Raw genomic sequence first — 72,089 nt, forward strand, 5'->3', positions numbered from 1 at the left:
TTTTTATCTAAACCCCTTACAACTTTACCTAATTTTTTTAACTATTTCTAATTCTTCCAGTATATAGCACACTTTAAAAATAATTTAAAGAAATCTCAAGCTTTAAATATAACACTATCACCTGCCCAGGTCACGTAATGCTGACAACATTTTCATTTCACTTGGTAATCAGAGGCCATAACCTATCTGGGAATTCAATTACCTTCATAATTAACTGAACTCTACTCTAATAATTATTTACTGATCTTTTGCGCAATAATGGCTGATATAAAAAAATTGAGCAAGCCCTATTTTCCTGGTTCACCTATTCAGCGATCCTCAAAATGAATATTTTACCATATCTTCTATAAATCCTTCAAATGGTTCTCATTAAATTGCTGATATCTTTTATTCGATCATACAAAAGAATGTGCGCTGCTTTCCTCTGGAAACAAGAACACCTGAGAATTAGCTACACTCAACTTGCCACACCTATATCCAAAGGAGGGATAGCTCTCCCAGACATACAGTACTACTACTGGGCATGCCACCTGACCCATATAATAAATTGGAACATCCATTATAGGATAAAGGACTGGGTAAATCTGGAGAACTCCATTTCCACAACACCTATTAGCTCTGTCATTTGGTTGCACCAAACATTTACAAGAACATCCACTTATAGGGGCCGACTCTACAATGCTTCAAGGAAGCCTGCTCCAAACTCAAGAGCTCCAGAGCACCAGGTCCGATGTCACCTGTTCAAATGAATTCGGACCAATAGCCCAATTCCCAAATAACCCCTTGGGCATACATGCAACTTAGACATTTAATTCAATCTCTGCAATGCTCGATGGTAGTGTCAAGACCCCTCATGCCTTTTGAAAAACTGTGCTCTTCAACTAACCCAACAGCATGCAATTTCCGCCGTCCATAACAAATTTTGAGCAAACAAACCTGCTGATGCATGAAAAGCTTGTAAAGCATGGGCTCAAGACTTACAACTTGATGTGAAGGAGGAACAATGGGAACTTACTGTATATACTGTCGTGTCCACAAAGGATCTATTCATGTATCCATTCAAGAGAATAACTATAAAATCCTGCCCAGTTGGTATCGGATGACTTCTCTACTTCAAAAATTTTGCCCGTTTGTCTGATCGCTGCTGGAGATACTATCAAGCAATGGGCACACTTCTACATATTTGGTGCGAATGTCCACTTATTCAAACATTCTGGATGGAGGTTCATGAAAGGATAACCCAAGTGACAACCTATCCCCTAGACTTTACCCCAACGCAATACCTTCTCCATTATACCTTAGATTGTACGCCCCTTGAGGGTTGGGGACTGATGTGAATGCGCAATATATATGTAAAGTGCTGCATAAATTGACGGCGCTATATAAGTACCTATAATAAATAAATTATACATTGTCTTCCTCTATTTCATACTTTAAGTCTCTTACCATGATGATGGTGAATGCAGCCAAAATGTGCATACCTGTACTATGGAGGGGCATCTAAAACCCCCTCTTTATCTGACTAATACAAACAAATAAATAAGATAGTGGAAATGGAGGAACTAATCTCTGTCCAAAGACTCCATCTAGATTCACCTCCACATGGGCATGTTGGCTGCATTTCTAATCATCCAAGGACTACCTTTGAGAAATGGGGACCCCCCCATAAAGCATGCAATATGACACACAGGACCTCTCAGGCCTTCAATTAACCATACCCATTAATAGTTGAATTAGGAACAATTGATCGACAGGGGCACTTATGTAAGATACCATTCCAGCCTTCAACTTCCCCACCTCCCTACCAAGGGGAGGAACATGTCTCACAACACCATGCCCCCCCCTCTTTTTTCTCCTTTCCCCTCCCACCCTTCATGACCCTATCTTCATTCTCTTCCTTGACCTCTAATAATCCTTGCTGCCCTCATTTCTAAAACACCTATACTATTCATATTCACCCTACTGTACCCTCCCAATATGAATCGCATATTCGCCCAAATGCAACTCAATATTCTCCAATTCTAGTTCCCTTCAAAAACCAAAACCTACTATCCTTGTTACTCCCTCTATCCAGAGCCTACATAAGCCTTACTATAGCAGCCCTGACCCTACAAGTCTTGCCCAAGAGGGGAACATGCAAGCCCAGGACCGCAGACCTCCCAGTAGCAATTGCATCAAATTGTTGTGGCAATCTGATGTATATCACAATAAGACAACTTTTTCCTAAAGTTAAAACTTGTTATTGAAAACTTTGTCTTCTTGTTCGTATACACCTACTTCTTATTCTAGGGGATGTTTTATGAACATGGGAACAGGAGTCCTAGAAATCTTATGTAATGACCCTTCTCTGTTATATTTTACATCTACACGCCACAACATGTATTTTGTTAAGCAACTATGAAACTGTATCTTTTCTGGATTTTGTGTAACCTAACCTTGTATTTTCCTTTCCCCTTCTTGTGTAATAAACTTGGGTTTGGGAGAAAAAAATAATACTTGTTGATCCTGCCTTGAAGGTTCTTGATCAGTCACTTCCTTTTTTAAGATGACAACACTCCCTCTACTAATTTAGTTCTTGCATTGTCACCCTGACACCTGGATTTTTAATGGAAAGTACAAGTGCCCATTCCAACACACATTACATGGTCAAGGTCCACTTTTGTAGACAGCATGAAAACTCGTCCCGAGAAATGCCAGGCAGCCATCACTGGAGTTTATGGGAACAGTAAGTTGGCTGCAGAGGCTGCATGAGATTGGCAGAGCTGAAATGCAGTTCAAGATAAAAATAATATTAAAAACTGGTATTGTAGCAGAATCAAATGGCAATCTTTTATGATACACAATGGTTTATCAAATAAAATGTGATTTAGTTGGGGTTTGCTTTTTGCTACTTTTTGTGCATGGTAAAGTGAAACCTGGAAAAGAGTAAATGGAAAGAGGGTCTTCATAACTATGGGGAGGAACAAGTCAGAAAAGGTTTGAAAAATGCAAGGGGGTGTATGTCTTACCAGAATAGAGGTTGAAGGTCAGATGGGTAGGGTTAAGCCACAAGGGTTGTTCATGTGAAGGATGCTGGGTATTCATTCTTGAAAGTTCAGGCAAAGAGAAGGTTTCTCCACCCACCCACTTTAGAATTACAGTGCATTGTAAACCTGTGGATCAAGGGTTTTTTTTGGGGGGGGGCAGTAAATACATGAATTCTTAGAAAACTGGGAGGCTTATCTGGGGTATGATGCCTTCACTTAGTTGATTATTGGTGGTTCTCCCATGACCTAGGTCCCCAAAAGGTGCGCGTTTGTGATGTATTTGAGCCTGTTGGGGTGCAACTGAGGACTCTAGGTATAAATTATGTCTTTAAGGACAGCCAACAATCCCCTCCTGGCCTCATTGTCAAAATTGTTTTTTTTTTCTTTTTGCTTTGTTGTGACGTTATTTATTTTATTTGGTAAATAAAATGGCTTTTGTGGCCATTAAAACCCGTGTCATGCAGTCCGTGTAATTCATTTAAGGCTTAGTAGAAGGACCGAGGTTGACAAATTCTTTACTCATGATGTGACTCGGTATAGCTGACATAGGCTGCCTATTTATACGAAGTGTGATTATAGTGACAGATCCTCTTTAATGGGAGACCTTATTCTGCTGTTTATCTAGCTTCATCACCACATTGAGCAAATGTTTAATAAGCAAGCCCATAAGTAATGAATTCAGCAAATCAATGTTTTTTTTGTGTAAAGTCATGTAATTAGGTGTGATGTAATGAAGCAGTTCATAAAACATTGTCCATTCCCATTGTCCTTGCTAAACATTATACAATTCATTCCAATTACCACTGTCAAGTTTTATTTGATTTAGCTGATAATTATAGCCGACCTAATGAAGCATTCTTTCTAATTGTAACCTAAAACCCGTATTATTTCAAAGAAATATGCCACTGAGTAAATGGACGTGAACAATGCAATCTGGAGGTTCAATGAACTGTATGTTGGAAACCTTTGCTCAGAAACTTATTGTGTAGACGTTCAGGTTTCTGGAAAGAGAATATGAAATGCTGGGGGTATGCTATATGAAACATATGTCTGGGAGGAAAATGGCTTATGTCCTATATTATGTTCTCTTGCAGTAATTTCTCCAAAAGTGAGATCATGTATATTGATTTTCTTGACACAATGTAGCCATGTATTTCTGCTCAGTGAACAGATGACATTGTTATCGCCATCTGTCCGTCTGTATTTTCCTGATTTTGGTTTCAATGAAATAACCAGATTTAAAGTGTAACTCTGCTTTTCTGGCACATGTCAAATTGTACAGATTGTAATAAGATACCTCTCTTGAATAAATAAAAATAAATATCTATAACGTGCACCTTTTGCAGAGTGTATTGTGTCCAATAGGTATGAACAATTTTGAGTTTGCCCAAACTTTCACAATACTGGTGGAATTATTGGGAAGGGTTAAGTTATGGTGGGTTTTTGGTGTTTTTTTAAAGGGTGTTTTCACTTTTGAAGTTAAATTGGGATAATATCTATGTTATAATTGCTATGTGTCCTAATTAACATAGCAAAACTTAAAGTGGTTCTAAAGTCTATTCTTTTTAACCTGATTGCATTTTCTGCATTAACCTCCCTGGCGGTATGATTATTTCCAATTTTTGGTGCTGAAAGCGGTACCATTTTTTTGCATGGAAATATGTAGTTTTTTATTGTAGGCTGTAATTTTTAGGAATAACTCACTGAAATCTGTCCGAACAAGAGTCTAGTAAACATTCCGGATATGATAAAATTTGAAACACAAAATCATAAATCATAATGTAATTAATAATCATAAAAAAAAAAATAATATAATAATAATAAATTTAATTCAATAATATAATCAAACCAAAAACACTGAAATTTGAAATACAGAGGCAAATTCGCACATCGCTGAGCAAAGTCGCAAAATCGTTTTCAGTGTCTGATGAAGAATTTCCCCACGAATCATTATCACTCAATTCTGCAAGTGGTTCTAATTTACTATCGCTGTTCTCTAGCTGGTCTAAAACCACTTTTGACATAAAGGGACGCTTTTTGGACGCCATGGACTTTTCTAAGTTTCCAGGCAGAAAGAACAGTCAAAATGTAGGCAGGGCACAGGACAAAGCAGTAGGGACAAAATATATGTGAAATGCATTGAAACAGCAATGTTTTACTATATAATAATCATTTTTTAAAAAATGAAATGTTTAAAAAATTTCAAATTTGCAGCCGTGACGGCGCCCGTACATCCCGACGTCACAGGGACCGGAACACGGAAGCCGGATGCTGGCATTGGCCGGAGGAGATGGCCGGGGATGCTGCAGGGGACACATCGCGGGCGCGAAGGACAAGGTAAGTGCTGCAGGGACTCCCTGAGCAACGCTGCATGGTAAGCCCGAGTGTAGCTCGGGGTTACCGCTCTTGGTACTCAAATTTTACCCCGAGCTACACTCGGGAATACCGCCAGGGAGGTTAAAAGCAAAGTATGGGATTTCACAATAACAAACATACGTACTCACCTAGAAGGATGCAGCATTGGTTTGATGCTGCATATGTCCCCCACCTCCCCTAAGACCGAGAACTGAACCACCAAAGACTGATCGTTCAGTTCTAAGCATTAAGTGAGCAGGAAGTTGGTGACTGTAGGTCACCGACTCTCTGCTCTGCCCTTCCAGGGCTTACTGGAGTTCTGGGCTGTGGAGAAGGGGGAGGGGCGGGAGTGGTTGGCTCAGGCTCTCAGCAGCACAGAATCCCTGCAAAGCCTCTATGACGACAGCCAACAGCAGACTTTAGCCCACTGTCGGCTGAATGAGGGTCACAGGAGTGCAGAACTAAGTGCACTCCTGTAACTCACAGGTGAAGTAGGCCCAAAAGAGATATGGCCATACTTCTCCTTTAAGGTAAAAAAAAACTCCCCAATACTCTTCCTACCCACCCCTATCCCTAAACACTTATATGGCTCCTCTCACTGTTCCAGCATTGTCTTGGCTGCAGACCTGCTCTTCTAGCTTCCTTGTCCTACATTAAACATTGAAGGCAGTGGGAGCCTAAAGAGAGGGAAGTCTGTAGAGAGGGAGTGGGGGTGTGGCCTACCAGCGCTGTGCGTATCTATTGAAGCACACAGCCCGGTTCAGAATCACATACTCATGGGTGCCTCCTTAGCACCCGACTTGCTGAAGAGGCACCCAGGGAAGGGTGAAGTAGACAGTGCCAGCAGGGGACTGCCAAAAAGAATACAAGGGACAGCTCTGAGTAAGATCATTGCAAAGAGCAGTTAAGAGCAGCATCTTTTTTTTTATTGTAATAAACAGCCTTTAATATCACTTTAACAAATATTGAAAAATTGCTATATACACCTTTTGCACAAAAATAATAAATGCACATTTTTTTGCAGGTAAAAATTGTACATTTATTATTTTTGTCCAAAGGAGCCTGGAAAGCATTTCACCAGAGATCAGTAGATTGCTGATGCCATGCAGGCCTCCTGCAGACGTGTCAGAATATCTGCTTGCGGTATGGGATGCATGAGCAAGAACATATTCTGACAGGAAGCTTCAATGAACTACCACAGTGCTCCACAGCGCCATGGTAGTTCATTGAAAACTACAAGCCCACAGCTGCAAAGGATGTCAGGACTTGCAGTTCATTCATTCACAGACATCCATGAATGAATGACGCCCCATACAGCTGTGCTGTTTTAAAATTTGACAGTACGGGGAGACTTCTCCCCGTATTATCTATCACAGGGAGGGGGGTGGCAGTGGGCATGGCTGCAGCTATGGGAACATGTTACACGTCCCACCCTAAAAACTTCTCCCCATACTATCTGTCACAGGGAGGGGGGGGGGGGGCATCGGGTGCGGCTGCAGCTATAGGAACATGTTGCATGTCCCGTCCCACCCTAAAAACGGGTGGAACATGTAACATGTTCTAAAGGTGAACTTATCCTTTAATGCTCTTTGTTATGTGGGAGGCTGAGAAGCTGTATTTGTCATAATTAACCCTGAAGGTAGATCATCTCATCTCATCAGTAAAACTGGAGCACTCAGAATCTGGTGCAGCTGTGCATAGTAACCAATCAGCTTCTTACTTCAGCTTGTTCAATTAAGTTTTAACAACAAAACCTGGAAGCTGATTGGTTTCTATGTAGAGCTGCACCAGACTATTCACCATGCAGTCTTAGTAAATAACCCCATTTTTATCTTAACAAAAGGTTATACGTGTAGGAACTGGGCTTCTCCATTGTATGTTAATGAGATCCGGACAGATTATGCTATGATAGCTGAGAAAATCTTTCAGTCGGCCATGGGGAAAATGTGCTTGCTATACTACAGTATTTGTAAGATGACCAATGTCATATTTACTGAACAATCACAGGACACATTTTATTTTCACAAATGTCAACTTTGTTTTCAAAATGACATTGAACTGTAGAAATGTCGTCATTCCACACCATGTATTCATGTCTCCTTGCTATGCCATCATTTCTGCATGGAAGTGTTCATGAGTACTTCAGTATCAGGAGAAAATGACAAGTTATGTACATAAATAAATGGGTGGGGGTTTTCTCTGAATGACATGTAGTCATATAGGAAGAGTTTTTAAAGCATGAGAGAGGTTGTGGCCTCCACTAGCGTGAAGGTGAGTGTTGATTATGGACTGTTACTTATTTAAAGTGTTACTAAACCCCGGACCCTGCATTCACTATATCCAGTCTCCCCGGACCCTGCATTCACTATATCTGGTCTCCCCGGACCCTGCATTCACTATATTTGGTCTCCCCGGACACTGCATTCACTATATCCAGTCTCCCCGGACCCTGCATTCACTATATCCAGTCTCCCCGGACCCTGCATTCACTATATCCGGTCTCCCCGGACCCTGCATTCACTATATCTGGTCTCCCCGGACCCTGCATTCACTATATCTGGTCTCCCCGGACACTGCATTCACTGTATACAGTCTCCCCGGACCCTGCATTCACTATATCTGGTCTCCCCGGACCCTGCAGTCACTATATCTGGTCTCCCCGGACCCTGCAGTCACTATATCTGGTCTCCCAGGATCCTGCATTCACTATATCCGGTCTCCCAGGATCCTGCATTCACTATATCCGGTCTCCCCAGACCCTGCATTCACTATATCCAGTCTCCCCAGACCCTGCATTCACTATATCCGGTCTCCCCGGACCGTGCATTCACTATATCTGGTCTCCCAGGACCCTGCATTCACTATATCCGGTCTCCCAGGACCCTACATTCACTATATCCAGTCTCCCCGGACCCTGCATTCACTATATCCGGTCTCCCAGGACCCTGCATTCACTATATCTGGTCTCCCCGGACCCTGCATTCACTATATCTGGTCTCCCACAGTACACAGAAATGCAATTATTTTAGTAAATATAAACTGCTAAATACCTTTTCTTATCAGCAGTTAGAGCAGTCTTGTGACTTCAGCAGAGCACTGGTTAAATCTTGTAGGAGGAGTTTTCTTTCTGCTCTAGCAGGATGTAGAACCCCTGACCTCTGGCTGGACAGTGTTTATTGGCCCTGTGCTGATCACATGCACTCTCCCAAGAAGGGCTACGGGTTCAGTCTGTCTTATCAGCGTGGACATTTGAACTAGAGGAGGGGCAGAGAAGTCAGGATCAAACAACCTTTTTACACAATGCAGAGGATTAACCCCTTAGGTTCCACAGTGAGTATAACAAGCATGCTTTACTACATATAGAGACTGCTTTTACTGTTGTGGGTTTAGTAACACTTTAAGTAAGTCACATAGTTCAGTGGTCACAGAGGATAATTTATACAAAGAACTTACAGCACCACTCAAAGCACTACAAAGCCTCCCCCTACAGTCCAAAGCACAGATAGGGGTGCTGGCATTCAAATAAGCTCATCCAGGCTAGCAGAAGCAAATCAAAAGACAGAAGGTGGATGCACTGCACACCGGATCCCAGACACTATACAGAAAGATGAAGATACAAATTCAGTCTAAGCTCCTCCTAACTACACCCCTCTGAAATGTTTCACCCCACCCATGGACCTTAATCATAGATATCAAACAAATCTTTAATATATTACAGCTCTAGGTTCTTAGACGTAAGGGCTGCATTAGTTTTATATTTGTTTTTACTTCTTTCATTTACCTAGTGATCCCGCCAGTAACACACTTCCATTCCTAGGGTGACAACACTCACTCACCGGTAGGGAGGAGCAGTGATGTAACCCTAGGACAGAGCTACAGATCACCTAAGCCTTTCCTCACCCTACCACATAGGGGTAGGTGTTCTGTAGTCAGCAGAGTGAATTGAGAAAAATGGCTACTGATAAGAGTACAGCAGAGGCAGAGGGCACAGAAAGTTATGAGCTCACAAGGTTCCTGGCAGGATCAATAGGCATTTTTGCACTTAAAGAATTAATGTTACAAAACACTTTCTATGGTATATTAAACATGCCAAAAGGGAGTGAATAAGAGAAGTTCATTTTCAGGGATTTACGTATACTTTAACATTAAAACATATCTGATGCTATGTCCCCTTAAAAGCACACATTAAAGAACAAAATCCCTGTACAAATCATTAATAATACCTCATCTGGAATATGCAGTTCAGTTTTAGGCACCAATTCACAAAAGAACATTGGGGAACTGGAGAAAGTACAGAGAAGGGCAACCAAACTGATAAGAGGCATGGAGGAGATCAGCTATGAGGAAAGATTAGAGGAACTGAATTTATTCTCTCTTGAAAAGAGGAGATTAAGGGGGGATATGATCAACATGTATAAATACATCAGTGGTTCATATAGTGAACTCGGTGTAGATCTATTCACCCTGAGGTCATCACAGAGGACAAGGGGGCACTCTTTATGTCTGGAGGAAAAGAGATTTAATCCCCAAACATGGAAAGGTTTCTTCACAGTGAGAGCTGTGAAAATGTAGAATAGACTCCCTCAAGAGTTGGTTCTGGTCAGCTCAGTGGATTGCTTTAAAAAAGTCCTGGATTCTTTCTTAGATACACAGAATATATCTGGACACTAATATTTATAGGTAAAGTTGATCCAGGGAATATCCAGTTGCCTCTCAGGAGTATCAGGAAGGGATTTTTTCCCCTGCAGCAACAAATTGGATCATTCTTTGCTGGGTTTTTTTGCCTTCCTTTGGATCAACTGTGGGTATAGGATTATAACTTTTTTTTGTTTTTGTTTCTTTTGTGGTTGAACTGGATGGACTTTTGTCTTTTTTTCAGCCAGACTAACTATGTAACTACATAAGAATATGTAAACCCAACATTTCATATTCCTGATATGTGCCTGCTGTACCATGTACTTGTTTTAAAAAGCATTCTGTTCTCTTTGTGTTGGATCCTTTAGTGTGAAATACCTGGTGTTCTGACAGATTCTGTACTTTTCTATTAAAAACTGACCACACTAGGCAGCAGAGCTCAGCAAGGCCAGTTTTCTGGTTGTTGTGAGAGCTAATCCAATGATCAGGCTTGTGCTGACATGTCCCCCATACAGCCATTCACTGGGAAGATAAGTGTACTGCTATTTCTCCATCCCCCAGCTACTGCTGCCGCTGACAACAGAGTGTACGTGTTCACTTATTAAAAAAGAGGGAAAAAGGGATCTACAATGTTTTATATAAAAACACAAATGAAATGTTTTACCTTTTATTTCTACTTTAAACTAAATGCGTTGTTTTGCAAGACATTGTACATTATTTTAAAGAATCAAGACATGAGAACATCATGTAAGTTCATGCTATATAGGATCAGTCTAAGTGGATTTCCTAAAAATGATCATACACAAATAAATGGCACAAAACTATTCATCTCCCAAATGGCTCAATTTTTAAATGTCTTTCTGTAGTAAAAAGAAGATCGCTAATTGATTCTCCTCATTTACAACTTGTATCAGTTTTATTCCAGCTGTGCATGTTAGATACTTGAATGGTAGGCCACATTTGCACTTAATGGGTCTCATTAGCAGGTTACAGTTGTCATTTCATTAAAAAATGTGTTACAAGTAGGAGGTATAATTGACATAGTAAGGTTATCTATCTCATTATATTAAACTGTGAAAAATATGATTTTCTGCTTTTAGAATGGAAGCAGGAATGAAACAAAATAATTAATTTGGCATGCTGAGCATTTAAAAGGATCTACTTTTGGCTCAATAGGTAATTATTTCAAATGTTATTTTAACGCATTGATGCTTAAGTTTCTATTTAAGATACCAAATTAATCCACTATTGAATTAGTTATGTTTTTATTAAATGTAGCGTTCTCCTGCTGTATGGTAAGGTTATGCTCAGCGGCCTATCACTTGTTCTCTCTAGTTTTGGATAGAAACAAACACTTATTAGCTGTGTGTTTTCTATGCTATAATTTAATGGTTTAACAGTAGGTCAGAGGCAATGGTCCTGATTTACCAAAAGGCATGCCAGAGAAGGGATAAGTGACTACAGTACGCTTGCACTGAGGGATCATTTGATGTAGTTGTGCATAGCGAATGTAGTCTCTGAATCTATCCAGCTGATCAAACACTAATGTTCAATGTGTATAGGGCTTTCCTATTTTGTCGCGCACATTGAATATAAAGGTAATGTCTGCTTTTGTGCCTTCTGTCCTGATAAGTCAAAGCATATATTACCAGCACACCATGGATCTTTAAGGCAACATCCAAATGTTTAACCTCCCTAGCGGTATGATTATTTCATATTTTTGGTGCTGAAAGCGGTACCATTATTTTGCATGGAAATATGTAGTTTTTTTATTGTAGGCTGTAATTTTTAGGAATAACTCACTGAAATCTGTCTGAACAAGATTCTAAATCATACATTTAATTCAATAATATAATCAAACCAAAAACACTGAAATTTGAAATATAGCGCCAAGTTCGCACATCGCTGAGCAAAGTCGCAAAATTGTTTTCAGTGTTTGATGATGAATTTCCCCACAAATCATTATCACTCAATTCTGCAAGTGGTTCTGATTTACTATCGCTGTTCTCTAGCCGGTCTAAAACCGCTTTTGACCTAAAGGGACACTTTTTGGACGCCATGGACTTTTCTACGTTTCCAGGCAGAAAGAACAATCAAAATGCAGACAGGGGACAGGACAAAGCAGTAGGGACAAAATGTATGTGAAATGGATTGAAACAGCAATGTTTTACTATGTAAAATCGTTTTGAAAAAAATTAAATTTTTTTTAAATTTTCTAATTTCCCGCCAGCGGCGCCCGTACATCCCGACGTCACAGGGACCGGAACACAGGAGGCGGATGCCGGCATCCGCCCGGAGGAGATGGCCGGGGACGCTGCAGGGGACACATCGCGGGAGCCAAGGACAAGGTAAGTGCTGCAGGGACTCCCTATGCAGCGCTGCATGGTAAGCCCGAGTGTAGCTCGGGGTTACCGCTTTTGGCACTGACATTTTACCCTGAGCTACACTCGGGAATACCATTAGGGAGGTTCATAATGTGATCACATCACAGCAGTAAACGTGCAATGTTTCAAGGCCATGCAGGGCCTCTTCTTCAGGCATCTGATCTGTTATGGCCCCGAAACATTGGGGATGTGGTCAATTTAACCACAAATTCCGGGCCAATATACATATATACGGCCAGGCGGGTGCTCTCTAGTTCTGGAAGGATGTCCTGGGACATACTTCTACTCACGTACCTCATATGTGTTCCTCTGGGGGGTACAGCAGTGTCATCTGCTTCTACTGTGTCCAGTACAACAGACTGAAAGGTACCAGGCTGCTGTGATTGGCTCAGATACCATGTGATGGCTGTGACTAATGACATCAATCACATGTTCGCCAGTAAATAAATATCATGAATGGCAGTGATCACATGGCACAAGGCCAATAACAGCAGCCCTGTACCGTGTGATAGCTGTGAGCAATCACAACATCAAAATAGTAAACAAGAGTCATGAATGAAAGCCATTCATGACAGTTAAAATTATTGCTGTTACAGTAATCATCACTGTATCAAGCAATCACGGTGTAAAAAAAAATCCCGATCACATTCCCAGAGTAGTACAGTGTCATTATGGTGACATATATGAAAAAAAAAATAAAATGTATAAAAAAAATAAATTCTAATCACTTCCACCTACTCAGTGTCCATAATCACTGCCACACCATTTTCAGTGTCCCTGATCACAGCCACACCAATTACAGTGTCAGTGATCACCGCCATACCAGTTAAAGTGTCCCTAATCATCACCACATCCATTACAGTGTTCCTGATCACTGCCACAGCAGTCACAGTGTCACCATAAGGACTTGTTTACATATGCAATGCTCTCTCAAGAACCATCCATGTTTGGATCACTCTTCAGAGAGCATTTGATAGGCAGTGAGGAGGTATTGTATCACCTCATCACAATCTGCTTTAACCCCTTGAGCCCTGCACATACAACCCCATTCACTTGAATGGGTCATGATCTGTGGGAGTAGAGGGCCACATTCCTGCCATAGCTGCAAAGCAATGCATTTACAGAATTTGTACACCCCGGGCCACTGCCTTTGCTGCTAAAAGGGGATAGCAGTTGAGGGATGGTAAAATTTGTGTTTTTACTGCCTTCAACCTTTCTTGTGAAGGAGCCCTAATATTGCATCCAGTCACAATTCTTCAATCAGTACCATACCAGTCACAGTGTCGTCAGACCAGTGTAGCTAGAATCAGGATTCCTGATTGCTATCACACCAGATCAGTGATGCAAGAAACAGTTTTCCTGACCACCGCACACTAATACCAGTGTCACCAGACCAGTGTATGCCAGCAACAGTGTTCTTTATAACCGCCACACCAGTGCTGTGTTGCCTCCCACCTGTACTAAAACTGGCCTGTTTATTGACCACTGGTTACCTAGACTTATCCTTTGTCTGCTGACCATGTCTCTGCCTGCACCTGAACTGACCCACCTGCGCATCTCGCTTACTACACTCCTGCAAGAGACTAGTCCTAGCCATCCCTTGTGGATAACTGCCCTCCTGGAACCAAAGGAACTGTTTTGTTTTTCCTTTCTTTAGCCACCTGTATTTCCTGGCCAGTGAACTTGGCATTCCTGGGGCATCAACTTTCTAGTAGACTAGGCTTTCTTAGCTTATAGGAACAGGAACTGCCATATGTGACACTACATAAAGCAATTTCCCCTGAATGCTTGTAAAGAGATGCCCATTACAGTAAGAAAAAAAAAATAATTTTCACTTCACATTTTCCAAAAACATGTGCCAAAAAATAAAATCTTCAAAAGACTCACCATGCCTCTTAGAAAATAACTTGGTGTGTTTGTTTTTCAAAATTTGATCATTTTAAGGGTATTTCCACTGTCCTGGTGCTCCAGATAGGTTGTCAGAAAATGAGATCATTTCATAGGTATTTTATGCTCCTAGAAAGCCTGAAGATGCTCCTTGGGTCTTGGACCCCTCTGTGAGGTTAGGCTGTGAAAAAGTCTCACACATGTGGTATCCCCATACTTGGGAGGAGTGGCAGAATATGTTTTGGGGTGTAATTCTAAGTATGCCTATGATTTCAAAAGACTCATTATGCCTCTAAAGAAATACCTTGGAGAAATTGCTTTCCAAAGTGGGGTACTTTTGTGTGTGTTTCCAGTGTTCTGGTGCTTCAAGGCCTCCAAATATGTGATAGGTAGTCAGGAAAAGAGATGCATAATTTATGCACAATTTTTGCTCTTTGAAATCACAAAGGTGCTCCTTGGCATTTGGGCCCCTCTATGTGGTTTGGCTATAAAAGTCTCACATATGTGGGATCCCCATACTCACGAAGCATAGCAGTACGTGTTTTGGGGTGTAATTGTAAGTATGTCCTTGCAGTGTGTGAGAAACAGATTTTTTGATATACAACTTTGTGAAAAAAAAGAAATTATTAATTTTCCCCCAAAATTGGGACAAAAAATTACAACTTCAAAAAACTCATAATGCCTCTTACTAAATACCTTGGACTGTCTACTTTCCAAAAAAGGGTCATTTGTGGGGTATTTGTACTGTCCTGGCATTTTAGGGCATCAACAAATGAGACAGGCAGTCAGTACATCAAGACTGATCAATTTTCAAATATAATTACTATAGATTGTAGACTAAAGGCATTAAAAGATAAATACAATTTAAATATCAATCTTTATTGAATTATTAAATACATTATTGTATCACCATTCAAAGATGTATAAACATTACAGAGTTCATGAAAAACATTCAACTCATTTCAGAGTCAGTTTACTCCTTCTTCAGAGAGAAACTCTGCACATAGGTGATATGATCTATGAAAGCTAAAACATATATATTTATAGAACATACAACAATTCTACCAGTGATTATGTATAACATTATTATGTAAATGTAAAATATACAGTACTCACAGCATAATACAGTGAGAGCCACATAAGTTTCCGCCACATTTAAAAGCATATGGTGTGTAGTTGGATCCACCAATCCTCCCCAGACCACACCCAGGCAGCCACCAAGCAGATATGGCCCCTCAAAAAGAGGCACTGCATGCACAGAATGATCCTCCACCTTTTCAGGAGAAACCTGTTCAGGTGAAACCTGGAACAATGATACCATAAACACCCCCATATAAATAATTATAAAATATAAGTATAGCCCCAATCAGGGGTATCTGTACAAAAAAAAGGGGGCGCCGGCTTACCTAGATAGGCTACTGGCTACAAAACCACATGGTGATAAATCAACATCATCCACCAACATGAAGAGAGAAGAATAAACTCAGGTCTGCGGGGTCTATTTATATGTTTCTAAAAGCCTCCAAGCCTATTGGGTCACAGCCCACATTTCACAAATGGCACCAAACACCAAAGCGCTCCCGCTCGTCCACCTCCGGATATCAGGCTCTGCCCCCGATACTCCGGTGCGTGGCTCCACCCCACTACATAGTGTGGATTGACGTCACGCATTGGAGGACCACCGACATGAAAAAAGATGGCCGCCAAGCAGGAGAGTGGAACAGTACCTTCCATAATGGGAGGCATCCTAGGATCCAGGGACCACAAAGGGAGGCCGCACTCACCAACATTTTTTTGGCGTGGCTTGTGCGTGCCGGGCGCCACTCAAAGGGACCAAAGGCCACCCAGTTTGATCAGATCGAGGAGAAACAGTGGAACACAGCTCACACCAATGCATAAACATACATAACAGTATAATGTAGACCTCCTGACATTTATATTCTCTTAAAGGGCCGGGAGGTGGTAACGTGAAGGGGTTAATAAACATTTTGCCATTATCTTGAAGATCTGTGGTGTGCTGGTGACATATTCTTTGACTTATGATGTTACTGGTTTCCTGCTGGTAGTTGCTACAGCATTGGCTTACTGCTGTTATTTCCAGGAACGTGTGTGATGAGAATATGTTATATGTGTTCTGTTCTCATAAGGTACACAAAAGAATACATTTACCAGCAGTATACTTGAAATGAATTTCCCAAGTGTCTCCCTCTTTAAATATCTTTCCGTACTAAAAAAAAGATTGCTAACTGGATCTCCTCATTTACACCTTGTATCAGTTTTATTCCAGCTGTGTATGTTAGATACCTGAATGGTAGGTCGTGTTTGTCCCTAATGGGCATCATTGTAGGTTAAAGCTGTTATTTCATTAAAAATACGTTACAAGCAGGAGGTATAATTGGCATGGTAAAGTTATCTATGTCATTATATTGTATTAAGCTAGGAAAAATAAGATTATCTTCATTTAAAACAGAAGCAGAAATGAAACAAAATAATTAATTTTGCATGCTGAGCATTTAAAAAAGGTTCACTTTTGGCTCATATAGATAATTATTTAAAATGGTAGTTTCATGTATTGATGCTTAAATTTCTATTCAAGATAGCACATTAATCGACTATTGAAATAGTTATATTTTTTATTAAACGTACATTCTCCAACTCTATGATAGGTCATGCTCAGCAACCTATAACTTGCTCTTATTGCTTTTGAGAAAAACATCCACACACTTATTAGCTGTGTGTTTCTATGCTATAATTTAATGGTTTAACAGTAGGTTAGAGGCAATGGACCTGATATACTAAAGGACATGAAGAAGAGAAAGGATGACACGCTACAGTGTACTTGTACTGCAGGATCACAAGATGTCAATGCATACAAGGCAGTCCTCATTTGTCAAGCACACTGAACATGAAGGTAATGTTGCTTTTTTTGCCTCCTGTTTTGATAAGGTACACAGTGGAATGGGCATTGCAACATTGTACTTAAAAGGAAAGCAAATAAACAATGCAACTTGGTCACTAAGCAATGAAATACACATACGCCAAGCAAAGCAGCAGGTGAAAAAGCCCCATAGACTGTGAGCAAAAAAGACTTCCTTTTTATGGGTAGATATATAGAGAAACCTGTTCGGAGGCAAGGGCATAGAAAATCATGTTTGTGAATTTATCATGGTCATGACAATGGGCACATCTGCACATTTGTACTCTGATTCTATTCCCACAACATAAGCTATGGTTCCTGCCTTGACTCCTGCATCACTACAGGACGTAAGGGTCAGAGCAAGGAACTATGCACCGTGATGATAGATATAGTCATCCAAAACTCCCCATGCACACAGGAGTTACATCATCCCTGGCACGCAGCAAGCTAAATGTGAGCTTGGGAGTACACGTTTTCAGTATACATGCAAAAAAGCAAAATTGCTAGGAACATGGAACAAAGGGGTTTTTTTTGCATATCTCTTTTACTAAAAAAAAATAAGTTTTAGCAATTTTTAACTGTGGGAATTTAATTCCACTTTAAAGGCTCATTCACATGATTGGTAGTCTTTACCAACCCTCTTCAAAGTGGTCCACAGGAGTTTAGGGCCAGTTTAAAGGCATTCAAGAGGTGATACTGCCACCTTCTGAATGCCTTTTTTGTTTTATCTCCGTCAATCTCCAGGGGATTTTTTTCTATCCCAATGAAGATTCTTCATAAACGTGATCTGCACAACCAATGTAGCTCTAAAATTTTGTCTTTATTGAGAAAACCACAATGTAAAAGTTACATTAAGAGTCAGTTGATGCATTTCAGCCTATACGGCTTTAGTCATTACCCTCAGCTGTGCAACTGGATATCGAGCATCCATAGCTCTATTGATGGAGGTTTGTATGGGTAGTAGCACCAAATCCTTTTTCTACACCAATGGAGATACTACAGTGGACCTAAGCCCTCCTATCCTTTTCAGCCAAGTAAGCTGCCATCTTAGCCTCTACTTGATCTGCAACTGCCATGATGCTACACATGGAATCAGTTATGACACCAGCCATTTGATGGTTTGACAGATTGGTTAAGAGCTCAAGCAAATGCGACAGTTAGCATTTCCGGCATGCCAGGTATGTAACTATTTTTTAAACCGTAAAATTGATGGGTTTAGATCCTCTTTAAATTGGACTACCAAGCCACAGCTACCATTATTATTACTATTATTATTATTATACAGGATTTATATAGCGCCAACAGTTTGCTCAGCGCTTTACAATATAACTGGAGACAATATAGCAACAATACAGTTAAATACAAGAGGGATAGGAGGGCCCTGATCCTTGGAGCTTACAATCTAGGTACAATATACCATATCCATGTTTGTTAGGTAGTTGCAGCACAGTTCTATTGACTTCAGTGGGTTAATTTGATTGGTAATCTTTCCTTTCAAACTCAACATGCTGAGTTAAATTTGCTCTGCTGCAAAGTGCCATGTTAATTTAGAGGTAGACAGCCAGGGGGGGCTTAGAAATATGGGTCAACCTCCTGTTTTTAACCTCCTCCCAACTCTTCTGGATTACTGTATACTTGGAACATGAAGAAGTTTTTTGATTGGCTTTGCCAAATACATACTGAAACACAAATTGCATCTGTTACTGAGTTATAACTGCAGTTGGAAGGGCCCCTTTACCATTTCACCTCTGAGTGAATCAATTCACCCAGGTGAATCACTGATGCTTTGCCAACTTCCACCCACTGTGCATTAGTCCATCCATTAAAATAGCAGTTCAATTCTCCTCACCCCTATATACTGTACTACATTGCTTTCTGCTTTTATAATTTTTTTTTAATTAACAGCAATAACCTTTTTCAAACAATGCAATAATGTTAAAATATAAAACATAATCCAATGCATTCACGTCAGTAGAAGAGGTATTTGATCAGGCAATATAGAATGTTGTACAGTAAAGTCCTTTCAATAACACAGTGATCATTTAACTGATCTAAGCATCCCAGACGACTTTATTTTTTACATTTCTGTCTTTTGTCTGATAAACTGCTTCTTGGGTTATTAGCGTTGAACTTGCAAGGGCACAGATATTATAGACCTCACAGAAGGTTTGTCACTTGGCAATTTCATCTTGATCCTTTTAGCGTTACTTATTGTTGTAAAGGCCAAAAGGGGGAAAGGGGCAGGGCAAAGACAAATTTCTTGAGTATTCCGACTATCCATTGTATAGAAGACTTAAACAAACAAGGAATGACTTCCCATTGATTAAATGTAGTTTGAATTAGTAAGGAAAAATGACAGCCTATGCTAAGGTTATGTCCTTTATCCATTGTTTAACTCAGCTTGACAGATTCAATCTGCTGAGCCCAAAGGAAGGCCAAAGATGTCACTCACAGATTCCGCATAATGCCCGAACAAAATCGAAAAGTTGCACTTTATCAACTCACAGCCTGAAGCCACTGTTCTCATTCAGGCTTGTGTTAGCAGAACAATGAGCTTCAACAGGCACAAGGCTCTTGCACATAATAATTATAGGTATCCCACAGGCAAGGCTGTTTCTGCTTTTAAGACCAGACAGAATGTGTCTTGTAGGCATGACCTAGCAGATGGGGAGACTTTCTTCCCCTTTCATCTCCACCAAAAAGCAACAGAAGAGAAACATAGAAAAAAATGGTAATAAAGGATGTACAGTATTTTTCTTTCCTATAGAAAAAGGAGATGGCCACCATAAGCTACTTTTCTCTTTCATTTTGCAGTACTTTAGCTGACATAAGTCAAGTGCAGGAACAGAGAGAGAGAGGGAACAGACAGCATGCCGCATTCAGCTAATTTGTGTCACCTATTGCACTGGCTCATGTATTGATGGCAAAAAAATACGAAGCAGAAAATTAGGCTTGAAGGGGAGTTTTTTGTAACACTGTCACTTTGGACAAAATTTAGGTCAGCTGACATGACACTGTGCCTTTTGTTACATATAAAAGTGTCATGTTGTCTCCTTCTGAATAAATACTGGATGAATCAATAAATCCGTCAAGGAGAAAAAAAGTGTGCATGTGTCAGTGTGTGTGTTGTGTGTCAATGGATGTGTATATAGTATGTGTGAATGTGTGCGAGTGTGTATGTGTGTGCTTCTTCCATCCTTCATTTAATAGAATTACATAGTAAGCCGGATTGAAAAAAGACACAAATCCATCTAGCCATCAATCCATCAATCAATACAAAAAAAATTAAAGACCTCCATATACACAATCCTATACCCACAGTTGATCCAGAGGAAGGCAAAAACTCAATAAATGATTAAAGTAAAAAAACAACAACAATAAAGCATGGTCCAGTTTGTTCCAGCAGGGAAAAATTCTTCCTGAACCCCCAAAGACAATCTGATATTCTCTGGATAAACATTGGAATAGTGTTGTGTTGATTAGTGAATCAAGGATGCAACTTTTACACGTAAACTCCTATCCTTTCTCAGTTGTTTTTAACATGACTGAATCTGATTGTGCTACTTTTAAATTATAATTATGATTTTAATTTAAATTATAAATCGCTCCCAGTTTACTTGCTTTCACAGTTAGATGGCTTTAATTCTGACATAGATTTGAAATGCCCCCTATTGGTCATTTTACAAGGGGCGTTCAAGTCAAACTGGGACTTTTAATTTTACAGGTATAAAAAGGGATGCTAGCATGGCGGTACTACACACAGTAGTAAGTGGGAAGTGTGTCCTATTACTGATAGGCGGTGCACATGTTGCAGACCAGTCCAGAGACCATTAAGCGAGATGGCAGACAACAGTGTTAGTGCGTGCATGGGACAGCCTGTGGTGATGGAGTTTCTTGTGAATGAAGGCGTAAAACCTGCGCATATCTATAGAAGACTTCAAGCACAGTACGGTGATGAGATGCTCAGTTGCAGTAAGACATTTGAATGGTGTAAACTTTTCAAAGATGGCCGTATGTCCATCAATGATGATCCTACTTGTGGTGGTTCCCAGCTCATAGCAGTCGTTCTTGTGAATATTCACACCTGATCCTGGATAATTGAGGCATAACCTGTCGTGAAATTGCACAAGAGTCTAATCTTTCTTTGGGAACGGTGAACACAATCATTCACGTATGTCGTAGGATGGTTCAGGTGTACTGACAAATCTTTCTATGATGAAGCTTTCCAGGCATTAGCTAAATTCTGGGATAAGGGTATACTGTAAATGTAGCAAGGGAGTATGTAAAAAATAAATGCAGTTTCCACTCCTTGGAATTTGTTTTTTTTTATTATATAAACTCGTATATCAGACAATGTGATCAGCATTTCCTATATATTAGTCATTGAGATAATCTCAGTATAGCAAGCATAGAGAGTCTCATTTTTTATTATGTTTGACTTAATTCATTGCATTCAGAAACCTTGACACTTCAGCTTTGCTAAGCAGAAAGCAGACCCTCCACATTTACAGATCATATACATCTATGAATTGCAGTATCATGTGGCAAAGCGCATTACATGCATTGCTGCCTGGTGCAAGGCTATTCATGTGCCTTAATCTACAAACATGAAAGTGAGGTGCTTTTATCACCATGCACCAAACACCACGGGATCCAAAAACGTAATTTTTATAATAAATGCAAATTAAACAATTGGAAATTTCGAAACCTCCTTGGCTTAAAAATGTGCTAACAGCAGAGAGTGCAGGTCAACGTACCATGTGATACGGTGCAGTGCATTTTAGTGCAAAAGTAGTGTATACACAAATGAAATGGCTGAAAATTGCACCACCCTGAATCACACAGGAATCACACAGGGATTCCTCTACCATGCTTGAAGTTGGCAGCATCTTCACCTGTAGAGTGTTACTGATACATCAATTTTTAAGTTGGGCCACACCTCCGAGATCGAGTTTTTCTTATGTGTGTGTATGTGTATATATATATATATATATATATATATATATATATATATATATATATACTTTATACATACTGCATATACATATTTACTTGTGATTATCTGTGTACTTGAAGTTATTCATGCAAATCTTTTCAGTTCAGTGTGTCATGGTGGTATAATTCTGTTGAGCGCAACTTTTTTTTTCACTTTTTGACTTCCATTGTTTAATCAATTTTAATGTTAAACAGAGCTCCGGGCTCCCCCCAAAAAATTTCAAAGTCTGAAGTTACAAATACTGTAGCTGGTGACTTTTATTTTAAGGGCGCTTACCTGTCCATGGATCCAGTGATGTCCTCACTCAAGCTGATTCTTCAATGGGCTTTGGGTGCTGGTTCCAGCATCTTGAGTTAGGGAAACTGGCAGTGAAGCCTTGTGGCTTCACAGCTGGCTCCCTACTGCGCATACGCGAAGTGCGCTTCACTTTGTAAATGCACCGCAGTCGTCTGGGACCTGAGAAGTGTCCCAGAAGACTGTGGGGGTTGGGGGAGGCTTCTGGCTTAGATCTCCCTGAAGGTAGGAACAGGTACCTGTCAAAACCAGGTACCTGCTCCCCCCAAAAAGTGACAAATGTGGCAGTGGAGGGGGGGGGGAGGCAGGCAAGTGGAACTTCCCATTTTGGGTTTAGTTGCACTTTAAGGAGGTTAATATTCTGCAAATACATGGCTGGGTATTCAAAATGAATACGGCTTCACCTAATTCACTAAGCTAAATGGTCATTAATTTTCCAAAAATAAGATACACTTTAAATAGTCATGATCCCTTTAGTACATCAGCTCCAAGTGTTGTGCTTTACTGTAACTTCTTATAATACAAGTGTTTTGGGTTGATTTACTAAAGCGGATGGTCATTTTGCTTAGTGAATAAGCTAAAGCTGTGTTTACTTTAAAAATATAATCATGCGTCTCAGAAAATTTTCAAGATGAATTTCAGATATGAATTTTTTGCATAGTTACATTGGTCAAGCTTGGAGTAGTGTAGGTATGTATATACCATACCTATGGGAGGTCAGCTGTGGAAGTAGAGAATTACTGCCATAGCGGTACCTACTATAGAGATTATCTACTTCCACAGCAGATCCATACTTACATTGCTTCAAGCTGGATCTATGTAACTATGCAATAAAATCCATACCTGGAATTCAGACTAAAAATTGATTTTTGCTTGCACCTGATTGGGTGATTGAAGTGAATACAATATTACCCAAAAAATACACTCACTGAAAATACATTATACTTTCCCTTAAAGCAGAACTAAGAGTCTACTGTAAGAAACAGCAAGCAGGCAGGCTTTTATTGCAGAAAAGATATGCAATGTAAAAAACTGAGACTAGTGGATGAAAAATGCTGGCCAAACGCCTCCTGAAGGGGCCCCGCACAAATGTACCATCAACAGGATTACCTGACCTGATAAAAATTAGGATTGAGATGTGAAAGACAGCCCAATATGGGGCAATATACCAGGTCTATCCAAAGATGTATGCTTGATGGCTGTGAGCTGGTCTCAGTTTTTTCTTTAATAATTTTTGTTTCATCATTTTTGCCTGAGATTTATGAGAAATCCATGGCTGTGTTCACATAACAATTTGTCCTTAATATTTCCTGGCAGTTTTTACCTCACATGGAATCATACGTCATGCCTAGAGATGAGCGAAGAAATGAAAAATTTGATTCGACTGATTCGGCGAATTCGTGGACAATATTCGATTCGAGTCGAATAAATTCGCTGTGAATTTAACTTAAAAAAGGGTGTTTCTAGGCTTCAGAGAGACTTAATATTAGTGCAGAACACTGTACCTTTAATTTAAATGCCCTTGGAGTTTGCTGGGGAAGAGAAATAATACTGTCACTCAGTATGACATGCAGATGAGTGCCGTCGATCTTAGAATCACCGCACACTTCACTCATTTGGCCAGTCACGGGGCCAAAACCAGTGTTTGGAGCCACAGTGTGGCGGTGGAGGCAGCAGCAATGGGAGGCCATACAGCAACCTATGACAAAATGGAAACCAGCAGGAGTGTGAGGAGACCTGAAAGTGGCACATGGCAGAGTGGGAGCAATGGGAGGCGGTACAGGGACCCAGGTCACACTGTGGGCCCAGCAGCAGCGTGACCAGGCGGTACGGGGGCCCATGGCAGATTTGGGGCCTGGCAGCACCTATGGGAGGCCTGTAACCTGCCAGCAACCTATGACAAAATGGAAAACCGCAGGAGTGTGAGGAGACCTCAAAGTGGCACATGGCAGAGTGGGAGCAATGGGAGGCGGTACAGGGACCTAGGTCACACTGTGGGACCAGCATCAGCGTGAACAGGCGGTACGGGGGCCCATGGCCGATTTGACCTCGTTCATCCCATAGTCCTGCCGACTCACGAATAGCGTGGCCTCCTCAAAGGGCCTGAGCAAGCGCAGGTGTCACGCATGAGCTGACAATGGCTGACATCTAAGTTACACGGGGAGTACCTTTATCCGCTTTTAACATCAGGAAATCTGTGATGGCCTTTCGCTGTTCGTAAAGGCGGTCTAACATATGTAGGGTTGAATTCCACCTTGTTGCAACGTCACAGCATGAGGAGTCGGTACGGGGGCCCATGGCAGATTACGGGCCTGGCAGCAGCAATAGGAGGCCCGTAATCTGCCAGCACCCTATGTCAAAAAATTGAACACACCAGCAGTGTGAGGAGACCTCAAAGTGGCACATGGCAGAGTGGGAGCAATGGGAGGCGGTACAGGGACCCAGGTCACACTGTGGGCTCAGCAGCAGCGTGACCAGGCGGTATATAGGGGCCCATGGCAGATTAGGGGCCTGGCAGCAGCTATAGGAGGCCCGTAATCTGCCAGCACCCTATGTCAAAAAATTCAACACACCAGCAGTGTGTGAGGAGACCTGAAAGTGGCACATGGCAGAGTGTGGCGATGGAGACAGCAGCAATGGGAGGCCGTATAGGGACCCATGAGAGACTCTGGACTTGGCAGCAGCATGAGGAGGCGGTATATAGGGGCCCATGGCAGATTAGGGGCCTGGCAGCAGCTATGGGAGGCCCGTAATCTGCCAGCACCCTATGTCAAAAAATTGAAAACACAAGCAGTGTGAAGAGACCTGAATGTGGCACATGGCAGAGTGTGGCGATGGAGACAGCAGCAATGGGAGGCCGTACAGGGACCCATGAGAGACTCTGGACCTGGCAGCAGCATGAGGAGGCGGTATATAGGGGCCTATGGCAGATTAGGGGCCTGGCAGCAGCTATAGGAGGCCCGTAAACTGCCAGCACCCTATGTCCAAAAATTCTACACACCAGCAGTGTGAGGAGACCTGAAAGTGGCACATGGCAGAGTGTGGCGATGGAGACAGCAGCAATGGGAGGCCGTACAGGGACCCATGAGAGACTCTGGACCTGGCAGCAGCATGAGGAGGCGGTATATAGGGGCCCATGGCAGATTAGGGGCCTGGCAGCAGCTATAGGAGGCCCGTAATCTGCCAGCACCCTATGTCAAAAAATTCAACACACCAGCAGTGTGTGAGGAGACCTGAAAGTGGCACATGGCAGAGTGTGGCGATGGAGACAGCAGCAATGGGAGGCCGTACAGGGACCCATGAGAGACTCTGGACTTGGCAGCAGCATGAGGAGGCGGTATATAGGGGCCCATGGCACATTAGGGGCCTGGCAGCAGCTATGGGAGGCCCGTAATCTGCCAGCACCCTATGTCAAAAAATTGAAAACACAAGCAGTGTGAAGAGACCTGAATGTTGCACATGGCAGAGTGTGGCGATGGAGACAGCAGCAATGGGAGGCCGTACAGGGACCCATGAGAGACTCTGGACCTGGCAGCAGCATGAGGAGGCGGTATATAGGGGCCCATGGCAGATTAGGGGCCTGGCAGCAGCTATAGGAGGCCCGTAATCTGCCAGCACCCTATGTCAAAAAATTTTACACACCAGCAGTGTGAGGAGACCTGAAAGTGGCACATGGCAGAGTGTGGCGATGGAGACAGCAGCAATGGGAGGCCGTACAGGGACCCATGAGAGACTCTGGACTTGGCAGCAGCATGAGGAGGCGGTATATAGAGGCCCATGGCAGATTAGGGGCCTGGCAGCAGCTATGGGAGGCCCGTAATCTGCCAGCACCCTATGTCAAAAAATTGAAAACACAAGCAGTGTGAAGAGACCTGAATGTGGCACATGGCAGAGTGTGGCGATGGAGACAGCAGCAATGGGAGGCCGTACAGGGACCCATGAGAGACTCTGGACCTGGCAGCAGCATGAGGAGGCGGTATATAGGGGCCCATGGCAGATTAGGGGCCTGGCAGCAGCTATAGGAGGCCCGTAATCTGCCAGCACCCTATGTCAAAAAATTTTACACACCAGCAGTGTGAGGAGACCTGAAAGTGGCACATGGCAGAGTGTGGCGATGGAGACAGCAGCAATGGGAGGCCGTACAGGGACCCATGAGAGACTCTGGACCTGGCAGCAGCATGAGGAGGCGGTATATAGGGGCCTATGGCAGATTAGGGGCCTGGCAGCAGCTATAGGAGGCCCGTAATCTGCCAGCACCCTATGTCAAAAAATTTTACACACCAGCAGTGTGAGGAGACCTGAAAGTGGCACATGGCAGAGTGTGGCGATGGAGACAGCAGCAATGGGAGGCCGTACAGGGACCCATGAGAGACTCTGGACCTGGCAGCAGCATGAGGAGGCGGTATATAGGGGCCCATGGCAGATTAGGGGCCTGGCAGCAGCTATAGGAGGCCCGTAATCTGCCAGCACCCTATGTCAAAAAATTCAACACACCAGCAGTGTGTGAGGAGACCTGAAAGTGGCACATGGCAGAGTGTGGCGATGGAGACAGCAGCAATGGGAGGCCGTACAGGGACCCATGAGAGACTCTGGACTTGGCAGCAGCATGAGGAGGCGGTATATAGAGGCCCATGGCAGATTAGGGGCCTGGCAGCAGCTATGGGAGGCCCGTAATCTGCCAGCACCCTATGTCAAAAAATTGAAAACACAAGCAGTGTGAAGAGACCTGAATGTGGCACATGGCAGAGTGTGGCGATGGAGACAGCAGCAATGGGAGGCCGTACAGGGACCCATGAGAGACTCTGGACCTGGCAGCAGCATGAGGAGGCGGTATATAGGGGCCCATGGCAGATTAGGGGCCTGGCAGCAGCTATAGGAGGCCCGTAATCTGCCAGCACCCTATGTCAAAAAATTTTACACACCAGCAGTGTGAGGAGACCTGAAAGTGGCACATGGCAGAGTGTGGCGATGGAGACAGCAGCAATGGGAGGCCGTACAGGGACCCATGAGAGACTCTGGACCTGGCAGCAGCATGAGGAGGCGGTATATAGGGGCCTATGGCAGATTAGGGGCCTGGCAGCAGCTATAGGAGGCCCGTAATCTGCCAGCACCCTATGTCAAAAAATTTTACACACCAGCAGTGTGAGGAGACCTGAAAGTGGCACATGGCAGAGTGTGGCGATGGAGACAGCAGCAATGGGAGGCCGTACAGGGACCCATGAGAGACTCTGGACCTGGCAGCAGCATGAGGAGGCGGTATATAGGGGCCCATGGCAGATTAGGGGCCTGGCAGCAGCTATGGGAGGCCCGTAATCTGCCAGCACCCTATGTCAAAAAATTGAAAACACAAGCAGTGTGAAGAGACCTGAATGTGGCACATGGCAGAGTGTGGCGATGGAGACAGCAGCAATGGGAGGCCGTACAGGGGCCCATGAGAGACTCTGGACCTGGCAGCAGCATGAGGAGGCGGTATATAGGGGCCCATGGCAGATTAGGGGCCTGGCAGCAGCTATAGGAGGCCCGTAATCTGCCAGCACCCTATGTCAAAAAATTTTACACACCAGCAGTGTGAGGAGACCTGAAAGTGGCACATGGCAGAGTGTGGCGATGGAGACAGCAGCAATGGGAGGCCGTACAGGGACCCATGAGAGACTCTGGACCTGGCAGCAGCATGAGGAGGCGGTATATAGGGGCCTATGGCAGATTAGGGGCCTGGCAGCAGCTATAGGAGGCCCGTAATCTGCCAGCACCCTATGTCAAAAAATTTTACACACCAGCAGTGTGAGGAGACCTGAAAGTGGCACATGGCAGAGTGTGGCGATGGAGACAGCAGCAATGGGAGGCCGTACAGGGACCCATGAGAGACTCTGGACCTGGCAGCAGCATGAGGAGGCGGTATATAGGGGCCCATGGCAGATTAGGGGCCTGGCAGCAGCTATAGGAGGCCCGTAATCTGCCAGCACCCTATGTCAAAAAATTCAACACACCAGCAGTGTGTGAGGAGACCTGAAAGTGGCACATGGCAGAGTGTGGCGATGGAGACAGCAGCAATGGGAGGCCGTATAGGGACCCGTGAGAGACTCTGGACTTGGCAGCAGCATGAGGAGGCGGTATATAGAGGCCCATGGCAGATTAGGGGCCTGGCAGCAGCTATGGGAGGCCCGTAATCTGCCAGCACCCTATGTCAAAAAATTGAAAACACAAGCAGTGTGAAGAGACCTGAATGTGGCACATGGCAGAGTGTGGCGATGGAGACAGCAGCAATGGGAGGCCGTACAGGGACCCATGAGAGACTCTGGACCTGGCAGCAGCATGAGGAGGCGGTATATAGGGGCCTATGGCAGATTAGGGGCTGGGCAGCAGCTATAGGAGGCCCGTAATCTGCCAGCACCCTATGTCAAAAAATTTTACACACCAGCAGTGTGTGAGGAGACCTGAAAGTGGCACATGGCAGAGTGTGGCGATGGAGACAGCAGCAATGGGAGGCCGTACAGGGACCCATGAGAGACTCTGGACCTGGCAGCAGCATGAGGAGGCGGTATATAGGGGCCTATGGCAGATTAGGGGCCTGGCAGCAGCTATAGGAGGCCCGTAATCTGCCAGCACCCTATGTCAAAAAATTTTACACACCAGCAGTGTGAGGAGACCTGAAAGTGGCACATGGCAGAGTGTGGCGATGGAGACAGCAGCAATGGGAGGCCGTACAGGGACCCATGAGAGACTCTGGACCTGGCAGCAGCATGAGGAGGCGGTATATAGGGGCCCATGGCAGATTAGGGGCCTGGCAGCAGCTATAGGAGGCCCGTAATCTGCCAGCACCCTATGTCAAAAAATTCTACACACCAGCAGTGTGTGAGGAGACCTGAAAGTGGCACATGGCAGAGTGTGGCGATGGAGACAGCAGCAATGGGAGGCCGTACAGGGACCCATGAGAGACTCTGGACCTGGCAGCAGCATGAGGAGGCGCTATATAGGGGCCCATGGCAGATTAGGGGCCTGGCAGCAGCTATAGGAGGCCCGTAATCTGCCAGCACCCTATGTCAAAAAATTTTACACACCAGCAGTGTGAGGAGACCTGAAAGTGGCACATGGCAGAGTGTGGCGATGGAGACAGCAGCAATGGGAGGCCGTACAGGGACCCATGAGAGACTCTGGACCTGGCAGCAGCATGAGGAGGCGGTATATAGGGGCCCATGGCAGATTAGGGGCCTGGCAGCAGCTATAGGAGGCCCGTAATCTGCCAGCACCCTATGTCAAAAAATTCTACACACCAGCAGTGTGTGAGGAAACCTGAAAGTGGCACATGGCAGAGTGTGGCGATGGAGACAGCAGCAATGGGAGGCCGTACAGGGACCCATGAGAGACTCTGGACCTGGCAGCAGCATGAGGAGGCGGTATATAGGGGCCCATGGCAGATTAGGGGCCTGGCAGCAGCTATAGGAGGCCCGTAATCTGCCAGCACCCTATGTCAAAAAATTCAACACACCAGCAGTGTGTGAGGAGACCTGAAAGTGGCACATGGCAGAGTGTGGCGATGGAGACAGCAGCAATGGGAGGCCGTATAGGGACCCATGAGAGACTCTGGACTTGGCAGCAGCATGAGGAGGCGGTATATAGGGGCCCATGGCAGATTAGGGGCCTGGCAGCAGCTATGGGAGGCCCGTAATCTGCCAGCACCCTATGTCAAAAAATTGAAAACACAAGCAGTGTGAAGAGACCTGAATGTGGCACATGGCAGAGTGTGGCGATGGAGACAGCAGCAATGGGAGGCCGTACAGGGACCCATGAGAGACTCTGGACCTGGCAGCAGCATGAGGAGGCGGTATATAGGGGCCCATGGCAGATTAGGGGCCTGGCAGCAGCTATAGGAGGCCCGTAATCTGCCAACACCCTATGTCAAAAAATTCTACACACCAGCAGTGTGTGAGGAGACCTGAAAGTGGCACATGGCAGAGTGTGGCGATGGAGACAGCAGCAATGGGAGGCCGTACAGGGACCCATGAGAGACTCTGGACCTGGCAGCAGCATGAGGAGGCGGTATATAGGGGCCCATGGCAGATTAGGGGCCTGGCAGCAGCTATAGGAGGCCCGTAATCTGCCAGCACCCTATGTCAAAAAATTTTACACACCAGCAGTGTGAGGAGACCTGAAAGTGGCACATGGCAGAGTGTGGCGATGGAGACAGCAGCAATGGGAGGCCGTACAGGGACCCATGAGAGACTCTGGACCTGGCAGCAGCATGAGGAGGCGGTATATAGGGGCCCATGGCAGATTAGGGGCCTGGCAGCAGCTATAGGAGGCCCGTAATCTGCCAGCACCCTATGTCAAAAAATTCTACACACCAGCAGTGTGTGAGGAAACCTGAAAGTGGCACATGGCAGAGTGTGGCAATGGAGACAGCAGCAATGGGAGGCCGTACAGGGACCCATGAGAGACTCTGGACCTGGCAGCAGCATGAGGAGGCGGTATATAGGGGCCCATGGCAGATTAGGGGCCTGGCAGCAGCTATAGGAGGCCCGTAATCTGCCAGCACCCTATGTCAAAAAATTCAACACACCAGCAGTGTGTGAGGAGACCTGAAAGTGGCACATGGCAGAGTGTGGCGATGGAGACAGCAGCAATGGGAGGCCGTATAGGGACCCATGAGAGACTCTGGACTTGGCAGCAGCATGAGGAGGCGGTATATAGGGGCCCATGGCAGATTAGGGGCCTGGCAGCAGCTATGGGAGGCCCGTAATCTGCCAGCACCCTATGTCAAAAAATTGAAAACACAAGCAGTGTGAAGAGACCTGAATGTGGCACATGGCAGAGTGTGGCGATGGAGACAGCAGCAATGGGAGGCCGTACAGGGACCCATGAGAGACTCTGGACCTGGCAGCAGCATGAGGAGGCGGTATATAGGGGCCCATGGCAGATTAGGGGCCTGGCAGCAGCTATAGGAGGCCCGTAATCTGCCAACACCCTATGTCAAAAAATTCTACACACCAGCAGTGTGTGAGGAGACCTGAAAGTGGCACATGGCAGAGTGTGGCGATGGAGACAGCAGCAATGGGAGGCCGTACAGGGACCCATGAGAGACTCTGGACCTGGCAGCAGCATGAGGAGGCGGTATATAGGGGCCCATGGCAGATTAGGGGCCTGGCAGCAGCTATAGGAGGCCCGTAATCTGCCAGCACCCTATGTCAAAAAATTCAACACACCAGCAGTGTGTGAGGAGACCTGAAAGTGGCACATGGCAGAGTGTGGCGATGGAGACAGCAGCAATGGGAGGCCGTATAGGGACCCATGAGAGACTCTGGACTTGGCAGCAGCATGAGGAGGCGGTATATAGAGGCCCATGGCAGATTAGGGGCCTGGCAGCAGCTATGGGAGGCCCGTAATCTGCCAGCACCCTATGTCAAAAAATTGAAAACACAAGCAGTGTGAAGAGACCTGAATGTGGCACATGGCAGAGTGTGGCGATGGAGACAGCAGCAATGGGAGGCCGTACAGGGACCCATGAGAGACTCTGGACCTGGCAGCAGCATGAGGAGGCGGTATATAGGGGCCTATGGCAGATTAGGGGCCTGGCAGCAGCTATAGGAGGCTCGTAATCTGCCAGCACCCTATGTCAAAAAATTTTACACACCAGCAGTGTGAGGAGACCTGAAAGTGGCACATGGCAGAGTGTGGCGATGGAGACAGCAGCAATGGGAGGCCGTACAGGGACCCATGAGAGACTCTGGACCTGGCAGCAGCATGAGGAGGCGGTATATAGGGGCCTATGGCAGATTAGGGGCCTGGCAGCAGCTATAGGAGGCCCGTAATCTGCCAGCACCCTATGTCAAAAAATTCTACACACCAGCAGTGTGTGAGGAGACCTGAAAGTGGCACATGGCAGAGTGTGGCGATGGAGACAGCAGCAATGGGAGGCCGTACAGGGACCCATGAGAGACTGTGGACCTGGCAGCAGCATGAGGAGGCGCTATATAGGGGCCCATGGCAGATTAGGGGCCTGGAAGCAGCTATAGGAGGCCCGTAATCTGCCAGCACCCTATGTCAAAAAATTTTACACACCAGCAGTGTGAGGAGACGTGAAAGTGGCACATGGCAGAGTGTGGCGATGGAGACAGCAGCAATGGGAGGCCGTACAGGGACCCATGAGAGACTCTGGACCTGGCAGCAGCATGAGGAGGCGGTATATAGGGGCCCATGGCAGATTAGGGGCCTGGCAGCAGCTATAGGAGGCCCGTAATCTGCCAGCACCCTATGTCAAAAAATTCAACACACCAGCAGTGTGTGAGGAGACCTGAAAGTGGCACATGGCAAAGTGTGGCGATGGAGACAGCAGCAATGGGAGGCCGTACAGGGACCCATGAGAGACTCTGGACCTGGCAGCAGCATGAGGAGGCGGTATATAGGGGCCCATGGCAGATTAGGGGCCTGGCAGCAGCTATAGGAGGCCCGTAATCTGCCAGCACCCTATGTCAAAAAATTCAACACACCAGCAGTGTGTGAGGAGACCTGAAAGTGGCACATGGCAGAGTGTGGCGATGGAGACAGCAGCAATGGGAGGCCGTATAGGGACCCATGAGAGACTCTGGACTTGGCAGCAGCATGAGGAGGCGGTATATAGGGGCCCATGGCAGATTAGGGGCCTGGCAGCAGCTATGGGAGGCCCGTAATCTGCCAGCACCCTATGTCAAAAAATTGAAAACACAAGCAGTGTGAAGAGACCTGAAAGTGGCACATGGCAGAGTGTGGCGATGGAGACAGCAGCAATGGGAGGCCGTACAGGGACCCATGAGAGACTCTGGACCTGGCAGCAGCATGAGGAGGCGGTATATAGGGGCCCATGGCAGATTAGGGGCCTGGCAGCAGCTATAGGAGGCCCGTAATCTGCCAGCACCCTATGTCAAAAAATTCTACACACCAGCAGTGTGTGAGGAGACCTGAAAGTGGCACATGGCAGAGTGTGGCGATGGAGACAGCAGCAATGGGAGGCCGTACAGGGACCCATGAGAGACTCTGGACCTGGCAGCAGCATGAGGAGGCGGTATATTGGCCCATGGCAGATTAGGGGCCTGGCAGCAGCTATAGTAGGCCCGTAATCTGCCAGCACCCTATGTCAAAAAATTCTACACACCAGCAGTGTGTGAGGAGACCTGAAAGTGGCACATGGCAGAGTGTGGCGATGGAGACAGCAGCAATGGGAGGCCGTACAGGGACCCATGAGAGACTCTGGACCTGGCAGCAGCATGAGGAGGCGGTATATAGGGGCCCATGGCAGATTAGGGGCCTGGCAGCAGCTATAGGAGGCCCGTAATCTGCCAGCACCCTATGTCAAAAAATTCTACACACCAGCAGTGTGTGAGGAGACCTGAAAGTGGCACATGGCAGAGTGTGGCGATGGAGACAGCAGCAATGGGAGGCCGTACAGGGACCCATGAGAGACTCTGGACCTGGCAGCAGCATGAGGAGGCGCTATATAGGGGCCCATGGCAGATTAGGGGCCTGGCAGCAGCTATAGGAGGCCCGTAATCTGCCAGCACCCTATGTCAAAAAATTCTACACACTAGCAGTGTGTGAGGAGACCTGAAAGTGGCACATGGCAGAGTGTGGCGATGGAGACAGCAGCAATGGGAGGCCGTACAGGGACCCATGAGAGACTCTGGACCTGGCAGCAGCATGAGGAGGCGGTATATAGGGGCCCATGGCAGATTAGGGGCCTGGCAGCAGCTATAGGAGGCCCGTAATCTGCCAGCACCCTATGTCAAAAAATTCAACACACCAGCAGTGTGTGAGGAGACCTGAAAGTGGCACATGGCAGAGTGTGGCGATGGAGACAGCAGCAATGGGAGGCCGTATAGGGACCCATGAGAGACTCTGGACTTGGCAGCAGCATGAGGAGGCGGTATATAGGGGCCCATGGCAGATTAGGGGCCTGGCAGCAGCTATGGGAGGCCCGTAATCTGCCAGCACCCTATGTCAAAAAATTGAAAACACAAGCAGTGTGAAGAGACCTGAATGTGGCACATGGCAGAGTGTGGCGATGGAGACAGCAGCAATGGGAGGCCGTACAGGGACCCATGAGAGACTCTGGACCTGGCAGCAGCATGAGGAGGCGGTATATAGGGGCCTATGGCAGATTAGGGGCCTGGCAGCAGCTATAGGAGGCCCGTAATCTGCCAGCACCCTATGTCAAAAAATTCAACACACCAGCAGTGTGTGAGGAGACCTGAAAGTGGCACATGGCAGAGTGTGGCGATGGAGACAGCAGCAATGGGAGGCCGTATAGGGACCCATGAGAGACTCTGGACCTGGCAGCAGCATGAGGAGGCGGTATATAGGGGCCCATGGCAGATTTGGGGCCTGGCAGCAGCTATAGGAGGCCCGTAATCTGCCAGCACCCTATGTCAAAAAATTGAAAACACAAGCAGTGTGAAGAGACCATAATGTGGCACATGTCAGAGTGTGGCGATGGAGACAGCAGCAATGGGAGGCCGTACAGGGACCCATGAGAGACTCTGGACCTGGCAGCAGCATGAGGAGGCGGTATATAGGGGCCTATGGCAGATTAGGGGCCTGGCAGCAGCTATAGGAGGCCCGTAATCTGCCAGCACCCTATGTCAAAAAATTCTACACACCAGCAGTGTGTGAGGAAACCTGAAAGTGGCACATGGCAGAGTGTGGCGATGGAGACAGCAGCAATGGGAGGCCGTACAGGGACCCATGAGAGACTCTGGACCTGGCAGCAGCATGAGGAGGCGGTATATAGGGGCCCATGGCAGATTAGGGGCCTGGCAGCAGCTATAGGAGGCCCGTAATCTGCCAGCACCCTATGTCAAAAAATTCAACACACCAGCAGTGTGTGAGGAGACCTGAAAGTGGCACATGGCAGAGTGTGGCGATGGAGACAGCAGCAATGGGAGGCCGTATAGGGACCCATGAGAGACTCTGGACTTGGCAGCAGCATGAGGAGGCGGTATATAGGGGCCCATGGCAGATTAGGGGCCTGGCAGCAGCTATGGGAGGCCCGTAATCTGCCAGCACCCTATGTCAAAAAATTGAAAACACAAGCAGTGTGAAGAGACCTGAATGTGGCACATGGCAGAGTGTGGCGATGGAGACAGCAGCAATGGGAGGCCGTACAGGGACCCATGAGAGACTCTGGACCTGGCAGCAGCATGAGGAGGCGGTATATAGGGGCCCATGGCAGATTAGGGGCCTGGCAGCAGCTATAGGAGGCCCGTAATCTGCCAACACCCTATGTCAAAAAATTCTACACACCAGCAGTGTGTGAGGAGACCTGAAAGTGGCACATGGCAGAGTGTGGCGATGGAGACAGCAGCAATGGGAGGCCGTACAGGGACCCATGAGAGACTCTGGACCTGGCAGCAGCATGAGGAGGCGGTATATAGGGGCCCATGGCAGATTAGGGGCCTGGCAGCAGCTATAGGAGGCCCGTAATCTGCCAGCACCCTATGTCAAAAAATTCAACACACCAGCAGTGTGTGAGGAGACCTGAAAGTGGCACATGGCAGAGTGTGGCGATGGAGACAGCAGCAATGGGAGGCCGTATAGGGACCCATGAGAGACTCTGGACTTGGCAGCAGCATGAGGAGGCGGTATATAGAGGCCCATGGCAGATTAGGGGCCTGGCAGCAGCTATGGGAGGCCCGTAATCTGCCAGCACCCTATGTCAAAAAATTGAAAACACAAGCAGTGTGAAGAGACCTGAATGTGGCACATGGCAGAGTGTGGCGATGGAGACAGCAGCAATGGGAGGCCGTACAGGGACCCATGAGAGACTCTGGACCTGGCAGCAGCATGAGGAGGCGGTATATAGGGGCCTATGGCAGATTAGGGGCCTGGCAGCAGCTATAGGAGGCTCGTAATCTGCCAGCACCCTCTGTCAAAAAATTTTACACACCAGCAGTGTGAGGAGACCTGAAAGTGGCACATGGCAGAGTGTGGCGATGGAGACAGCAGCAATGGGAGGCCGTACAGGGACCCATGAGAGACTCTGGACCTGGCAGCAGCATGAGGAGGCGGTATATAGGGGCCTATGGCAGATTAGGGGCCTGGCAGCAGCTATAGGAGGCCCGTAATCTGCCAGCACCCTATGTCAAAAAATTCTACACACCAGCAGTGTGTGAGGAGACCTGAAAGTGGCACATGGCAGAGTGTGGCGATGGAGACAGCAGCAATGGGAGGCCGTACAGGGACCCATGAGAGACTCTGGACCTGGCAGCAGCATGAGGAGGCGCTATATAGGGGCCCATGGCAGATTAGGGGCCTGGAAGCAGCTATAGGAGGCCCGTAATCTGCCAGCACCCTATGTCAAAAAATTTTACACACCAGCAGTGTGAGGAGACGTGAAAGTGGCACATGGCAGAGTGTGGCGATGGAGACAGCAGCAATGGGAGGCCGTACAGGGACCCATGAGAGACTCTGGACCTGGCAGCAGCATGAGGAGGCGGTATATAGGGGCCCATGGCAGATTAGGGGCCTGGCAGCAGCTATAGGAGGCCCGTAATCTGCCAGCACCCTATGTCAAAAAATTCAACACACCAGCAGTGTGTGAGGAGACCTGAAAGTGGCACATGGCAGAGTGTGGCGATGGAGACAGCAGCAATGGGAGGCCGTACAGGGACCCATGAGAGACTCTGGACCTGGCAGCAGCATGAGGAGGCGGTATATAGGGGCCCATGGCAGATTAGGGGCCTGGCAGCAGCTATAGGAGGCCCGTAATCTGCCAGCACCCTATGTCAAAAAATTCAACACACCAGCAGTGTGTGAGGAGACCTGAAAGTGGCACATGGCAGAGTGTGGCGATGGAGACAGCAGCAATGGGAGGCCGTATAGGGACCCATGAGAGACTCTGGACTTGGCAGCAGCATGAGGAGGCGGTATATAGGGGCCCATGGCAGATTAGGGGCCTGGCAGCAGCTATGGGAGGCCCGTAATCTGCCAGCACCCTATGTCAAAAAATTGAAAACACAAGCAGTGTGAAGAGACCTGAAAGTGGCACATGGCAGAGTGTGGCGATGGAGACAGCAGCAATGGGAGGCCGTACAGGGACCCATGAGAGACTCTGGACCTGGCAGCAGCATGAGGAGGCGGTATATAGGGGCCCATGGCAGATTAGGGGCCTGGCAGCAGCTATAGGAGGCCCGTAATCTGCCAGCACCCTATGTCAAAAAATTCTACACACCAGCAGTGTGTGAGGAGACCTGAAAGTGGCACATGGCAGAGTGTGGCGATGGAGACAGCAGCAATGGGAGGCCGTACAGGGACCCATGAGAGACTCTGGACCTGGCAGCAGCATGAGGAGGCGGTATATTGGCCCATGGCAGATTAGGGGCCTGGCAGCAGCTATAGTAGGCCCGTAATCTGCCAGCACCCTATGTCAAAAAATTCTACACACCAGCAGTGTGTGAGGAGACCTGAAAGTGGCACATGGCAGAGTGTGGCGATGGAGACAGCAGCAATGGGAGGCCGTACAGGGACCCATGAGAGACTCTGGACCTGGCAGCAGCATGAGGAGGCGGTATATAGGGGCCCATGGCAGATTAGGGGCCTGGCAGCAGCTATAGGAGGCCCGTAATCTGCCAGCACCCTATGTCAAAAAATTCAACACACCAGCAGTGTGTGAGGAGACCTGAAAGTGGCACATGGCAGAGTGTGGCGATGGAGACAGCAGCAATGGGAGGCCGTATAGGGACCCATGAGAGACTCTGGACTTGGCAGCAGCATGAGGAGGCGGTATATAGGGGCCCATGGCAGATTAGGGGCCTGGCAGCAGCTATGGGAGGCCCGTAATCTGCCAGCACCCTATGTCAAAAAATTGAAAACACAAGCAGTGTGAAGAGACCTGAAAGTGGCACATGGCAGAGTGTGGCGATGGAGACAGCAGCAATGGGAGGCCGTACAGGGACCCATGAGAGACTCTGGACCTGGCAGCAGCATGAGGAGGCGGTATATAGGGGCCCATGGCAGATTAGGGGCCTGGCAGCAGCTATAGGAGGCCCGTAATCTGCCAGCACCCTATGTCAAAAAATTCTACACACCAGCAGTGTGTGAGGAGACCTGAAAGTGGCACATGGCAGAGTGTGGCGATGGAGACAGCAGCAATGGGAGGCCGTACAGGGACCCATGAGAGACTCTGGACCTGGCAGCAGCATGAGGAGGCGGTATATTGGCCCATGGCAGATTAGGGGCCTGGCAGCAGCTATAGTAGGCCCGTAATCTGCCAGCACCCTATGTCAAAAAATTCTACACACCAGCAGTGTGTGAGGAGACCTGAAAGTGGCACATGGCAGAGTGTGGCGATGGAGACAGCAGCAATGGGAGGCCGTACAGGGACCCATGAGAGACTCTGGACCTGGCAGCAGCATGAGGAGGCGGTATATAGGGGCCCATGGCAGATTAGGGGCCTGGCAGCAGCTATAGGAGGCCCGTAATCTGCCAGCACCCTGTGTCAAAAAATTCTACACACCAGCAGTGTGTGAGGAGACCTGAAAGTGGCACATGGCAGAGTGTGGCGATGGAGACAGCAGCAATGGGAGGCCGTACAGGGACCCATGAGAGACTCTGGACCTGGCAGCAGCATGAGGAGGCGCTATATAGGGGCCCATGGCAGATTAGGGGCCTGGCAGCAGCTATAGGAGGCCCGTAATCTGCCAGCACCCTATGTCAAAAAATTCTACACACTAGCAGTGTGTGAGGAGACCTGAAAGTGGCACATGGCAGAGTGTGGCGATGGAGACAGCAGCAATGGGAGGCCGTACAGGGACCCATGAGAGACTCTGGACCTGGCAGCAGCATGAGGAGGCGGTATATAGGGGCCCATGGCAGATTAGGGGCCTGGCAGCAGCTATAGGAGGCCCGTAATCTGCCAGCACCCTATGTCAAAAAATTCAACACACCAGCAGTGTGTGAGGAGACCTGAAAGTGGCACATGGCAGAGTGTGGCGATGGAGACAGCAGCAATGGGAGGCCGTATAGGGACCCATGAGAGACTCTGGACTTGGCAGCAGCATGAGGAGGCGGTATATAGGGGCCCATGGCAGATTAGGGGCCTGGCAGCAGCTATGGGAGGCCCGTAATCTGCCAGCACCCTATGTCAAAAAATTGAAAACACAAGCAGTGTGAAGAGACCTGAATGTGGCACATGGCAGAGTGTGGCGATGGAGACAGCAGCAATGGGAGGCCGTACAGGGACCCATGAGAGACTCTGGACCTGGCAGCAGCATGAGGAGGCGGTATATAGGGGCCTATGGCAGATTAGGGGCCTGGCAGCAGCTATAGGAGGCCCGTAATCTGCCAGCACCCTATGTCAAAAAATTCTACACACCAGCAGTGTGTGAGGAGACCTGAAAGTGGCACATGGCAGAGTGTGGCGATGGAGACAGCAGCAATGGGAGGCCGTATAGGGACCCATGAGAGACTCTGGACCTGGCAGCAGCATGAGGAGGCGGTATATAGGGGCCCATGGCAGATTTGGGGCCTGGCAGCAGCTATAGGAGGCCCGTAATCTGCCAGCACCCTATGTCAAAAAATTGAAAACACAAGCAGTGTGAAGAGACCATAATGTGGCACATGTCAGAGTGTGGCGATGGAGACAGCAGCAATGGGAGGCCGTACAGGGACCCATGAGAGACTCTGGACCTGGCAGCAGCATGAGGAGGCGGTATATAGGGGCCTATGGCAGATTAGGGGCCTGGCAGCAGCTATAGGAGGCCCGTAATCTGCCAGCACCCTATGTCAAAAAATTTTACACACCAGCAGTGTGAGGAGACCTGAAAGTGGCACATGGCAGAGTGTGGCGATGGAGACAGCAGCAATGGGAGGCCGTACAGGGACCCATGAGAGACTCTGGACTTGGCAGCAGCATGAGGAGGCGGTATATAGGGGCCCATGGCAGATTAGGGGCCTGGCAGCAGCTATGGGAGGCCCGTAATCTGCCAGCACCCTATGTCAAAAAATTGAAAACACAAGCAGTGTGAAGAGACCTGAATGTGGCACATGGCAGAGTGTGGCGATGGAGACAGCAGCAATGGGAGGCCGTATAGGGACCCATGAGAGACTCTGGACTTGGCAGCAGCATGAGGAGGCGGTATATAGGGGCCTATGGCAGATTAGGGGCCTGGCAGCAGCTATGGGAGGCCCGTAATCTGCCAGCACCCTATGACAAAAAATGGAACACACCAGCAGTGTGTGAGGAGACCTGAAAGTGGCACATGTTTGAGGCATGATTCATGGCGGATTTAGTCAGTTGTGTCAGGAACTGGTGGTTTGAAATCCAGACTAATCCACGCCTGATTCATTTTCACAAACGTGAGTCTCTCCACACTTTGGGTGGACAGTCGTGTCCTCCGCGGAGTTACAATACCTCCTGCCGCACTAAACACGCGCTCCGATGCCACGCTACTGGCCGGGCATGACAGCCTTTCAAGGGCAAATTCAGCTAGTTGGGGCCAAAGGTCAAGTTTCGTTGCCCAGTAGTCAAGGGGATTGTCTACCTCGGTTGGCAGGGTGCTGTCCAAGTAGGCCCAAGCCTGTTGTTTGAGGTCCTGCTCCAGGTCCACCTGATGCTGCTGCTGCTGCTGCTGCTGCTGCTGCGGCTGGTTAGTAGTTTCCTCACTGCGCTGGTGAAGAAAGCTACTCATCATCGACTGCAGACTGAGGCAGCCGCTGCTGGTGGAGCTGCCACTGCTCCTACCACCCCACCCCTCCCCTGCTGCCATGGCAGCGGAACGCGAGCGCACAGGGCCCACAGTGTCTGAGGATGGACGTTGGCGCACAAAGGCAGAGACCAACTGACTACATAGGTGGTTTTTATAGTACGTTATTTTGGCCTCCCTCTCAGCAGGTGTGAAAAAGGCCACCATTTTTGAACGGTAGCGAGGGTCCAACAAGGTGGACAGCCAAAAGTCATCCCTCTGTCTGATGGTTATTATTCGGCTGTCGGTACGCAAGCAACCGAGCATGCTATGGGCCATTTGTGCAAAGGAATGCGAGGGACTCCCTGCCTCCATCTCCACAGCATACTGCCACGGTGCGTCTGGGTCCTCTGTCTCCTCCTCCTCCTCCTCTACCAGATGCTCCTGCTCCTCCACTCCTGTCCGCTGAGTGGAAAAACCACCCATTTCACTCAATAATTCCTGAGCACAAATGTCCTCCTCTACCTCCTCCTCTTCTTCCTGTCCTGCCCCCACAGGGGTCATGTGGCGTTGAGATCTGTGCGCCACGTCTACCGCACCCTGACCAGCCATTGTTAACAGCATTTGTTCAAGGACGTGCAACAGAGGAATGACGTCGTTCATCCCATAGTCCTGCCGACTCACGAATAGCGTGGCCTCCTCAAAGGGCCTGAGCAAGCGGCAGGTGTCACGCATGAGCTGCCAATGGCTGACATCGAAGTTACACAGGGGAGTACCTTTATCCGCTTGTAACATCAGGAAATCGGTGATGGCCTTTCGCTGCTCGTAAAGGCGGTCTAACATGTGTAGGGTTGAATTCCACCTTGTTGCAACGTCGCAGATCAGGCGATGATGTGGAATTCCGTTCTGCCGCTGCAGCTCAAGGAGGGTGTGCTTTGCGGTGTAGGAATGGCTGAAATGCATGCAAAGTTTACGTGACATTTTAAGGATGTCTTGCAGTGGGATGGTGGATTTTAGGAACCGCTTGACAACCAGATTGAACACGTGAGCCATGCATGGCGCATGGCACAACCTTCCTTGACGCAGAGCAGACACCATGTTCTTTCCGTTGTCGGTCAACATGGTTCCGATTTTCAGTTTGCGCGGAGACAGCCATCTGTCGATTTCTCTGTTCATTACACTCAGAAGTTCCTCCCCTGTGTGACTACGTTCGCCAAGGCATACCAGGTGCAGAGCAGCGTGACACCGTTGCGCCCTGCACATGTGATATGCCGGTCGGGTAATGGGACTTGGCACGGGGGTGGCGGCTGAGGACACGGCGGAAGAAGAGGTGGTAGAGGCGGACATCTTTGCCGGACCAAGGACGTGCAAACGTGGAGGCAAAAGCGGCGTGACCTGTCCAAGTTGCTGGTGCGGCTGTGACGGCACCACGTTCACCCAGTGGGCCGTAAATGACATATACTGTCCCTGACCGTAGTTACAGCTCCACACGTCGGCGCTGCTGTGCACTTTGGCAGAGACCGACATGCTCAAAGACTGGCCCACCATGTCTTCTACATGTGAATGCAGGGCTGGCACTGCCTTTTTGGCGAAGAAATGACGGCTTGGCACTCTCCACCGCGGCGCGGCACAAGCCATCATTTCTCTGAAAGGTGCTGAGTCCACCACTTGGAAAGGGAGGGACTGCAGCACCAGCAACTTGGACAGGAGGACGTTCAGCTTTTGCACCGTCGGGTGCGTGCTCGCAAACTGTTGTCTCTTGGAAACGGATTCCAAGAAAGACTGCTGACGGAATCCATGAAGAGGAGTAGCAGGAGAAGGAGCATCTGAATGAGCGGAAGATGCCAACGAGCGACAACTCCCCTCAGCAGAGGTGTTGGAGCCTTGACTGGCTGATGGAGGGCGATTGACGTCGGGTGACAGAGCAAGTAACGGAGCGGGTGATGGAGCGGGGGCTGGGGCGGGCAGAACCGCCGTATCTTTATCACGGTTTTCCCAGGCCACCAAATGGCGACGCTGCATATGCTTCCGCAACGCTGTAGTCCCAACATGGGCCCCCTGGCCACGCTTGACTTTCTGGCCACATAGTCGACATACGGCTACGTTTACTTCCTCGGGCAGCTTGACGAAAAATTGCCACACCGCCGAGTAGGAAACTTTGCCCCCGATACTCCTCACTGGCTGACTGCTGCTTCCTCCGTGCACACCGGCACCACTACTGGCCGTGGTGGTAGGCTGCAGTGGAGCTGGTGCTCTACTCCGTGGCCGTTTGGCTCCACTGACACTGCTTCCACTGACACTGCTGCGACCCTGCTGCTGTCTCCTGGGCAACCCACCGACTGTTTCGCTCACTGCCAAGCTGCCACCCTCTTCTCCTGATGATGCGGAAGAAATTGCCTGATGACGATGAGGCTGCCAAGTGCGATCAACCTCCTCATCATCAAGTAGGGTCTCCGCCTCACTACTAGCCCCCTCGGCTGCGTCTGGGTCAGGAGACAGACCTGTCTCTAGACCGGCTACCGGGCCACTCTCCTCGCCACTACTTCTTCGCCTGGCTGCTGAAAAGGCGGATGTCTCCCCCCGTTCCTGACCGCCCTCTGTTAGCTCTTCCTCACTGTACAGTGGGGCTGGCTGTAGGTGTCAGAGGTGACCTGGGAAGAGGAAGACGACCGAGCCAACCAATCGATGACGGCAGGGTTGTCGGTGGAGACACGACCGCTGGATGACACCGGGAGCACTGGCCTCTGGCTGCGAATAGTGCTGCCTCGACCCCTTCCTCTGCTGCCACGTCTGCTCGCTCCTAAAACATTGCCTCCTCTGCCACTCCTCTGCATGTTGTCTGACATACTCTTTAATTCAACGATTCTGTGTCCCTGAGTAACAATTCTGTGTCCCTGAGTAACAATTCTGTGTCTGTCCCTGAGTAACAATTCTGTGGCCCTAAGTAACGGTTCTGTGTCCCTCAGTAACAATTCTGTGTCCCTCAGTAACAATTCTGTGTCTGTCCCTGAGTAACAATTATGTGGCCCTAAGTAACGTTTCTGTGGCCCTCAGTAACAATTCTGTGTCCCCCTGATTAACGTTTATGTGGCCCTAAGTAACGGTTCTGTGGCCCTCAGTAACGGTTCTGTGGCCCTCAGTAACAATTCTGTGTCCCTGATTAATGTTTCTGTGGCCCTAAGTAACGGTTCTGTGGCCCTCAGTAACAATTCTGTGTCCCTGATTAACGTTTATGTGGCCCTAAGTAACGGTTCTGTGGCCCTCAGTAACAATTCTGTGTCCCTCAGTAACAATTCTGTGTCTGTCCCTGATTAACGTTTACGTGGCCCTAAGTAACGGTTCTGTGGCCCTCAGTAACAATTCTGTGTCCCTGATTAACGTTTCTGTGGCCCTAAGTAACGGTTCTGTGGCCCTCAGTAAAAATTCTGTGTCCCTCAAGAAACAATTCTGTGTCTGTCCGTGAGTAACAATTCTGTGGCCCTAAGTAACGGTTCTGTGGCCCTAAGTAACAATTCTGTGTCCCTGATTAACGTTTATGTGGCCCTAAGTAACGGTTCTGTGGCCCTCAGTAACAATTCTGTGTCCCTGATTAACGTTTATGTGGCCCTAAGTAACGGTTCTGTGGCCCTCAGTAACAATTCTGTGTACCTCAGTAACAATTCTGTGTCTGTCCCTGATTAACGTTTACGTGGCCCTAAGTAACGGTTCTGTAGCCCTCAGTAACAATTCTGTGTCCCTGATTAACGTTTAAGTGGCCCTAAGTAACGGTTCTGTGGCCCTCAGTAAAAATTCTGTGTCCCTCAAGAAACAATTCTGTGTCTGTCCGTGAGTAACAATTCTGTGGCCCTAAGTAACGGTTCTGTGGCCCTAAGTAACAATTCTGTGTCCCTGATTAACGTTTATGTGGCCCTAAGTAACGGTTCTGTGGCCCTCAGTAACAATTCTGTGTCCCTGATTAACGTTTATGTGGCCCTAAGTAACGGTTCTCTGGCCCTCAGTAATAATTCTGTGTACCTCAGTAACAATTCTGTGTCTGTCCCTGATTAACGTTTACGTGGCCCTAAGTAACGGTTCTGTGGCCCTCAGTAACAATTCTGTGTACCTCAGTAACAATTCTGTGTCTGTCCCTGATTAACGTTTATGTGGCCCTAAGTAACGGTTCTGTGGCCCTCAGTAACAATTCTGTGTCCCTGATTAACGTTTCTGTGGCCCTAAGTAACGGTTCTGTGGCCCTCAGTAAAAATTCTGTGTCCCTCAAGAAACAATTCTGTGTCTGTCCGTGAGTAACAATTCTGTGGCCCTAAGTAACGGTTCTGTGGCCCTCAGTAACAATTCTGTGTCCCTGATTAACGTTTATGTGGCCCTAAGTAACGGTTCTGTGGCCCTCAGTAACAATTCTGTGTCCCTGATTAACGTTTATGTGGCCCTAAGTCACGGTTCTGTGGCCCTCATTAAAAATTCTGTGTCCCTCAAGAAACAATTCTGTGTCTGTCCGTGAGTAACAATTCTGTGGCCCTAAGTAACGGTTCTGTGGCCCTCAGTAACAATTCTGTGTCCCTGATTAACGTTTCTGTGGCACTAAGTAACGGTTCTGTGGCCCTCAGTAACAATTCTGTGTCCCTGAGTAACAATTCTGTGTCTGTCCGAGTAAAAATTCTGTGGCCCTAAGTAACAGTTCTGTGGCCCTCAGTAACAATTCTGTGTCCCTGAGTAACAATTCTGTGGCCCTAAGTAACGGTTCTGTGGCCCTCAGTAACAATTCTGTGTCCCTGAGTAACAATTCTGTGTCTGTGCGAGTAACAATTCTGTGGCCCTAAGTAACAGTTCTGTGGCCCTCAGTAACAGTTCTGTGTCCCTGAGTAACAATTCTGTGTCTGTGCGAGTAACAATTCTGTGGCCCTAAGTAACAGTTCTGTGGCCCTCAGTAACAATTCTGTGTCCCTGAGTAACAATTCTGTGGCCCTAAGTAACGGTTCTGTGGCCCTCAGTAACAATTCTGTGTCCCTGATTAACGTTTCTGTGGCACTAAGTAACGGTTCTGTGGCCCTCAGTAACAATTCTGTGTCCCTGAGTAACAATTCTGTGTCTGTCCGAGTAAAAATTCTGTGGCCCTAAGTAACAGTTCTGTGGCCCTCAGTAACAATTCTGTGTCCCTGAGCAACAATTCTGTGGCCCTAAGTAACGGTTCTGTGGCCCTCAGTAACAATTCTGTGTCCCTGTGTAACAATTCTGTGTCTGTGCGAGTAACAATTCTGTGGCCCTAAGTAACGGTTCTGTGGCCCTCAGTAACAATTCTGTGTCCCTGAGTAACAATTCTGTGTCTGTGCAAGTAACAATTCTGTGGCCCTAAGTAACAGTTCTGTGGCCCTCAGTAACAGTTCTGTGTCCCTGAGTAACAATTCTGTGTCTGTGCGAGTAACAATTCTGTGGCCCTAAGTAACAGTTCTGTGGCCCTCAGTAACAATTCTGTGTCCCTGAGTAACAATTCTGTGGCCCTAAGTAACGGTTCTGTGGCCTCAGTAACAATTCTGTGTCCCTGTGTAACAATTCTGTGTCTGTGCGAGTAACAATTCTGTGGCCCTAAGTAACGGTTCTGTGGCCCTCAGTAACAATTCTGTGTCCCTGAGTAACAATTCTGTGTCTGTGCGAGTAACAATTCTGTGGCCCTAAGTAACAGTTCTGTGGCCCCCAGTAACAGTTCTGTGTCCCTGAGTAACAATTCTGTGTCTGTGCGAGTAACAATTCTGTGGCCCTAAGTAACAGTTCTGTGGCCCTCAGTAACAATTCTGTGTCCCTGAGTAACAATTCTGTGGCCCTAAGTAACGGTTCTGTGGCCCTCAGTAACAATTCTGTGTCCCTGTGTAACAATTCTGTGTCTGTGCGAGTAACAATTCTGTGGCCCTAAGTAACAGTTTATGGCCCTCAGTAACAGTTCTGTGTCCCTGAGTAACAATTCTGTGTCTGTGCGAGTAACAATTCTGTGGCCCTAAGTAACAGTTCTGTGGCCCTCAGTAACAGTTCTGTGTCCCTGAGTAACAATTCTGTGTCTGTGCGAGTAACAATTCTGTGGCCCTAAGTAACAGTTCTGTGGCCCTCAGTAACAATTCTGTGTCCCTGAGTAACAATTCTGTGGCCATAAGTAACGGTTCTGTGGCCCTCAGTAACAATTCTGTGTCCCTGTGTAACAATTCTGTGTCTGTGCGAGTAACAATTCTGTGGCCCTAAGTAACAGTTCTGTGGCCCTCAGTAACAGTTCTGTGTCCCTGAGTAACAATTCTGTGTCTGTGCGAGTAACAATTCTTTGGCCCTAAGTAACAGTTCTGTGGCCCTCAGTAACAATTCTGTGTCCCTGAGTAACAATTCTGTGGCCCTAAGTAACGGTTCTGTGGCTCTCAGTAACAATTCTGTGTCCCTGTGTAACAATTCTGTGTCTGTGCGAGTAACAATTCTGTGGCCCTAAGTAACAGTTCTGTGGCCCTCAGTAACAGTTCTGTGTCCCTGAGTAACAATTCTGTGTCTGTGCGAGTAACAATTCTGTGGCCCTAAGTAACAGTTCTGTGGCCCTCAGTAACAATTCTGTGTCCCTGAGTAACAATTCTGTGGCCCTAAGTAACGGTTCTGTGGCCCTAAGTAACGGTTCTGTGTCCCTGTGTAACAATTCTGTGTCTGTGCGAGTAACAATTCTGTGGCCCTAAGTAACGGTTCTGTGGCCCTCAGTAACAATTCTGTGTCCCTGAGTAACAATTCTGTGTCTGTGCGAGTAACAATTCTGTGGCCCTAAGTAACAGTTCTGTGGCCCTCAGTAACAATTCTGTGTCTGTCCCTGAGTAACAATTCTGTGGCCCTAACTAAAGTTTCTGTGGCCCTAAGTAACAGTTCTGTGGCCCTCAGTAACAATTCTGTGTCTGTCCCTGAGTAACAATTCTGTGGCCCTAACTAAAGTTTCTGTGGCCCTAAGTAACAATTCTCTGGCACTCAGTAACAATTCTGTCTGTCCCTGAGTAACAATTCTGTGGCCCTAATAATGTTTCTGTGGCCCTAAGTAACAGTTCTGTGGCCCTCAGTAACAATTCTGTGTCTGTCCCTGAGTAACAATTCTGTGGCCCTAACTAAAGTTTCTGTGGCCCTAAGTAACAATTCTCTGGCACTCAGTAACAATTCTGTCTGTCCCTGAGTAACAATTCTCTGGCACTCAGTAACAATTCTGTCTGTCCCTGAGTAACAATTCTGTGGCCCTAATAACGTTTCTGTGGCCCTAAGTAACAATTCTCTGGCACTCAGTAACAATTCTGTCTGTCCCTGAGTAAGAATTCTGTGGCCCTAACTAGCGTTTCTTTGTCCCTAAGTAACGATTCTGTGGCCCTCACTAACAATTCTGTGTCCCTGAGTAATGGTTCTCTGTCCCTAAGTAACGTTTCTCTGTCCCCAAGTATCGTTTCTGTGGCCCTATCTCTGTCCCTAATACAGAGCGGTCTGCCTCTGTTCAATGACTGCAGGCAAATGAAGAATTCCAAAATGGCCGCTATTTATAGCTCGACCATTACACAGTGCTGGCTGGCTGGCTGCTGATTGGCTGATGCGATCACATGTCATTGAGGAATGCAGTATGGGTCAGCGCGCCTTGTCTGCGCGCCTTCCCAGACATCCCCGCTCCGTCGCCGCACATGTCCGCCGCCTTTTTCGGAAAAATTTCGATTCGCGCGTCCGAAGTAGGCTATTTTTCGGATTCGGCGCGAATCGAAATTTTTCCGATATTCGACTCAAATTCCACTTCGGCTACTTCGATTCGCTCATCTCTAGTCATGCCTTCTTGAGCACTTCTGAAGAAGAGATTTTTGTTGATCTCAAAACGCGTCAAAGCAAACCATGCATGATCCATGATTAGATTTGCAATACCATCTCTGATGACACCGCGATATGTATTGTAGCTTTATATTTATTTTTGAAGATTGTAAAAATAAAATTTCATACTGTTTTTATAAAAAAATCTCTTTTTAATTGTTGAAATTTATCATACAAGTAAATTGTGTTGTTAAAGTCCCACCAAAAAAGAGGACTTTTCCCCCCCTTGTAAACACGTAAAAGTAGCATTAAAATAGTTGTTCAAGGCAAACACTACAATAATAAATTAAAATGTACACGTACTGAAAGTACATGATACTTTCCCTTTAAATTGATCAAGTTCACTGGCTTATCTAAAAAAGAAAAATCTCTAAAAAAGACTATAGATTCCTTCTACTTTTACTTCGTATTGTTGTCATGGCAACAACATGTAGCATGTCCACCGGTTTTAGGCAAATGCATTTTAAGAAAAAGAAACTACAGTTGGTAGCTGATTTGCTGCATATCTAAAAATATGTCTAAGAATAATAACAAATAAAAAGATAGAAATGTAGGGTGAAATATACATTTGTACATACACTAGCATTTACAATTTAGGGAAAAGACAGAAATGTTCACGTCATATCATAGAAATTGATACTTTTATTCACCAATGTGGCATAAATTAGATCAGAAATTTTAATGAACACACTTGATAAAAAAAATAGACTCCTCACATAGCAAAGTTAATATTCACCAAGCTTAGTAAATATTGTGAAGCTGTGTTCATTCAATCATCTGCTCATGTGCCAACAAACACCCTGTTTTTTTCATTTCCCATGCATATGACAGCATAATCAAAGTGAACACAACTTCACCAGTGTATAGTCATTCATTTAGTCCATTCCTTTAGTAGATAAACCTTAACCCCTCCACGCCGGATCGTCCCATAATGAAGAGGAGTTCCTTCGCCGGGAGGTGGGCGGGCCGGGCTTAGTGTCATGTGGCCGCCGTGATGTCACGTCACAGCCTGTCACATGATCGGGAAAGGTCCCGATCGAAAGAGCGGACCGGGACCTTTCCGTGAGTACCTCACATGTGTGCTGGGAGCGCGCAGGGCGCGCGCTCTCAGCACATATGTTTTTTGCTACATGAACGCAAATGTGCGGCCGCTCGGCGTCTAGGCCCAGACGCCGGGAGGCCACACATTTGCATGCGGCCAGCGTGAAGAGGTTAATGACACTGTTAGGCCCGTTCCCATGGAGCGGACCTGTCAGTGGACCCTCTTGACCAGTGGGTGATCTGCTCTCTGATCCCCGCTGAACAAGAGGATGACAGGTCCGTGTCCTCTCCACTTATGCAGAGAGGACACAGACACAGCCTGCTATATTTTATGGGCTGTTGGATGGAAACTGTCCACCAACTGTCATCCGAGCCACCAGATGGATGGGGAACGGATTCCCGTCCATCTGTTTTTAGTGGACAGGATTGGATTGGATGCAGGTGGGTGTAAACAGACACATTTACACCAGCTGCTCCATAGAGAACAATGGAGCATCCGATTGGGTCTGATTGAAAAACAGACAGGTGAACCCGATCTGTCTGCTCATGTGAAAAGGGCCTTTAAACAGGTCTGTTTTTTATTTTTATTTCTTATAAATGTCCCATGCAGTAAAAATATATTCTTCACAGGATCATTTGTAGCAATGTAAGCAGTGCAGATCTTTCACATTGTCACTGTCCTTCTCTAGCTTGTCCTAGAAGTACTACTGACTTGTAGAGCATCTTTCTTTGACCTTATGATGCATCTCTTCACTTAACCTCCCTGGCGGTCTGATTATGTCAATATTTTTGAATGTCACATTCATTGTTTTGCATGATAATTTGTTGTTTTATATTGTAGGCCTGTAATTCTTAGGAATAACTCACTTAAATCTGTCCAAACAAGAGTCTAGTAAACATCACAGTACCACAGTCAATAGAGCACCAAGTTCGCACATCACTGAGCTCAGTCGCAGAATAGTCGCTGTCGTCACTTTCAGTGTCTGATGACAAATTTCCCCAAAAATCACTATTGCTCAATTCTGCAAGTGATTCTAGCTCACTATCACTGTTTTCTAGCTGGTCTAAAACCACTTTTGACCTAAAGGGATGCTTTATGGATGCCATAGACATTCTCAAGTTTCCAGGCAGAAAGAACGGTAAAAGTGCAGGCAGGGCACAGGACAAAGCACTCGGGACAACATTTAGGTGAAATTGTTTGATACAGTAATGTAATCCTAACAGATTGCAATGTATTGTGTGTATGTCATATTTTGTTTACTTTTTTTTGTGATCAGTACTGCTTGGACCTGAAGAAGGGGACACCCCCCTAAAGCTTGTCCTCAAAATTGTTTGTTAGTGCAAATGGACAGTACTCAATTGTTTCTACTATCCAGAAGAAATACAAATCTTTTAACAGTTAAGAGAGCTCCCTTATGTGTATATCAACTCTGTATCTGTTTGCCAGGACATCTATGATGTTTGTTTCTCAAACTACAGTTTCTGTTGTACTTATTCTATTAGTTGGTTGTACATGTGGGCCTTCTGCTTTTTTTCATGCAATACAAATACATCAAGTTTGTATGAAATCTTCAGTATCTTGGCAATCAGACACATGGAAAACACATCTGACATATTGCAAAACAACAACAAAATTAACTCATTTTGTCTGTTTTTTAATCCAAAAATTAACTTTTGGAGCAGAAAATACATGTTACTTATTTTTTTTAAAGCTCTACTAACACAATAACAAAAGTTTGTACAATAACCAGCAACTATGATATGTTTGATTTAGTAAGCATGAGCTAAGGGAGTTTACCAATAAAACACAACAGAGAAATGGCTGTTAACAACGGGGCATTACAGTCATATGCAGGGGTGGACTGACAACTCATGGGGCCCCCTGGCAATGGGGGATCATGGCGCCCCTCTGTCCTTGCCCAAACTCAAAAAAGCCTATGAAAAAAGGTACCAGAGGCATCTCATGGGGCCCCCTACTGACCCTGGGCCCTCGGGCAGTGCCCAAGTTTCCAAATGGTCAGTCCACCCCTGGTCATATGTAAGGCTGCATGCACACTGGGCTTTAAAAAAAAAAGTTCCCTTGGCAGAAAGAAAACGCTGGTATAGATTTATAGTATCGTTTTTGTACAAAGTTTAGGTGAGTTTAGGAGAGTTTAGTATTTTTTCTGCCAGAAAGCCCCAATCAAAAACACAAACCAGAAGGGTTTTTTTTTCCTGCTTCTAAACGCTGAGCTTAAAATATGCCTCTAATCGTCCTAATGTGCATGGACACATAGGATCACACTGAGCTGCTTCTATGTGCAAAACACAAAACTCCTGCAGAAGCAACGATTTTTAAGCCAGCATGCATGGAGCCTAAATAATAACTTATTAATCAGTACGTTTTGCAGCTTTGGCTATATTTTTTTTTAGATCAGTTCAATGGGATGTAAAAAAAATAAATACATCTTTCTGAAAACATAGACATTTTTAGTGATTCAAAACTTTTTAAAGCTAGTGTATTAACTTGTTTACACACATCTTGCTTACAACTCAATATTATATGACGGGGTAATTAAATATTTAACCACTCTATCTGCTCTAGTATATGAAATATGTCTTTAGAAAACCATTATTGTCCAGTGTAAATTGTGCAAAGATGGCCATCTATAGTAAGTTAAGCCTTCCCTAAAATCTAGATAATGCTTGCATAGACAATCATTATATTTTTATTGGATTTCACTTTAAATCTTGTTAAAAAGTCCTGGATTTTAAAGCAAATTGTCAACTTTACCATAAACATATTCTTCTGTGGAGTGCATGTATGCAGTAATGTGTAAGTTTGGCTATATTACCTCTCATCACAGGACTTCCCTTGACAATTAGCGATGAGCTTTCTGAAAAAAAAAATAGCAAATAAAAAAAAATGATATATAGCAATGCAATTGCTAATTGTTATTGTAATCTAATTGCATATTGTAATTTATTGTTGTTAAAAAATTACCTTTCCTTTTCAATCTGCAGCACTGTAATCTTCTGTAAACTGCAATGCAATACGACAACCTGGAGGTCTTCTTTATAGAATTGGTTTACAGAACTAATTGGCTCAGTGATTTTTCCCAGAAGTCTACACTAAGACACAAGTCATATTTTAGACATCCCCTGCAACAAAAATTTCATTTTTGGTGAAATACGTCTCTAAAGTTAATCACCTCTGAAGGGATGGAAACACTGCAACGTTTCTCATCAGAACCATAAAAATGCATCAGCTGATTAAAATGAAATATTCCTCCTGTTCAGAATCAGTATTCAAAGACAGAAAGTAAGAAAAAAACAGCTTTTCTCAGAGCAGAAACAGCTAGGAATCTTAGGAATTTTGTTAAAATCCTAGCAATGAATGGTCTGAAAGACAGCTCAAACCCATAGCCCGTCTGCGAAACGGGACGTTTTCATACTGTGTCTATGTTCGGACCAGGGGCGGACTGACCATTCAGAAACACGGGCACTGCCTGAGGGCCCTGGGTCAGCAAAGGGCCCCATGAGATGCCCCTGGTACCTTTTCACAGGCTTTTTTGGGTGTGGTTTGAGTGTGGGCGAGCACACAGGGGCCCCGTGATTCCCTATTGCCCGGGGGCCCCATGAGTTGTCAGTCCGCCCCTGGTTCGGACTGTAACATGTATCTGTACTCATTTTGGTCTGCCTTAAATCTTTCAAAAAAACTATTTTTGGAAAAAAAAAATCCTAGCACTGTACATATACTGTATCACCCAAGGTGGATTGTTTTTTTCTGAACAAAAATGAGTTACTCTTTAACCGCTTCCGCACCACCCTATAGCAGAAATACTGCTACAGGGTGGTATGGGTGCACAAAAATCACACACACAAACACATATATATATATGTGTTTCTGCACACTGCTTTGTATGGCTCTGCATAGCGGAACCATACAAAGCAGTGTGCTTACAGTGAAACACAGCACACAGCCTCATAGTAAAAAAAAAGCACACAGTTAACCCTTTTATCACCCCACATGTTAACCCCTTCTTGCCCAGTGCCATTATTACAGTGTCAGTGCTTTTAAATAGTACGGATCACTGTATTGGTGTCACTGAGAATGTCAGTGACACTAAATCAGTTCCCCCAGTGTCAGAATGCCTGTCGCAGTCCCTCAGTCCGGCTATAAGTCGCTGATCGCCACTATTACTAGTAAAAAACAATTTCCACTATATGTGCCATTTGTAGACGCTATAAATTTCATGTAAAGCAATTAATTTACACGTATTGGGATTTTTTTTGTAGCAAAGATATGTAGCAGAATACATTTTGGCCTCAATTTATGATGACATTTTATTTTTTAACTTTTGTTCTGGACATGTTTAATAGCAAAAAGTCAAAAATATTGTTTTTTTCTCAAAATTGTCATTCTTTTTTTTCATAGCGCAAAAAAATAAAAAATGCACAGGCGATCAAATACCACCAAATGAAAGCTCTATTTCTGGGAAAAAAAGGACGTAAATTTCATTTGGGTGCAGCATTGCATGACCGCTCAATTGTCAGGTAAAGTAATGCAGCGCCATATCGCAAAAAAAATGGCCTGGTCAGGAAGGGGGTAAATCTTCAAGAGGGCAAGTGGTTAAAGGCTAACTTTTGTTGAGAAAAAAAAAAACAATCCCCTCTGGGTGATCAATGACTTTAACATACTTTCTCACGGACTCGTGCTTTTTCTGCTCTGAACAAAAAGCTCCTTGTTAGATCATGTCTTGTGCAGAGCTGATTCTGAATGGGAGGGTCTTTTTCATTTTTGATCATCTGATGCACTTGCAGGACTCTAATGAGGAGAGTGGCACAGTCTGCGGTCTTTTAGAAGTGATTAGCCCTTTAGGGGCTAATCACTTTAAAAGTGATTAGCCTTTAGGGCTAATCACTTTTAAATTAAAACTGCAATTCTCATCAAAACTTTTCATCAAAACTGCAATTTTTTGTTGCAGAGGATGCCTAAAATCTGATTTGTATCTTAGTGTAGACTTCTGGGAAAATCAGTTAGCCAATCAAGCAAGCAGGAAATGACATCTTTGGGTTGTTCTATACACCAACTCTGTACAGAAGGCCTTCAGGTTGGCATAGTGCTTTGAATTTTCCAGAAGATTACTGCACTGCAGATTGAAAAGTAAAGGTATTTAAAAATAAATAAATTACAATATGGCTTGTATTGCAATTGTATACACCAGGCCCTGAAAATTCCACTTGCCTGCTTGCATTGGTGAGTGGAAATAAGGTGGGGGCGGGTGTGTCCCCAGGGCCATCTTGCTGACCAGGCTCGGAACTCAAGGCCGGATCTGTCACTCGCACTGGGAGCCGTCAGACTGCTCAAAAGTTGAGCAAAGTGAAAGCAAAGGAAGTAGTGTGCTGTGCTCTCTGCCTCCTCCTAGAGTGCAGTACCCGGCTCTGTGAGTGAAGGTAACAGAGTACTGCAACTTTTTATAGGGCTCTGTAAGTGTGTGTGTGTATATACATGTGTCTGTGTGTATGTACATGTGTATGTACATGTGTGTATCTGTACATATATCTGTACATGTATCTGTACATGTATCTGCGTGTATGTACATGTATGTGTGTGTGTACATGTGTCTATGTACATGTGTGTGTTTGTGTATATGTGCCTACATGGGTCTGTGTGTACATGTGAATATGTATGTACGTACATGTTTCTGTGTGTATGTACATGTGTCTGTGTATGTATGTACATGTGTCTGTGCATGTGTATTTCTGTGTATGTACATGTGTATGTACATGTATTTGTGTCTGTACATGTGTATGTATACATGTGTCTGTATGTGTGTGTGTGCTTGTGTACGTGTGTCTCTGTGCATGTGTGTACATGTTTCTGTGTGTGTATGTACGTTTGTGTGTGTGTACAGGTGTCTCTGTTTGTGTGTGTGTGTGTATGTACATGTGTCTGTATGTAAACCTACATGCATGGTTGGTTTGGTCAGGTTCAGGATTATGTGGTTATTATGGGTGGTAGAGTATGGGGCATGTGAGGTACTGCTGGGTTGGATAGTAGGTAGGATATGCTTGGTAAAGTTATGGTTTTATGAGTGAAAGATTATGGGGCTTATGGTTATATGCGGTACATGGTTTAAATATGATGTAGTGTTTAGGGGGACATTGGAGTCCCTGATGTAATCTGGGGGGACTCTGGGGACCCTGATGTAATGTGGGTAACATTTTAAAGTGTAATTTCATGAAATAATTTACGAGGGAGTGTTTAGGGACGGAATTAGGGGTGTAGCAGGATAGGGGTTGGGTGGGGCAACTGGTGGCGAGTAACTCTTAAGGCCCTGGTATACACTATATTAATTTTTTTAATTAAAGGTGGGATTACCCTTTAAAAGCAAATCCCATTGAACCTTATGAGGGGAAAATCTTGAAAATCTATTCTGACGCTTTACAAGGCTAATAGGCAAAGGACTGTCAAACAAAGGACATGGGGAGTCCTGTGTGCCCGTAGATCAGGATTGTGTTGCCCATGTGAGACCAGTTGAGGCAATCTCCATAACAATCAATGGTACTTTGTAGCCCTGACCACCAGAGTCCTAACAACAAATGGCCAGAATGGCAAATATGTCTGCTTCATGCAACATCCACCCCTTGCACAGCCCCACTGTAGCTCAATGTAAACACAGCAGTTTTCAACAATTACCAGCAGCAGCCGGCTCTCCCTGCATAGAGTTTGTTGCCTATCCCTACGTATATGCATCAGGACTGTTTTATACACAGTGGGAGTTTCTGCAACCCAATGTAAATAGCAATCAGCAGCAGTTTCAACTATCTCTCCGTTCAAATACTCTGTGATCAGTCCCTAACTACTCCATGCCCCCTCCAACACTGTTAAAATGCTGTTGAGAACCCTGACTTTAATAACGAGGGGGACTGGCACATAAAAAAACCCAAAAAAACAAAACATGATCGGCCATTCCAAAGCACCTGACCACAGTTTAGAAGACATGAAGGACATTGTTGGAAATTGGCTGCTATAGACATGAAGGACATTAGTTTGCCATTTTCTCAAAGTACAAAGGGCTTGGGCTAAGGTTGAACTCATGGTTGCCCTGAACCTGATAGTGCTTTCATCTACACCTCTCTCCAGAAGTATACCACCATTGTTGTTCTAGCTTCATCATCCAGGGTCAGTATATTCTTGCTGGACTGAGATGCTGGTTTAGAGAAGACACCGTCATGTAGATCTTATTGTCTCCCTGACACAGATCAGTCCCTTCTACCACCTCTCAGCTTGTGACTTGACAGTCTGTTTATAGGAGCAGAGATGACCATGGAAATACCCTCAGGAGATGCGGAGATCATTCTCCAGGATTCCTCTTCTCAGCCAGTCACTGGACACTAAAGGACTGCTTTATCAATGATAAGTAATATATATTTTTTACATAATTAGACATTATTGCTGTGTAATGTGACATGTCAGGAATATATGCATGCTTGTAAGTTACCAATAGGTCCACTTTGAATTGTACTTATGAAGCTCAGTAATAGGTTAAGTGGCACTTGCATTGCATAGCAGGTATCTCTAAGTGCTTGCACATAACCCACTTTCTTCATGAGTGTCCCAAGAACCCTAAACTGCCTAAAACTTTGTTCATTCAATTAACCTCAAATTGTAAGCGTATGTATACAGCTGGCTGAGGTCAACTCCATGTTCTTTGTATATTTTAATAAATTCTGGATTGCCTAACAATGCTTTTCTTCATTTCCTATTCTAAATGCTGATGTGCAGGGAGTTACAGGAGCCAAGTACAAAGACAGGTATTTAAATAAATGGGATTCAGTGAGCGCTTGAAGAGACAGAAGCTAGTACACTAAAAAGGGAAACCATAAAACCTTCCAAGTTGATCTTAAAATATGTAGTGCAGCGCTAAAAATAAATTGATAAAAACCTCTTATGGTGTATGCAAAATGGTTACAAAATACCCAATATTGCTTACGATATAATAATAAATGGTGTATAAATAGCAATAGCTAAATGTCCTTAACAGTAGTGCGGTGTTTCAAATATGCCAAAACACAACCTCTGCCTCCGTGCTAAACAGTGCAGATAAAAGTCCAAAAGGTAAAGATGGTGATGAAGCCCCAAATAAACTGAGCAGAGGTGACTTGATTGAATCCCAGTGACACATACGTTCCGGTGTCGTGCAGGAAAAACAAGTAAATTGCACACTCACCTGAAGTGCAATATGAATGCGCATTTATGTCATATGTAACAGAGGTCCCCTCAATCCTGGATAGGATGTAGCCTGGAATGGATAACTCTCCAGTGGATAACGGAATTCCTAGAGGTCCCCCTCTACAGGTCTGGCTATGGATGGGGTCTGCTGGGTACAGCTCTACTCTGGGCCCTGGGACGGTCACCTGGGGGTCCTGGGCAGTTAAATGCTCGATGTGGAGCAGAAAAAAGTACCCATGGTGTAGTAATTTGATCAAAATTGGAATAAATTTATTATGAATCAAAATGAAAGTAAAAACACACTTTGAAGGTACTCAAATGAAAATCAATCCTTGTGCACAAAGGATGCGATAAATATGGAATGTAGCATAAACTGTAGTGAACACTGACCAGCTGGTAACAATCAATGGCCGCCGGACCTCCGTGATCCGGCGTCTTGACATCACGGCTAGCAGGGGCTCCTCCTTGACACGTGTTTCGTATCATACGTACATCTTCAGAAGGGGTAAGCGCCATGGCAGCCGGACGTCAGAACTGCTATATATATAGTGTGTGGGCGCCTGCACCAATTAAGCAGGCGCAATTTTGCCGATGATCGGTGAGCAGTGCGCATGCGAGGGAGCTCCGGCGCCATTTTTCCATAGACCAGCGGTTAAAATGTCTACTGCGCCTGCGCGAGCGCGGTGGATGCCACTCTATTATGGGGCATGGTGCGAGTGCACATACAGGGAGCATGCCACACCTGTATGAGTGGTGCACTCCCTGGGACACACATATGTGAGCTATTAATGTGAACATCAGCATCGATAGGGCAGGTGCCATAATATCGACAATCAGTGTATTGTGCTCATGCACGGGTTCGGGCGCCATATTCTCGTGGGCTGACGTGTACTTGTATCTACTGCGCATGCGCAAGCGCAGTGAATGCCGTTCCTTAGTGAATCAGTGTATGAGGTCGCCTACAAAGTGCATGCTAACCTCATACACTGGTACAGTCCAGTGATACTCATGGAAGACATCACCCAAGATCCATTGATTACAGAGACCCTTTGTTTATTTCACGGTATACGAGATGTTTAATGTGCGTATGTGCGAGGGAGAGGCACCATTTCCCCGTGGACCAGTGTCTATATTGTAGAAGCAAATACATATATACAAAATTATATACAAAATTATATGTAGGCACCAGTTTGCCATATGTCATTATTGAAACACAAAAAAAACATAAATACCATCAGAGAATAATCAAAAAACATTGCCACTTCCAAAAATAAGTCTGGATATTTAAAATGATTACTATAAAAGTGCTAACTTACATAATGTATTTAAAATTCATAGGGATTGTGCTTCCATCAATGTTACTCGCATCGGTTCCTTGAAAATCCCCTATTTATGGTAATTGTATATTAAATTACCACTGATTAAAGTCTAGGTAAACGTGGGGGGAATAAAATCTGTATTACACAATGGATGTAAAAAATGGGTGAATTCCACACTGCATAATACAGTAGAATAGAATAAAATACATAGGGAACCCATGTGGTGTAATATTTTAGTGCTTAATACATCAAATTAAATGATTGTAAAAGTCTACAAAATCTATAAAATCTGTAAAATTGGACAAATATAGGGTATTGATATATAGTTATGGTGGCACCCAAAAGGTATTAAGATCAAAATATCAGAGATAAGGGCTAAAAGATGAAATGGACACACTAGCTGTTATCTATATAACAGTTTATATTCACTTCTACATTTGTGACCAAGAGGGGACAAGGTTCTCATCTCGTATATCCACCTTGTCTCCATCTGGGAGACTAATCTAAGTTTATTGGTACCCCGCCAATGGCTTTGAACCATATCAATGCCAGAAAATTTCAGAAAAGTCGGGTCTCGATTATGGTGGTACCTAAAATGTCTGGATAATGGATGTTCTTTCAGACCTTTTTTAATGTTATTGACATGCTCCATGAATTTATCTCTTAACCTCCTAGTAGTGCGGCCAATATATTGGCGCTTACATGGACATTCTAAGAGGTATACTGCATACCGGCTGTAACAGGTAATGCACGTGGAGTTGTCATATGTTTTCCCGGTGATAGAAGAGGTAAAAGCTTCAACTTTATTTTTTCGTATGCCATTAAATTTACATATGACACACCTATTGCACAGGTAAAAACCCTTCATATTGGCAAAGAATGTAGCTCTAGGTGGTGGATCCGTGACATTTGGTGAAATTTTATCTTTAAGTGTGGGTGCTTTCCTGAAGACAATTTCTGGCTTGTCTGGTAAAGCTTTTGATAAAACTGGGTCAGCTTTGAGGATGTCCCAATTCTTTTTGATGATTTTGCTGCCTTGTTTATGTTGAATGGAAAAGGATGTAACAAAGGGGCAAAATGCATCATTCTGACGTATAGCAGAGGCAGATAGCATAGTTTTACGATTCATATCAGCTACACGGGTCATTTCAGCATCAAGTGTTTCAGTATTGTATCCTTTTTTAACAAATCTTCCTTTTAGGATAGTGGCTTTTTGATAGTAAGTATTAATGTCTGTACAAATTCTTCTCACCCTCATGAACTGGCCCTTGGGAATGTTGGCCAGCCATGAGGGGTGATGGCAGCTATCTACTGGGATGTAGCTGTTCCTATCCGTACTTTTAAAGAAGGCCTCAGATATCAGAAAACCACCTTTATTCACTAGAGTTACATCTAGAAAGTCAATTTTAGTGACACTGTAATTGAATGTAAGTTGGATGTTGAGATTATTATGGTTTAATGACTGTTTATCACAGAGGCAGAGGTTGTGTTTTGGCATAATTGAAACATTGCACTACTGTTAAGGACATTTAGATATTACACCATTTATTATTGTGTCGTAAGCAATATTGGGTATTTTTGAACCATTTTGCATACACCATAAGAGGTTTTTATCAATTTATTTCTAGTGCTGCACTACATATTTTAAGACAAAGACAGGTATTATTTGAAACACATTTAAACATTTTTAAGCATATATAAATGGATTTAAAAGAAATCTAATGTATCTGCCTACACTTACACTTTTTGTGAGGTGACTCAGTTGAGAACCATGTAATTCTGTGTCTGGCATCTGCATTGAATAGATCTGGGAAATGCTGGTCCAAAAACACTAATTTTCTTTTTGACACATGGAAGGCAAGGTCTGGGGCCTAAAAGAAAAAGGTCTCTTTTTGGATTTTTTTTTATAAACTGGTGAATGGATAGGTGAACCAAAGATCTCTTTTCCATGTCATCTGAATTTTTGGGCTAATGGAACTGAATATATACCTACAAATCCCGGATTTCTTTGCACAGAGGTAAAAAAAAAGATCTCAGCTTGCCTTCATCAAAAGCTGTTATTCTTCAGTTTTTTGTTTCTTTTTTGGGGGGCCTATAGCTCTTGGATGACAAAACTGGCATTGGAAGACACATAGGATAGATGGAGGCTGACCAGATGAGCAGAATATACCTGCTTGCAGCTGAATGGTTGATATTCAGTATACACTGTACAAACACATTCAAACAAAACAAAAATAATATATATACTGTATTTATTTATTATATAAGAATGACTAATATATTTTAAAACTAAGCAGCTCTAGGTTCTACGGTCTATAAATGATATATAGTTGACGCTGTTTGATTCTGACAATAAGACCTTCATCATGTGTTCTTGTAAATGCCATTTAATCTCAGTAAAGTAGTCGCACCACAGTTTAACTGTATTGCCAAGGCTAATCAGATTCTGCATCTGCAGATAACCCTGATGAAGTCTGCAGTACAATAGATGGTATTAGTACATATATTTTATGCTTATCTGCAACACACTACTTACATAATGTAATGTATCAACACACAAGGCCAGACTTTATTTGAATAGAAAGAAATGACAAACTAAAACGCATCAAGAAAGTCATAATGGAAACTTACTGGACTTCTCCACTAAGTACCTATGCATGTGTTTCTTTTATTTCTAACCATTCAGCTCTTTAAGAATCTGTTTGAAGAATGTACGTCAATTTTTGCCAAGCATTTATCCGGATCTGTCACAGTTATGGTAGCTTGCCAATGGTGATGGAAGAGACCTGCCTGTCATCATAGGGATCACCACATTTCCAGATCCAGTGCAACTTTTCTCCCGAACATATTAAATAATTGGTCCACACAAAATTTACATGTTAAGTTTTTGTAGCTGGTGCAGAATTTTATACTCTTAAATGTATTTTGTTTTTGCCTAGAGTATAACAGCAAGGTAAGGACATTTTCTGATGAGGTGAATTGTGTCCTGATCATCAGAGCAGAGCCAGAGGATGACACATCCATGTCTTCTCAGTTTCTACAAAGCAGACACGGACAGAGCTCGCTCTGCTCTATGGGCAGTTGGGTATAAACAGACTCTGCTGTCAGTTTACACCTGACTACCCTCCGATCCGATCCACCTAAACAGAAGAGTACAGATCCCCTTCGGGTTTTTTTTTTCTCAGCAGACTGGATTGAGCCCAGAGGTAAGTCGGTGTAAATGAACACAAGTCCGTTGAGGCTCAGTTCACACTACTGTGGACAGTGAGGCACGTGTTTACTCGGGCAGGGTAGCTCATTCATTTGAATCGGCTGTCATGCCCATGTTTCCCACAGAAAAATAGTGCATGCACCCTTTTAAAAATATGACTGCAGGGTAACCGCATGGTCATTTTGACAATGTGATTTCCCTGCGCACCCTCAAAAACACAACACTCTCCTGAGACAGGCAGCAACAATATTCATGTTTCCTGATTTAGGATATCAATTAAATTTTATATTTACAACCTTTTGGTTTCATAAATTGTACTGAGCGTTTTTAATTGGCAATAGTTAGTAGTCTAAAAACTTTGAAGTGGATTTACTAAAGGCAAACAGACTGTGCACTGTGGAAGTGCAGTTGCACTCATTTTCCAAAGACCTTAGTGATTGTGGTGAAGCTTCACTTTGTAAAAAATACCCAATCATATGCAAGGAAAAAAAAACAGCATTTTTGCTCGCACATAGTAAATCCACCCCTTTGTCTTTAGCAGCTCTAGAAAACATTTGTGCTGTTTTACTTTTTTTTTTTTCAAGAATTGTTATTGCCATATGCACAAACATACATGGCATAACATTTCTTAAAGTGTTACTAAACCCACAACCAGGGGTGGACTGACCATTTTGAAACTTGGGCACTGCCCGAGGGCCCAGGGTCAGTAGGGGGCCCCATGGGATGCGTCCGGTACCTTTTTCATAGGCTTTTTTGAGTTTGGGCAAGGACATAGGGGCCCCATGATCCCCTATTGCCCGGGGGCCCCATGACTTGTCAGTCCGCCCCTGCCCACAACAGTAAAATCAGTCTGTATATGCATGCTTGGTATACTCACTATGGAACCTAAGGGGTTAATCATCTGCATTGTGTGAAAAGGCCATTTGATCCTGACTTCTCTGCTCCTCCTCTTGTTCAAATGTCCACGTCTTATCTCCTGATAAAACAGACTGAACCATAGCCATTCTGCACATGCTCAGTTTAGTGTGTACTGATAAAGAGGTTTTTTTTTTCTTGGGAGAGTGCATGTGATCAGCACAGGGCCAATGAGCACTGTCCAGACAGAGGTAGGGGTTTTGCATCCTCCTAGAGCAGAACGAAAACTCCTTCTACAAGCTTTAACATGTGCTCTGCTGAACATTGATTAAAGTCACAAGACTGCTCTAACTGCTGATGAGAAAAGGTATTTAGCAGTTTATATTTACTAAAATAATTGCACTTCCATGTTCTGTGTACTGTGGGAGGCCAGATATAGTGAATGCAGGGTCCTTGGTTTAGTAACACTTTAAGACATAGTACCAGGCACAGGAATCTTAAAACAAGGGGGGAAAAAACAGTCCTATTTCCACAAGTATTGTCCAGTCATAACATGACAGCACACATTGTGGCTCAAATGAGTTCCCAGACAAGTGATATCAGCAAAGCCATGCCATAATGAAAACAATAAATGAAAACATAAGTACATAGAGCATTTTCACATTTTTGGTTTTTGGATTCATCAGTTTGAGGTTATTACATAAGTAGAGAAAGGAAAATCACAAACAGAAAGAGAAAAACAAAAAGAAATAAATACGAAACCAAACTTTTTAGAGTAAACCACTATCCTCCCATCACATAACAATATACTAATGTCAGTGTTATACTGATCACTAGTCCACCATATAATCAAAATGATACAGTGGACAGATGGCATGTATATCTTACACAATACACTAATTATATTCCTCAAGGGCTATCTTCCACCGTATTTGAGGACTCCGTCCATCTACACTATATTCACAGAAATTTTTGTGGACATCCTCTAACTTGATATGTCATTTCATATACAGGGATAATAAAATGTACAATGTTTTCCAGGCTGGTAAGCCAAGGACATCTGTTTGTGCCCAATGTAACACTATCAGTTTACGCACATAGAAAAATAATCTCATAAAAGTTCTTGTGGCATTATCCATACTATCATCCTCAATTACCCCCAGAGCTGTTTTAATTTTTTAAGCTCTTGGAATAGGTGCGACAAATTCACCAAATGAGTTTGCTATCTAATTAAACAATACAGTCATTGCATTTAAATTATTGCAAATTTTCATCAGGTTTAAGATGAAGGAAATGGTTTAGAAGCTAAAAATAGTGGTAATAGGGGCTTTCATTTTCTGTTTAAGTATATGACTCAGTTAGCTATCAACACTTACTTAGCTGAGATAATCCCTCAGACAGGAGTTCCTCACATTCATAACATCTATATTTGCTCCTCTTTGTAAATATTTCACAGGTTATGGAATGATTTGACAAGTTTTTGTTGTAAATCGCAAAGAAATAACTGAAGCTGCAACATTCAAGCACAATAAAAGAAATGCTGTATGTTTTGTAGTAAAATAGCATATCTGCTCAAGAGAGCAGCAGAAGCTCTTACTAACTGATAGAACGTTATATAAACATTGTTATTTACTATGTATGTTCATATTTCGCCTGCGTTTTTTAATGGATAAGAATGGTACATGTGACATTTTCTTGGCCACTTTGCAGCTAACTTTCATGGAATGTATAAGGTATAATGTGACAATTTGGACTTTTATGAGTTGCATTTTTACACCGCCACTAAGGATGTTGTTAGAATATTTTTGAGCAAAATAAAGACAGGTAAGGTCAATTAAGGCTCTATTCACAACATTTTTACACGTTTAAGAATCTTTATTTTCAGCCATGTGGCTATAGTTTTAAAATATTATTGGACTCAGCAGAAAAATAGCTGCTGGGTTAGCTTTGTGAATTGAGCCTATTAATGTTAAAACGTTGCACTATTCAGGTTTTAGGGTTGGTTCACGCTATGCCCTGATCTGAATCGCAGATGAACGTGCTTTCCTGTGCGATTCATATGCGGTTCTATGTGGTGAGATTTTTTTTTTGTTGTTATTAATATCTTTTATTAAATTTTCTTTCAATACAAATTAAAACAATACATACATTATCAAACATAAACAACATTAACTGTCCTTTTTCTATACCCCCACCCCTTCTCAACCTCTCCCCCTTATCCCCATAACTCCCCCTATCTATATTCTCCCTATCCCTTTCTAACGCTTTCTACTAAAAACCTATAGTCAGTCAACATGATTGCCACTCCACAGTGTGGTGCGATTTCAAGCTTAATCATTTAACTACTTGCCAACCGCAGATAGCTGAATGGCGGCTACACTGCGGCCGGCCAGTTCTGGGAGGGCGTCATATGAGGTCCTCCCAGAATGCGCTCTCCTGCGCGCCCCCGGGGGCGCGCACCTGGTGATCTTTGTGATCGCTGTGTCCTACGGACACAGTTGATCACGTGATGTGGTAAAAGGCCAATCACAGTGGCCTTTTACCACGTGATCAGCTGTGTCCAATGACACGCTGATCACCGGGAAATGCAATTACCGGTTCTCGGCTGCACTTTCCTCACGCTGTCAGAGCGCGAGGAAAGTACTGCCGAGAACCGCCAGTTGTCAGAGCAGGGATCGGCACCGATCATCAGGGCACTGATGATCAGTGCCCTGATGATCGGTGCACAGCAGTGTCACCCACCAGTTCCGCCCACCTGTGCCCAGCAGTGCACCAACCTGTGCCCAGCAGTGCACCCACCTGTGCCCAGTAGTGCCACCCAGCAGTGCCACCTACCTGTGCCCAGAAGTGCCACCTACCTGTGCCCAGCATTGCCACCCACCTGTGTCCACCCACCTGTGCCCACCAGTGCCACCCACCTGTGCCCACCAGTGCCACCCACCAGTGCCCATCAATGCAGTGCTGCCAGTCAGTGCCACCAGTCAGTGCCCAGCGGTTGTGCCAGTCAATGCCCAACAGTGATGCCAGTCAGTGCCACCTATCAGTGCTGCCTATCAGTACCCATCATCAGTGCCGTCTATCAGTGCCACCTATCAGTGCCACCTATCAGTGTCGCCTATCCGTGGCACCTCATTAGTGCTGCCTATCAGTGCAGCCTATACGTGCCACCTCATTAGTGCTGCCTATCAGTGCCACCTATCAGTGCCCTTCAGTGCTGCCTATCAGTGCCCATCAGGGCTGCCTATCAGTGCCCATCAGTGCCACCTATCAGTGCCCATCAGTGCCGCCTATCAGTGCCCATCAGTGCTGCCTCATCAATGCACATCAGTGAAGGAGAATAATTACCTGTTTAAAAAATTTTATAATAGAAACAAAGAAAAAAAATTTTTTTTCAAATTTTTTGCACTTTTTTTGTTTATAGCGCAAAAAGTTAAGCGCCCCGCAGCGATTAAATACCACCAAAAGAAAGCTCTATTTGTGAGAAAAAAATGATAAAAAATTTCATATGGGTACAATCTTGCATGACCGTGCAATTGTCATTCAAAGTGCGACAGTGCTGAAAGCTGAAATTTGGCCTGGTAAAGAAGGGGTTATAAGTGCCTGGTAGGCAAGTGGTTAAATAGGCTGAAATCACACTGCACCGGACTCAGCAGAACAAATAGCTGGTGGGTTACCTTTGTGGATTGAGCCTATTAATTTTAAAATGTTTGCACTATTCAGGTTTTAGGGCCGTTCACACTATGTCCTGATCTGAATCGTAGATGAACGTGCTGTGTGTTCATGTGTGATTCATATGCGGGTCTATGCGGTGCGATTTCAAGCCCAATCATTTAAATAGGCCATGTGGCTATAGTTTTAAAATATTATTGGACTCAAGAGAAAAATATCTGCAGGGTTAGCTTTGTGAATTGAGCCTATTAATGTTAAAACTTTTGTAATGTTAAAACTTCTGAATCACAGATGAACGCGCTGTGCATTCCTGTGTGATTCATATGCGGGTCTATGCGGTGCGATTTCAAGCCCATACATTTAAATGGGTTGAAATCACACCGCACCGCACTATGAGTAGTGCATGCACTACTTTTTTAAAACGGACGGCAACCACTTTGTATCATGCGGTTTGGTGCTGGCCAGTGCGGGGAAACACAATGCATTTGCACCTTGCATTCAGGGTGTCCTTAACTTTACCTGACCCCCGAGGCAGATCGCAAGGGCATTGCGATCAGAATGCAGTGTGGGAAGCTGCACAGGAACAAGGCTCTTCCATGAACAAGCCCTTAATATTAGCATGTCAGGCTTCATACATGCTGCTTTTACACAAACTTAAAGTCTAAGTTAAGCTAAAACAAAAAAACAGAGCAACAGATGCTCTTACTAACTGATAGAACATTATATAAACATTGTTATTTACTATGTATGTTCATATTTCACCTGCTTTTTTGTATGGATAAGAATAGTACAAATGACATTTGCTAGGCCACTTTGCAGCTAACTTGCATGGAATGTATGAGATGCATGCTTAGATATCAGCACAAGGGACATCACTTACCTTTAGTGAGTTGTGACCCTTGTGCTGCTGTCTTCCTTTTGCTGAAATTTTCCCTCTCTGATGCACCCCCTTAGGTTTTAATGCTACATATATATTGTTGCATATAGAGTTTTTCCTGTTCATAGACAATGGGTTTGTTGGATTCCTTAGTCTGCATGGATGCATATCTCTTTGTGTGTACTTCTGTGGAACCAGCCAAAGATTGGTGAGTTTCAGTGTTGGTTCCATATACATTAGCTCTTTTGGTGTTTGTCTTTTTCTCTCTATGCTCTCTACTACTATACTGGATTACTAAGGTTACTTTGTGAATTGTGCTTGTGATTCAATGCTTTGCATTGGTTGGCCATATTAATGGTTGCATCATATGTTGTCGTTTTGCTCAAAGCTTAAATCATGAGAAATGATGTGACAATCCTTTTATTTAAAGTGTAACTAAAACTGTGTATGGTTTTTTTTTAGTTTTGGATAGAGTGGAGGGGGATTATAACACCTGTCAGGTTTTATTATTGCCTCTGTTAGGGAGATTCATCCTTTCTATTTGTCCTGTTTACTATTATCATTGAAGTAAATGAAAATCCCAAATTTTGGGTTGACATCAGAACAGTAATAGAGGGAAAATCTTCCATGGTCTTCTACTAGTTGTGGTGGCCCTGGCGTAACATTGGAATTCCTTAACTTTAAAGGAATTTCCTCTCACTTCCTTTTTTTGGCTCTGGGACAGGAAATAAAGGGAGATATCCCCCTATAGCACACAGATGGAAAGAAATTGACAGGGGTTCTATCCCTCACTTACAAAATGAAAAAAGGTTCTGCCTTTAGTTATATTTTAAACTGTATGTAGATACCGTTATCATGATCAATGAATCTTGGTAGATCACATGCTCAAAAAGACTGAACATTGCTTATCCTCAGAAAAAGCCTACCCTGCTAAACATTCCTGTAGATGGACATGTACTTGACAAGAACTACTACACTATCCGCATGTACATGTTTTAGCCCTGATTCACACATGCGATCTGTGATGCATTTTAATGGACACTAATTCGTATGACAGGTCAGACAGCATGTGTTCTTATGGAGGTGGTTCACATACATGCAATTCAGCTGCAGTGTGTTTTTGTGTTTTGACTGCGTTTCTAAAAAGGGTCCTGTGTGATTTTGGAACAACGCAATCCAAATTCTCAGTTGATAGAGAATAGTGACATTCTAAGATGAGTGTTCACATATGAGTGCAATTCTGATCCGTTTTTGCAAAGGAGAGAGAGTGGGGGACAGAGAGCGTCGGGAAGAGAGAGGGGGGAGAGCGGGGGAGGGGAGAGACAGGGGGAGAGAGAAAGAGAAGGGAGGGGGGAGATAGATAGAAGAATAAAAGAGAGACAGGGAGAAGAGAGATAGGGGAAGAAAAAAGAGAGAAAGGGGGAAAAAGAAGGGGGAGAGAGAGAGGGAGGGAGAGAGAATGGGAGGGAGAGGGGAGAGAGAGGGGAGAAAGAGAGCGAGAGAGTGGGGAGAGAGAGAGAGTGAGATGGGGGAGAGAGCGAGAGGGGGGGCAGAGGGAGAGGGGAGAGAGAGGGGGGGATAGAGAGCAAGAGCGTGGGGAGAGATAGAGCGAGATAGGGGGAGAGAGAGAGAGAGAAATGGAGGGAGAGGGGAGAGGGAGAGGGGAGGGAGAGCAAGAGAGTGTGGGAAAGAGAGAGCGAGATGGGGGGGGAGAGAACGAGAGAGTGGGGGAGAGAGAGACTCTGTGCATATGAAATTTCTATGGACAAGGCAGATCCAATATAGCATTGAAAATACTATGGTATTCAATCAGAAACGCATGCCTGTATCACACTAGAAAACAGAGTGATTTCAGCACGTGTATGTGTGTACTGAGGCCTATGGAGGCACACTGTCTGGCACTTTGAAGTTTCAACTGCACAAACGTCCAGGGTGGAGGGGCTAATCAGGATTATCAGGTAGGAAGGTGGGTTACTGTAATGTGAAGGAGTGGTAGGGGCTAACAGAAAAGGAAGGCTGGCCCTGGGTTTGAGCACCCAAACAGATTTGGCAAGTTGGGTGAAGATGTGGGGGTGGCAAGCTCAGGGGTGGCAGCCCTGGATGTCACTGCTATCCCTAAAAAGCGGGAGGGCAGAACATCTGGGAGGGGTGGTGAGGGTAGTGCAGGAAGGCCTAGACAGTTGGTGGTAGTAGGGGATTCTATAATCAGAAGGACTGATAGAATGATTTGTCGCTAGGATCGCCTCAACTGAATGGTTTACAGTCTCTCTGGTGCCAGGGTTCGACATGTGGTGGAACGGGTTGATACATTATGGGAAGGGGCTAGGTATGGCCCATCTGTCTTGGTCCATGTTGGAATCAATGACAGAATATATGGAAGGTGGAAGCTCCTTAACCACTTCCCTTCCGGCCAACAAACGGCCAGACAGGAGTGCTGCCGATGCGGGTGGATGTTTCTAAACATCCTACCGTATCCATTGCCTGTGTGCGCTCCCTCCGGACACAGCGGAACACCAATCACAGTACAGGACCTCAGTGTGAGGTCCCGATTCATGTGATCACTGATTGGCCAATCAGTGATCACATGAATAGTAGTAAACAAGATGTCACTTCCTGACATCATTGAATACTACTTGTGAAATCTGTGAATGATCACAGAGGTCACATGGTACAAGGCTATTCACAACAGCCTTCTACCATGTGACAAGCTGCGACCAATCACAGCTCTCACAGTATTTCTCAATGGCTGCAGGGATGCAGCCAGAGAGAAGGAGAAATTATTGTTTTTACAGCCTTTATGGGTGTAAAAGCAATCAGTGTAAAAAAGAAAAAAAATCTTCATCACCTCCCATAAGTAGTACAGTGTCACTATGGTGACACTGTACTGCTAGGGTGACAGTATGTTAAAAAAAAAAACCCATAAATAATAATATAAAAAAAATACAAATGTATTTTTGGTTATAAACTAATTTGGGTTATTTTTTTTTACTAAAAAGATAGATAAATACATTTTGGCCAAGATTTATGAAGAAAGATTATGTATTTGCAAAATGTTGGACTTTTTCATTTACAGGTGAAACTCGAAAAATGTGAAAATTGTGCAAAAGTTCATTTATTTCAGAAATGTAGCTTAAAAGGTGAAACTAATATGTGAGATAGACTCATTACATGCAAAGCAAGATAGTTCAAACAGTGATTTGTCATAATTGTGATGATTATGGCTTACAACTCATGAAAACCCCAAATCCACAATCTCAGAAAATTAGAATATTACATGTAGAGATGAGCGAAGTATTCAAAAATTCGATTCGACTGATTCGGCGAATTCGTGGAAAAATTTTGATTCGAGTCGAATATATTCGCTGCGAATTTAACTTATAAAAGGGTGTTTCTAGGCTTCAGAGAGCCTTTATATTAGTGCAGAACACTGTACCTTTAATTTAAATGCCCTTGGAGTCTGCTGGGGAAGAGAAATAATACTGACAGTCAGTATGACATGCAGATGAGTGCCGTCGATCTTAGAATCACCGCACACTTCACTCATTTGGGCAGTCACGGGGTCAAAACCAGAGTGTGGAGCCACAGTGTGGCGGTGGAGGCAGCAGCAATGGGAGGCCATACAGCACCCTATGACAAAAATGGAAACCACCAGCAGTGTGAGGAGAACTGAAAGTGGCACATGGCAGAGTGTGGCGATGGAGACAGCAGCAATGGGAGGCCGTACAGGGACCCATGACACTCTGGACCTGGCAGCAGCATGAGGAGGCGGTACAGGGGCCCATGACAGATTACGGGCCTGGCAGCAGCATGAGGAGTCGGTACGGGGGCCCATGGCAGATTAGGGGCCTGGCAGCAGCTATGGGAGGCCCGTAATCTGCCAGCACCCTATGACAAAAAATGGAACACACCAGCAGTG

This window comes from Staurois parvus, unplaced genomic scaffold (assembly GCF_062004578.1).
Source record: "Staurois parvus isolate SC_StPar_1 unplaced genomic scaffold, SC_StPar_1.0 ptg000294l, whole genome shotgun sequence".
In the NCBI taxonomy this organism is placed as follows: Eukaryota; Metazoa; Chordata; class Amphibia; order Anura; family Ranidae; genus Staurois; species Staurois parvus.